This window comes from Bos javanicus, chromosome 14, assembly GCF_032452875.1.
Source record: "Bos javanicus breed banteng chromosome 14, ARS-OSU_banteng_1.0, whole genome shotgun sequence".
NCBI lineage: Eukaryota > Metazoa > Chordata > Mammalia > Artiodactyla > Bovidae > Bos > Bos javanicus.
Genome location: NC_083881.1, coordinates 38,457,451 through 38,529,539, shown reverse-complemented (window position 1 = coordinate 38,529,539; position 72,089 = coordinate 38,457,451). Strand labels below are relative to the sequence as shown.

General features: G+C 37.9%; 1 protein-coding gene across 2 annotated transcripts; it reads right to left on the bottom strand.

Annotated features, from left to right (window-relative positions):
* Window positions 1-17,364: 17,364 nt before the first annotated feature.
* CRISPLD1 (cysteine rich secretory protein LCCL domain containing 1) lies at window positions 17,365-68,114 on the bottom strand. 2 transcript variants are annotated; one of them, XM_061439036.1, is made up of 15 exons: window positions 67,669-68,114; window positions 66,413-66,732; window positions 39,350-39,468; window positions 38,872-39,004; window positions 37,622-37,737; window positions 36,758-36,858; window positions 34,890-35,030; window positions 34,660-34,720; window positions 34,489-34,555; window positions 34,175-34,305; window positions 31,254-31,297; window positions 31,086-31,158; window positions 27,253-27,328; window positions 21,758-21,888; window positions 17,365-18,472 (listed from the first exon to the last, which is right to left on the bottom strand). In XM_061439036.1, exons 2-15 carry the CDS (start codon window positions 66,668-66,670, stop codon window positions 18,421-18,423), a joined length of 1,503 nt encoding a protein of 500 aa, XP_061295020.1. In that variant the 5' UTR covers window positions 66,671-66,732; window positions 67,669-68,114; the 3' UTR covers window positions 17,365-18,420. The 2 variants fall into 2 exon arrangements, with proteins under 2 accessions (XP_061295020.1, XP_061295021.1); XM_061439037.1 differs by lacking the exons at window positions 37,622-37,737; window positions 39,350-39,468; window positions 66,413-66,732; window positions 67,669-68,114 and having other exon boundaries at window positions 38,872-38,939.
* Window positions 68,115-72,089: the final 3,975 nt, after the last annotated feature.

Here is a 72,089-nt window from a genome sequence, read left to right as displayed (position 1 = left end):
TGTTTACCAGGAAGCAACTCTTCATTTTGCTCTTGAAAGTTTTTCTAAGTGCAAATAACTTGCAAAAAGTCAATACTGTTGATACTTCTATCTAAACATTTTTCATTGTACTGTTTTGCTTTTAAAATCCTTGGAAGCAACCATTGTGTGGCTGTGAATTACACAGGAACATTTCTTTGATTCATCATTCTAAAATTTTTTTAGGTTTTATTTTTATGGAAAAGAATTTTCAAATCCTTTCCCCTTGTTTTTCCCTGAACTTTTCCATTTCTCCTCTTTCACTCTAGCCCAAGTTTTCACATCTATATCTGTTTCTCCTTTCCAGTCAAGTGCTCCAACCGGTGGGCAAGGCTGCCAGTAAGCAAAGATTTACTCAGCGTGTGAGGACGTGGAAGAGTATTTGGCTGGTGTGTGCCCAGGCTAGCTTTCTCTGGCAGTGCTAACTGAAGGCTACTGTCAAACAGAATGTCATATTGACCAAAAGAGCTGGGGAAGAGCCATTAGAACCAGCAGAAATTATCTGTGGGTTGGTCTAATTTTTTTTTCCCCACTGTGGAGGAACATTTCTTCTTTTCTTTGTGGATTGTTATATTTCTTCAATTGCCATAAGAAAAATGTTTAAATGTTTTTAAAAAGATGACTCATATAAATAAAAGACAGTACGTGCAATAAAGTTGATATTTAGTAATACCTGTTGATAAAGAACACATAACAGATTTCCTAATTTGTATTCTGATTTTTCAAATGTTTGTCAAGTTTCACACTGATTGTATTACATGTCAAATGCTATAATTTTAATACTTTGTCATCTGTGGTATTGTAAGGGAACAGAATATGTGAAGATAAAAAGAAAAAATGCATACATAAGAAATAAATGTATTGATCTGGTCTTGCGATCATACATAAATTGTTTTTAATATGCACATACGATGTGTGTTTCTTGTACACAAACTAAAAATGTACATGTATTTATAAGCTCTACTCTATGAATAAAAAATTCATGACTACAATATGTTAAGTATTCAGTGAATCCCTGATTTATAATGTAACAAGTCTCATAAAGGTTGAAATATCAATCATCAAAGTAGATACTACATAGCAAGAGACTAATATCCTCCTGGATGATCTTAGGTGGGTCCACACCAGATCACATGCATCACTACTTCTTTTATACACAAAGCAATTAGAAAGTCAAGCATTTTGCTTAATAATACTATTTCGACAAGGAAAGGTATAGTGATAAATAGTCCTGGAGTAATGTACACAGTTCAGTTTAGTTCAATTTAGTCACTCAGTCGTGTCCAACTCTTTGCGACCCCATGAATCGCAGCACGCCAGGCCTCCCTGTCCATCACCAACTCCCAGAGTTTCACTTACTGACCTGGGGAGTTCCTCTTTCAGTATCCTATCATTTTGCCTTTTCATACTGTTCATGGGGTTCTCAAGGCAAGAATACTGAAGTGGTTTGCCATTCCCTTCTCCAGTGGACCACATTCTGTCAGACCTCTCCACCATGACCTGTCCATCTTGGGTGGCCCCACATGGCATGGCTTAGGTTCACTGAGTTAGACAAGGCTGTGGTCCATGTGATCAGATTGGCTAGTTTTATGCGAATGTACACAAGGTACACATTAACACACTTACCTTTGGTTGCACTGATTCTGCACGAGCTTTCAGGGCTGCTGAACCATACATTTTTCTTTGACACCACAGACAAATAAACCTCTCCAGACTATTATCCTTTTCTGCATTATCACGGTTTTTGTATTTTAATTATGTTTATTTTACTTTATATTCCAGACACGGGCCTAATTCATCAACCACTTAATTTCCCAACACTTTTGATCTTCCAGATCTTGGGCTCCCCCTATGACCTGAAACTATGAAAGCTCTCCACTGTTAACTTGCTGTCAGCAAAACTTGATAACTCATTGACTTTTGAACCTAAGTGTCCACCCTATTTACCTGACTGCAGTAACCCTGTTTTTCAATATGGCATCAATCAGATGAATGAAGTATTTTCTCCAAGCATTGATAGATATTTAAAATAGTCTCTAGTATATATCTGTTAACTCTATGAAAAAAACAGATATAAATGCATGGAAAATTTCAGAATCACTGCCATAGGTTCTTAATAAATGTTTTAATAAACAAAATTAGTAGCAATTATATTTAAAACAGAAGCATTTTATTTTCAAATCATTTTGGAGTTTAGTGAGTAGAGTTTTAATCTAAAATCATCTAAAAAAATCATTTAACATCTCTGTTTCTGCTCTTATTTATAAAGTGGAAATATAAACATCTATTTCATGGCGGTTTTGTCAGACTCAAATACTATATGGGAAAAGAGCCTGTAAGTTTTAAGAGATTACTGGAATTTGAAGAATTATTATGTGATGCATTCATAAGACTAACAAAAATCAAATTAAGATCATTTGCCTCTATTAAAATATGTAAAAGAAAAATTAAATATTAAATGACCTTTTTGGTGTTTATTGCTTTCATAAAATATAGGTTGGAATCATAACTTAAAAGATACAAGCTGCAAAGTTTTAGAATTTGTGTATATCCTGATGCAATGCATATTTACAGAAGACAGAATGAGAGCCTGACACTGAGTGAAAACATTTTTGCTAAACAATTCTCAATATTGAAAGATACTTGGTTACCTTACTCTTCTTGGTGTTGACTACACTTCTTGCCTATTTGTATCATGTACTCCTTTGTAACATGTTTTATACATTCATGTCATCTAAGTTCTACTTGGGGCTTCCCTTGTGGCTCAGCTGGTAAAGAATCTGCCCGCAATGCAGGAGACCTGGGTTTGATCTCTGGATTGGGAAGATCCGCTGGAGAAGGGAAAGGCTCCACTCCAGTATTCTGGCCTTGAGAATTCCATGGATTGTATGGTCCATGGGATCGCAAAGAATCAGACACGACTGAGCAACTTTCACACTCGAGTCCTACTTATAAGGGTCAGAGTTATTGTGTAACAAGACAAAAAGAGAAAAGGATGATCTCTCCCAAAAGGATTCTGCTGGGCAAAGAGAATGTGTACAGGGAGAGAAAGAATGCATATGTGGTGTCATATGCATTTCACCACATCATGAAATGCATATGACATATGACCTCCCATCACAGGCTCTGGGGATATCACTGACTCAGTTTAATAAAAAGTAGAAAATTATGGCAAGCAGGAACTGTAATTGTAAACAAAAGCATAAAGTCTCCAATACTAAACCTGTTTCTCAAACTGAACTATTTAACTGGCCAAAAAAAAAAAAATGATTTTACACATCCTATGAAGTTGGATACAGCTGAGCGACTGATCTGATCTGATCTGATCTGATGAAAATATTAACACGTGAGACTAGCTGGGAAATTTTTTTAAAAAGTGAGTAGTAACCCACACCAAACATTAAAATATATCACAAAACAAATTAATAAAACATGTTAGTATTGGCTGATAGATAGCTAGATCAATAGATCAGAAGATACAGGCAATAATTATATCAAATATTTATGGAAATTTAGTTCAAATAAGGCATCATTTTCAAATTTATGTGGGAAAGGTGAATTATTCAAACAACAGTGTTAGGAAAAATGGATAGCCATTTGGAAAAATATAGTTGGATTTCTCCTTCCTCAGTCCTTACACCAAAATAAATTTTAGATTGATCCAATATTTAAACATAATAAACAAAAACCTTAAAATGCTAGAAGAAAACATTGAATTTTTTTAAAATATATGTTTGAAGTAAGAATTGCTCTTCTAAGCAGAATATCAGAAATCATTAAGGAAAAGATCTAAGAAATTAAACAACACACAAATCCAAGTTTAAAAGTAAAAAGAAAAATGATTGGCAAAAATGTTTCAAATTAATGAGGAAATGTTAATTTCTTAGAGTAGCACAGTGGTTAAGAGTTCACACTGCATGTATGCACAAATCCACAAATACAAACAAAGACATGCAGACCTATGATTGTTAAGCCATATGAGGCCTGGCTGAATTTATAAAGGGAAGCTGGGTGTCAATGTAATATACTTTTTATGATATAATTTTAGAAACTCTCAGTTTCTTTTATTGTTGTCATGGGTTACATTGACTCTTCCAAATAAAATACAGCTTACAAAACAAACATTTGTAACTTTTTGGTTCCAGCCAGAGTAGAATAGCCTGTTTTGGACTAACCTTCCAGCACAGAATAACAATAAAAGTGGAAAAAGATCTATAAAACATGGATTTGAAAGTTTTGGAAAGCATCAAACATAGGCAGGGCTTGAAGGGCTAAAATCTTTGGGAAAAGGGAAGTGTGTAATGAAATAGCAGACCAGGGAGATAGCAGAAGCCCCAAGTGCAAGTCTTACTATCCGAGAAGACTGAAGCCAGAAGCTGGTGCTACCATACTGGCTTGGATTTAGTGGGCAATCACCAGAGGAGAAGAAAACCTCAGAGACAGGGCTCAAATATTGGTATACAAACCTCCCCTAAATCAGTGGCTGACTTCTACTGTGCATTAACAGAGTAAGACTCAAAAAAAATTTTTTTAACTTAGAAGTAGCATCTGGGAGGTTAAAATGCTAAAGCAGAGATGGCAGTAGCCACATGACTTAGGGAGAAGAGTTGGAGTTCAAACCCTGCCAAGGTGAGATGGCTCCAGTTATTACCCAGTGCTTTAATCTGAGACCCCAGAAAGGCTATGCTCTAATAGAAAGGGCCACAGAGGATGAGATAGTTGGATGGCATCACTGACTCAATGGACATGGGTTTGGGTGGACTCCAGGAGTTGGTGATGGACAGGGAGGCCTGGTGTGCTGTGGTTCATGGGGTCACAAAGAGTCAGACATGACTGAGTGAACTGAACTGAACTGAGAATAAAATCAAAAATAAAATAACTATCCCTAACAAAGATAAACACCAAGCCTCAATAGGACCAAGGTGATCCAAGGGTGCTCTGGTTGTTTTCCAAAAGAAAATTTAGCCCACCTGGAGGAAGAGAACATCACTTAGAATTTCTACTATATTTCTCCAATCCAAATGAATGAAGAATGCAAAAAAGAAAAGGAACAAATGATCCCAGATCAAATAAAAATAGGAAAAGAGAAATCTACAGGTGATTTAGATAGTTTAGTTACCAGTTAGTTATCAGTCTGATTGCCAAAAAACTAAATATAAAGAGAAAATTTTAAGAGCAGCCACATTTTGCATTCAAAGGAACAAAAATAAAACTTAAAACTTAATGGACATCATCACTATGGAAGGTAGAAGACAATGTAATATTTTAAAGTGATCAAAAAGAAGAAAGACAGGTTACCTAGAGATTTTTCTCTAGCAAAAATGTCCTCCAAAAGTGAAGATGAAGTAGACATGTCAGATAAATAAAAGTTGAGCAGATACACAAGCAGCCAGCCTATACTACAGGAAATTATATTTTTCATATTAAATAAATGTAACCATATATGGAAACACAGAATTTCTGAAGTGAACACAAACACTGGACAAAGTAAATACAAATAAACATTTTCTACTTCAGTGAATAACAGTAATGTCCTGTAAGACAAATCACAAATGCAGAAGTAAAATTTATGACAGCACGAGCACAAAAGGCAGGACAGGTGTTAAAGGAAGTTAAACTCTTTGAAGTCACTTGCATTTAGAAGTGACAAATGCGCTCATTGAAGGTAGACAGTAATAGAATAAAAAATGCATATTAGAGTCCCTATACGTTACCACTATGAGAAAGAGCTAAAAAGGTAATGGAAAAGGAAAAATGGAAAAATTAAATATGCTCAGCTTATCCAAAAGAAGACAAGAAAGGAGGAATAAGGAATAAAAAACATGATCAAATGGAAAATATGTATCAAGTGTAGGGCATTTCAGAGCTAATCAAGGAACAATAACCACAAGGAGGCAGAAGCACACACAAACTCTACTGGGCAGAGCATGGGTAGCTTTCCATGGGGTGGGGGAGATCCTCACAACAAGAAGCTTTTGAGTGGCTAAAATATGCGGAAAAAAAAACCAGGAAACTTACTTGTCTAGGTGATGTTCCTCATAGCACGGTGAGGAGCTCGTTAGCCTGGTTATTGAAGCTTCCTCTACAGCAGAGGACTTTCCGGGGCATTTGCTTATGACAAAAGTTATCTTCACACTTGGTACCCATTCTGAAAAGTGAAAGTGAAGTCGCTGGGTCATGTCCAACTCTGCAATCCAATGGACTGTAGCCTACCAGGCTCCTCTGTCCATGGGATGTTCCAGGAAAGAATACTGGAATGGGTTGCCATTTCCTTCTCCAGGAGATCTTCCCGACCCAGGGATTAAACCCAGGTCTCCCGCATTGCAGGCAGATGCTTTACCGTCTGAGCCACCAGGGAAGTCCTCTGAAAAGTATATGTGCACAAAAAGATTAGGCTGTCTATACACTTAATAAAAGATGCTAACTGAGGGAGAGAAATAACTAATAAGAGCACAGAATCTAAAGAGCCATATTTTAGGAGTTCAGATACTGGTTCCAATATTTATTTTCTGGGTGATTTTGAGGAAGTTACTGAACTCTTATCAATCTATAAAATGACCATGATAATAATGGCCCTTTCCTCACTGGATTGTAATATGGATTCTGTGAGTTTACATACGAACTGTTGAGGAGTGTGCATGGCACAAAATAAGCATTCCATAAAAACGGCTATTACTAGTACTATTCATAAAAGCACTTGCCAGGCCTCTTAGTATTTCACACAGCAGTATCAGTGGTCTGGCAGGTTTTTAATGTCTTAGAGTCTGAGTGTGTATGTTGTAATTTTTTTACTTTCTAAAAAGTATGTTCTGATGCAACAAATGAATATGCTTCTAAACTGACATACTAAACTACCTAATTAGGTTTATTCATTATTAGCATGGTGATCATCCTTACAGGCAGAGTGCTTGTAATATTAATATAATCACTAACTTGATACTTTGTGAAGTTTGCAAGGATGTATTCAAAGTATTTAGGCATTGGGACTCTTAATTGGGTCGGATGGCATCACTGACTCAATGGACACGGGTTTGGGTGGAATCCAGGAGTTGGTGACGGACAGGGAGGCCTGGCGTGCTGCAGTTCATGGGGTCGCAAAGAGTCAGACAGGTCTGAGAGACTGAATTGATTGATTGAAACTGGGTCTGTGTGCTTATTCCTGGCTTTATCTCAGGGAAATAAAGAAAATGTAATAAGAAATCTTAAGATATTTAAAATCAGTCAAAGCTCTATAAGACTTGGGCAAAAGCAGTGCATATTCAACTTTTCCACCTGAAAACTGAGAGGACAAACGGTAGTTAGATGAATACTAAGACATTTATCCAACACACCATCAATCTAGTAAAAATGTAAATTTATACACACAAATTCATTCACAACATAGGCAGAGGTTATCCAACTATAATTCTCAAAGGAACCTAAGATTTGTTTTGTTTTGCTGATTAAAACGGTATCAAAGTTACAGAACAATTTCCAGCTCATCTGTTCTGGATAATATTATCATAATTACTTCCTTCCATTGAACATCTCAGTTGCACCAGAGTAAGGAGACAAGTAGGAGTAAAAAATCTTACTATTAAGCAGGGACAACAGTCCCCTAATTCTTTTCTTCTCTGATGTTTGATAACTGAAGTCCATTAGAAACTTCTGGCGGGATTCTTTAAGTTAAAAGAGGAGCCAGGCAGGCTACAGTTCATGGGGCTCGCAAAGAGTCGGATGTGACTTAGCGGCTAAACAACAACAAAGGTTATTTGTATTTAATAGCTATAAGGGGACTACACACCTCGAGGTTAAATGCAAATACAGGATTTGGCCTATTTTGATGACTGCAGGGTCCAGCAGGCCAAGATTCAGCCCGTTGCCCAGGTGGATCTGGGCAGTGGCGGGAGAGGCCGGCCTGTAAGCTGGGGCTTCTGGGAAAAAACGCTGCCAAGATCCAGCCCACCTCAAAATAGAGACGCCTGTTTCCCCGAAACCTTACCTCAGGAGAGCTCCTCAGTCTTGCTGTCCAGGGACGCGTAAGTAAGAGTCCTCCGTTGCTGAGAGACGCCTGGGAGGCCTGACTCCCAGAGGCCCGGGTTTAGCTTCCTGGCACCAAGAACGTTCCCTTCTCCGTGTCAGGAGTGAAAGAAGGTAACCGCTAGGAAGATGGACTGGGGACTAGGCCGGCCCTCTCCACACAGTCCTAGAGTTCCGGGATGCCTGAGAGTAGGTGCGGGGTGCTGGAGGCTGAGGGCGCGCATGGACTTAGGGGAGCGCGTGGGCAAGAAATGCCGAACTGCGCATGCGGCTCCTTTTACTCAGCATCCTGGCCCTTCGGAAAGGAAAGGGGTCGCTCAATCATGTCCGACTCTTTGTGACACTATGAACGGTAGCCCACCAGGCTCCTCTGTCCATGGGATTTTCCAAGCAACAGTACTGGAGTGGGTTGCCATTTCCTTCTCCAGGGGATTTTTCTGACCCAGGGATCAAAGCTGGGTCTCCTGCATTGCAAGCAGATGCTTTATCCTCTGAACCATCAGGGAAGCCCCTCCATCGCAAATCCACACCTCATGGGTATGGGTTAGTATGGAGATCCAACCAGTCCATCCTAAAGGAGATCAGTCCTGAGTGTTCATTGGAAGGACTGATGTTGAAGCTGAAACTTCAATACTTTGGCCACCTGATGCGAAGAACTGACTCATTTGAAAAGGCCCTGATGTTGGGAAAGATTGAAGGCGGGAGGACAAGGGGACGACAGAGGATGAGATGATTGGATTGATATCACCAACTCAATGGACATGAGTTTGGGTAAACTCCGGGAGTTGGTAATGGACAGTGAGGCCCGGCATACTGCAGTCCATGGGATCGCAAAGAGTCTGACACAACTGAGCGACTGAACTGAACTGAAGTGTGGACAGAGGAAACTAGGCTGGCTACAGTCCATGAGGTTGCAGAGTCGGACACGACTGAGCACTTGTCAGCAGCAGCAGGCCATAGGCAGGGACTTTTAGCCAGGTCTCTGGGGAATTCCTTTGGATCCCAGGCAGCACCAGGACGTTGACTGATGGAAACTACCTGGGAAGCCTGATTCAAACAGGCTCTGTGTGTGCCTCCATAGCACCCAGCCTTGAGTCCGGCTGCAAGGACGTTCCTCTTTCCTCTTCCAGAGTGAAGTTGAGGGAACTGCTATCTACCCCAGGAAGATAACGGGATGGAAAGAGTTGGCCCAGGTTCACAAATTTTCATGGAACGCTCTGGAGTGTTTGCTTAATACCAGCCTGACTCAAAAAGAGCCATGAGAGAATAAATGAAACCATTTCTGGAGCTCCCCCAGACCCAGGAAACAAGCTCTGATCAACCAGAGTGGCTATTCCTTGTGTATCAGTGGGAGTACTTCACAGAGATCCCAGGAAGATTAGACTTCAGTGACTAAATAGTCTCTGCATAGTGATAAACAGAAAAATCTTAAAAGGTATCAAAGGAAAAAGAACCATTATGCAGAGAAATGACCACAAAAATCTCCTCAGAAAATGTTAAGCCAGAAGCAGTCAATGACATGACATCTTTAAAATGACAAAAGCAAACAATTGTGAATGCAGAATTTTATATCCAGTGAAAATAGTTTTAAAAATTAAAGCAAAATAAGGACTTTTGGAGAACATCTGTAATAAAACACAGAAACCAAAAGAGTAAGTTGGACTCCATCAAATTTATATTTTCTACTTTCCACAAAACACCATTCAAAAAGTAAAATATATATGTATATTTTATAATATATATGTATATATAGACACACACATATATATATACTTTAAGATATATATCCTTGTACGTATATGAAAAAAGCCTTGTATCCAGGATATATAAAAAAACTTGCTATAATTCAGTCATAAAAAGATAACCAATCTAATTTTAAATGGGCAAAAGTTTTGAATAGACACTTCACTGAGTAGATATATAAATGGCACATGAAAAAAATCTCAACATCATTCATCAGGTAAATACAAAAAAAAAAAAAACCACAATAAATGAGAGAGGATTACACGTGTGTTGAACAGATAAAATTAGAAAGATTAAATATAATCAAGTTTGCCAAACAAGCAGAACAACCAAGAGCTCTCCTACATTACTTGTGGGACTGTAAAATGGTACAACCACTGTGAAAAAATTGGGACAGAAATCATTTAAACACATATTTGTTATATAACCCAGAAATTTTGCTACCTGTGTATCTAAGAGAAATTAAAATATGTGTATAGGCAAAGTCTTGTACCTGAGTGTTATTTGTTACCTAGAACATGGAACATTCATCTACAGTAGATGAATGGATGAATGAATTGATGGATATTCATACAATAGAGTACTATTCAGTGATTAAAAGTGAAAAACTACTGATGAATGTAACAACATGAATAAATCTTAAAAACATTATGCAGAGCAAAAGGAGCCAGACATGAAGTAGTATATACTACATAGATAATTATAGTTATATGAAACCTTAGAGAAGTTAAATCTATTCTTGATAAAAAGCACAACAGTGATTGCTGAATCTGGGGACATTTGGCAGATTGACTGGGAATAAGCACCACAAAATTGGCAGAGGGGATATGGAAATGTTTTATATCTACTTATGATGGTAATAAATGCAAGTGTATACATTTGTCAACACTCTTGTAGTTTAATTGTGTCCTCCAAAATTCACATTTAAATCTTAATCCCCAGTACTAGGAATGTGGTACCTTATTTGGAAATAGAGTCATTGCTGATGTCATCAGTTAAAATGAGGTCATTGTTGATGACTTCTGTACTTATAAAAAGGGAAATTTGGACACATGCACACACAAAGGAGATGTCATGTGCATATTGGGTTTATGCCACATGCCAAGGAAATGCATAAGAGTGTCATCAAACGAACAGAAGATAGAAGCGAGACATGGAACAAGTCATTCCCTGGAGCATTCAGAGGGTGCATGGCCCTGCCAGAACCTTGATCTGGGACTTCTAGTCTCCAGAACTGTGACTAAGTTTCAGCAATAAATTTCTTTGGCTTAAACCACTCATTTTGTGGTACTTCATTACAGCAGGATTAGGAAACTAATACAACTCATCAAAGTATATAATAAATGCATGTTAAGTCGCAACAGTCGTGTCCGATTTTTTGTGGCTCCATGGACTGTAGCCCACCAGGCTCTTCTCTCCATGGCATTCTCTAGGCAAGAATACTAGGGTGGTTTTATTCCTAGTTTTTTAAGGAATCTGCAAACTGTCTTCCATAGTGGCTGTATCAATTTACATTCCCACCAACAGTGCAAGAGTATTCCTTTTACTCCACACCCTTTCCAGCATTTATTGTTTGTAGAGATTTTGTTGATGGCCATTCTGACCAGTGTGAAGTGACATCTCATTGTGGTTTTGATTTGCATTTCTCTAATGAGTGATGTTGAGCATCTTTTCATGTGTTTGTTGGCCATCTGTATATCTTCTTTGGAGAAATGTCTGTTTAGTTCTTTTCCCCACTTTTTGATTGGGTTATTTGTTTTCCTGGTATTGAGTTGTATGAGCTGCTTGTATATTTTGGAAATTAATCCTTTATCAGTTGTTTCATTTGCTATTATTTTCTCCCATTCTGAGGGTTGTCTTTTCACCTTGCTTATAGTTTCCTTTGCTGTGCAAAAGCTTTTAAGTTTAATCAGGTCCCACTTGTTTACTTCTGTTTTTATTTCCATTACTCTAGAAGGTGGGTCACAAAGGATCTTGATTTATGTCATCGAGTGTTCTACCTATGTTTTCCTTTAAGAGTTTTTTTTTTTTCAATTTCTTTTAATTTAATAATTTTAAAACATGTGTTCCCCATCCTGAACCCTCCTCCCTCCTCCCTCCCCATACCATCCCCCTGGGTCGTCCCAGTGCACCAGCCCCAAGCATCCAGCATCGTGCATTGAACCTGGACTGGCATCTCGTTTCATACATGACATTTCACATGTTTCAATGCCATTCTCCCAAATCCTCCCACCCCCTCCCTCTCCCACAGAGTCCATAAGCCTGTTCTATACATCAGTGTCTCTTTTGCTGTCTCGTATACAGGGTTATTGTTACCATCTTTCTAAATTCCATATATATGCGTTAGTATACTGTATTGGTGTTTTTCCTTCTGGCTTACTTCACTCTGTATAATAGGCTCCAGTTTCATCCACCTCATTAGAACTGATTCAAATGTATTCTTTTTAATGGCTGAGTAATACTCCATTGTGTATATGCACCACAGCTTTCTTATCCATTCATCTGCTGATGGACATCTAGGTTGCTTCCATGTCCTGGCTATTATAAACAGTGCTGCGATGAACATTGGGGTACACGTGTCTCTTTCCCTTTAAGAGTTTTACAGTTTCTGGTCTTACATTTAGGTCTTTAAGCCATTTTGAATTTATCTTTGTGTCTGGTATTAGGAAGTGTTCTAATTTCATTCTTTTACATGTAGCTGTCCAGTTTTCCCAGCACCATTTATTAAAGAGGCTGTTTTTGCCTCATTGTATATTTTTGCCTTTTTTGTAAAAAAATAAGGTACCCATAAGTGCATGGGTTTATTTCTGCTCTTTCTATCTTGTTCCTTTGGTCTATATTTCTGTTTTTGTGCCAGTACCATACTGTCTTGATGACTGTAGCTTTGTAGTATAACCTGAAGTCAGGAAGGTTGATTCCTCCAGCTCCATTCTTCTTTCTCAAGACTTCTGTGGCTGTTCGGGGTCTTTTGTGTTTCCACATGAATTGTGAAATTTTTTGTTCTAGTTCTATGAAAAATGCTAGGAATAAAACCACCATATGACCCAGCAATCTCACTCCTAGGCATATACCCTGAGGAAACAAGGGTTGAAAAAGACACATGTATGCAATTGTTGATTGCAGCACTATTTACAATAGCTAGAAGATGGAAGCAACCTAGATGCCCATCAACAGATGAATGGATAAAGAAGTTGTGGTACATATACACAATGGAATATTACTCAGCCATAAAAAGAAACACATTTGAGTCAGTTCTGATGAGGTGGATGAACCTAGAATTTATTATACAGAGTAAAGTGAGTCAGAAAGAGAAAGATAAATATTGTATTCTAATGCACATATACGGAATCTAGAAAAATGGCACTGAAGAATTTATTTACAGGGTGGCAAGGGAGAAACAGACACAGAGAATGGACATATGAACATGGAGAGAGGGGAGGAAAGGGTGAGATGTATGGAAAGAGTAACATGGAAACTTACATTACCATATGTTCAATAAATAGCCAATGGGAATTTGCTGTATGGCTCAGGAAACTCAAACAGGGGTTCTGTATCAACCTAGATGGGTGGGATGGGGAGGGAGATGGGAGGGAGGTTCAAAAGGGAGGGGATATATGTATACCTATGGTTGATTCATACTGAGGTTTGACAGAAAACAACAAAATTCTGTAAAGCAATTATCCTTCAATAAAAAAGATAAAGAAAAGAAAAAAAAATACTGAAGTGTTTTGCTATTTCCTCCTCCAGGGGGATCTTCTCGACCCATGGATCGAACCCACGCCTCTTACATCTCCTGCAATGGCAGGCAGGTTCTTTACCACTAGCACCACCTGGGAAGCTGTCAATAAGTGCAAACATTTTCTTAAATGTAAATTACACCTCAATAAATTTGATTTAAAATGATTGAATCTAGTTCATTAATATCTGAAATAAAGTCCTTGTAACTGGAGAGTTCACATGGAGGTAAGTTATATAATCTTTTAGAATCTGCATTCTAATGCACAAATTTGGGAAAGTAATCTTGCCTCACAAGTTTGTTGTGAGAATGAAATAATGTATATGAAATGTAAAGCAGTATTTCTAATACGCTGCTGCTGCTGCTGCTGCTAAATCGCTTCAGTTGTGTCCGACTCTGTGCGACCCCATAGACGGCAGCCCACTAGGCTCCTCTGGAGCTCAATACATTTTATTCCTTCCCCTGGAATGAATGAAAGCAGAAAGCTTCCCAGGGGCTAGGCGGGGAGGGGTGCTATTTTTTGTTCTGTTTATTTATCTCTGTTTTTCATTGTATTGTTACTAATGAAGTTGTTTTCATATGACTTTTAAAAAAATTGTTTTAGCATAAGTGACCCTAGCCATGAAATTACAAGATGTTTGCTACTTGGAAGAAAAGCTATGACAAACCTAGACAGCATATTAAAAAGCAGAGACATCACTTTGCTGACAAAGGTCTTTATAGTAAAAGCTATGGTTTTTCCAGTAGTCATGTATGGATGTGAGCATTGGACATAAAGAAGGTTGAGCCCTGAAGAACTGATGCTTTCAAACTGTGGTGCTGGAGAAGACTCTTCAGAGTCCCTTGGACAGCAAGATCAAACCAATCAATCCTAAAGGAAATTAACCCTGAATGGAAGGACTGATGCTGAAGCTGAATCTCTAATACTTTGGCCACCTGTTGCGAAGAATTAACTCATTGGAAAAGATTCTGATGCTGGGAAAGATTGAAGCCTGGAGAAGGGGGTGGCAGAGAGTGAGATGATTAGATAGCATCAGTGGACATGAATTTGAGCAAGCTCTGGGAGACAGTGGAAGTCAGAGGAGCCTGGCATGCTGCAGTCCATTGAGTTGCAGAGTCAGACACAACTCAGCAACTGAACAACCACAAAAGACCTCAGACAGGCTGGGACTTAACATTTTTAAAGTTATTTTACATCAACCCATACAGTTTTAAATATTTATTTCTGATTTCTATTTCATCTTACATGCATTTCTCTTTCTAAAAGTGAGCTTATTAGATGCTGTCTTGGGTAGGCCCTCTGTTTTCATCTTCATCAGTGTAGTCATAAATACAGTTGACAATTAGAGTTTCAATTAGAATATATTTTCAGCAATTGTTGAAAAATTAGTTTTCACAAATGATCTAGTACAAAGATATTTGCTTATCAGCATTGTTTTACACTCTGAGTATTTTGCAGACTATGGCAGGGATTGGAGAATAAGAAGAAAAGAGAACATCTAACTGCTAAGCAAAATAGATTTCTAAAAAGTTTGTCTTTTAAAAATCTCAAGCATATAATTTAGCCTTTAATTCCAGTGAAATGTGAAGGAGGTTCAGATAATTTCACTAAACTATTTCTTCAGCTCCTAAATATTATGGTGCCAGGGATGAAATACCTCATCAGATAAGGGTTTTAAATCAACATAAACAGTGTAATTCTGTGCTCAATAAATTAGCTGAAACCCCAAATAAGAAGTTGGTATATTTGTAAAAATTATAGATGTGTTTTTTTGCTTAGTTCACCATGTTCTTCAAAAGAGTTTATATTTCTTCTAAGAACATTGTAGAAATGCTAAAGTCAAGACTTCAAATTACAATAGTGAAATAGAAAAACATAAAACATATAATTTGTCAACATATTTAGGAGAGAAAAAAAAATTTGACTACTTTATTCCACTTGAAATGCACAAATGTTTTTTATCAGATGAAGAATATTAAAGTAATAGTTAACATGTGGTCTGGTAAATTTTGAAAGCTAAAATAAAGATGTTAATACTACCTTATAAGCATTACCTCTGTTTTAAGTCCACATTTAGAATGTTTTATCAATAAACTATTTTAATTAGCTTTAATATTTTATCTGCTGCTCAGCTAACATGCACAATGTCTACTTACATCATCAAGAATTAAATTTGGAATTGTTAAAATATTTATTCAATAATACTGACTGTTTATAGAGGATATATACTGTTTCTGGAGTAGAGAGACAGGTTAAGAGTATCACCATTTTCAAGGAAATTATCCTAAAATTTAAAGAACTAAATATAAGGCAAAATTTTAAAATTAATATGGTCAAATTAAAAAGGCCTATTAGAGAGCATCATTTTATCCTTACCAAGACTCCAGAAAAATTCCTGGAGTATTTCACATTTAGTTAAGTGCTGAAGGATCAGTACTATATTATGACAGATGCATAGTTTCCCCAAGCTAAATAATAACAAATACTATTATAAAAATACTAGTGATAAAAACTAATTTATTGTTAACATATATTAGTCAACTAACATATTTACCACATATTGTTTAATGTTTTTAAGTAGGTTGTACATGATATCTCAATTAATTCTTAGAGCAATCCTTATGAGGTATTATTTGTCCCATTTTTCAAGTGAGGTAATTGAAGCATGAAAGTGAAGTGAAAGTCACTCAGTCATGTGTTATTCTTTGCGACCCCATGGACTATACAGTCCACGTAATTCTCTACACAAGAATCCAGGAGTGGGTAGCCTGTCCCTTCTCCAGCATATCTTCCTGACCCAGGAATTGAACTGGGACCTCCTGCATTGCAGGTGGATTCTTTACCAACTGAGCTATCAGGGAAGCTGATATTGAAGCATAAAAAGGGGTATAACTTACTCCAGGCCACACCCTGTGTAGAAGAGCACAGATAGGCAGCAAGACTATGAAGGGGATTAAATGCTTCAATAAGATGATTTGGTTTTCTTAAATAATGGAGTCTATGGAAGAGAGAAGTTACAGTAAAAAATTAATGATGTACTGAAAAAGAATGGAGAGGAACCAAATGAAAAGGCTCCTCGTGGAAATACTGCAATGGTACAGAAAACTGATGATGAGTAGCTAAACCAGAGTCAAATATAACAATTTTTACACTGACAGAATTGATGCAGTGTCCCTGCTTGGGGGAAGGAGTGAGGAACAGAAGCTGAATCTGACTGAAGTTTACATTTTAATCACAGTATTTAAGAAGGTGTATGTGTCTTTCAGATAAAAGATGATCCTATACAATTTGCTTTAAAAATCTTAATAAATGGATACTTCTTGATTCCCTATATTTTGAACCAATTCACAGCCAATATTTGAAAACTGATCATGATGTTAGTTTCTTCATCATTCGCTCTTCGGCAGCTATTTATATGAGCCCTTCTTTTCTTTCCATTTTTGGTATTGTCCAGCTCTCTTGCTTTCTCTGATCCCAGCATGTAATTTATCTCTCTTTTATCTGTTCCTAAATGCCTACTCATTTCCTTTCTAAAAATATTTGAAGTATTTGTTGTCAATTTTTTGTAAACACTTTGTATCTTTTGAAGTCTTTCCTTTTGACTTATAACCCTTATATTTTTTTTCCAAAATTTTCCCATGATATAATGCTTCTAAATATATGATATACGATCGTCTATCTTCTCTTTCACAAATACCTAAATAATCACAGTGACTTTGAGGACAGCTGGTATGAGGGGTGTTGCTTAGATTAATGTTGATAACCCAAATTTAAAAGATTCACATAATTTTGCCAACTGAAGATAATTTCTAAATCAAAATAAGGATACAAAATGGACTAAAGAAAATACTTTGAAACATGATTAATTTTAATATGTTTACAGGGAAAGAGTAGATTCACCAGCAGAAAAACAATTACCAAAATTAACATTTTACAGTTTTTTAGTCTTAAAGCACAATACATTTTCCATACAAACAAATATATCACCATTACAGATACAATAATATGGCAACATTTATACACAAGGCCATTTGCCAGTAAGAAAATCAGTGGCAATGGTGATACAATACATTAGTTCATCTTTGTTAAATTTTTTGCTATTATACTTCCTGGCCTGCAGGAGTATTTGCCAGGATAACACTATAAATGTGTGACCTCAGTTTGAACAATACATAGAAGGCTCTGGTTGCCCATGCTTAATCCTAGTCTATTATAGGATCACTAGAAATGATTTCGTACCACTACTCTGACATAATTCCATTTACTATTAAGGTCATTCCCAAGGAATCAAACAGTTTAACAGATTCACTTGGATATTAAGAAATTATTTTATACAAAATAAGTGCAACATCAGGATTTAATATTCTATATACCTAAACTTAATAGAAGAGAAAAACTATATAGATATTTCATTGAAAATTATCTGATATTATGTGAAGTAGGTAATCATAGCACTGAACCTGGGAAAATAAAATCTTTTTCATCCTTAGAGTTACTGTTTTTATTACTGTTTTTAAATGCACCAGGTGATCTTCTGAGGACCATTCACATTCAATGTTTATTTTCATGTTACTAGTGGCATATACAAAGCACCATATAACATAATATATGAAATGTAGAATAATTATGACTATGTAATACTGTAGAAATAACTGCTAAGAAAATATAGCAATATTTAACACAGGATTTCTAAAACCATTACATATTCATTATTTTTCCCAAAGCTAATAATGTCCCATGTTTTATTTTACAGATGTAGTCTATCAAGATTTATATGCATTTGACCCTTTTGGGGGACTGAAAATAGCTGATATCTTCTGTACAGTAATGTTACAGTTTTATACAAACTTAAGAAATGTGGTATTTGGAACAGTCTTTACAATCCTCTTCCAACTGTTCCATTTCACATAACAGCAAATACTCTGAAAGCCTTTCCTCCTGGAGGATTCTGTAAGCTGCAAAAAAAAAAAAAAAAAAATACACAAAGTACATTGATGTCATCTCCATGCATAATCCTTCAAACAAATCATGCTTTCTTATGACAGTCAATAAAACAGCTCTGTGAATCCAGATGGTCATCTTTCTCAAGACTACTATAGTTTATAGTTCTTGGAAAGCTTGAGTGGGGATGACATAATTCTTTAAATCATATGCTGGCTACAAGTTTACTAAAGAAATTTAAGGTGCACAGAAGTAATATTGGTACTTTATATTAAACTTCAAAGATTCCAGGTCATGTTTTCATACATTACCACCTTTAGTTCCAATAAAGTAGAGTTAAGCAGTTCTTATGCCATTCTACTAGGGAAATACAAAGATCCAGGTTTACAACTGATTGGCATGGTTATAAGTTTGTGGTGTTGGTGTTCAGCCACTCAGTTGTGTTTGACTCTTTGGGACCCCATGGACTATAGCCCGCCAAGCTCCTCTGTCATGGGATTTCCCAGGCAAGAATACTGGAGTGGGTCTCCTGGGGTTCTTCCCGACCCAAGGATCAAACCTGCATTTCCTGTGTCTCCTGAATTAGGCAGGCAGATTCTTTACCACTGAGCCACCTGGGAAGCCCTATGTAGCTGGCATACTTATTAATATTTTTAACGTATGTGGTTTAAAACAAATCTTAGGAAATTTAATGGTCAAGTCTGAAAGGTTCTAAGTATTTCTTCACCAAAATGGAAACATGAACACAAAAACAAATCACTCAATCTCTTTTCAGAAATATTCTAAAACAGAACTTCAAAGCAATGCAGAATCATTCCTTTTACTCTTTAATAAATTATTTATACGCTCTTTGACAATATTAATCAGGGTATGTTTTGCTTAAATGCCTCAAATTTAAACCATTAATCATCATTTATTCTAATCAAATTTAAACTTTTGAAGTCTATACTTCTGCACAAAAGTTTATTTTCTAAACAATACAAAAAAGCTTTTAGAGATAAATACAATAAATGCTATGGGGATACAAAATGCAATTTATGTATGTATTCATGTACTACAAAAGGGGAGAATTTTAAAATGAAGAAAAGAATGTTAGAAGTGTGCACATACCACATTACACAGTAACACACACACACAGCAGGTTTTGCATACAAGCATATGGCTAATTGGAAGGCATTTTTATTTGTAGGAAACAAATTGACAAAATGCCCTAGAAAGTGTCTTTGTACACACTGATACACTGGAAAAATGTGTTATTTCTGAACTTACAGAACTAGTGCTGAATCTGATTTCTGAGACTGATTAGTTATATGACCTTGGGCATATCATTTAACCTCTCTGAGCCTCAATTAACATATCTGTAAATCAGAGTTTATAAAACCAACTTTATAAGGGTACTGGTGGAGCCAAGTTCATATACTTAAAGGGCCAACAGCATCTGAAAATTCATGGTAGGTGTTCAAAAATAGTCTCAGTTTTCTTAGGATATCATCTATCTTATTTTAAAATATGATAGGTAAATGAGACCACATTACTCAATTTAGCATATAAAACTGCATTATCATTCTCTTTAACTCAATCTCCTTTGAAGTGAAGTGAAAGTCACTCAGTCATGTCCAACTCTTTGTGACCTCAAGGACTATAGCCCACCAGGATCCTCTATCCATGAGACTCTCCAGGCAAGAATACTGGAGTGGGTGGCCATTCCCTTCTCCAGGGGATCTTCCCAAACCTGGGTCACCCATATTGCAGGCATATGCTTTACCATCTAAGCCACCAGGGAAGCCCTAATGTACTTTATATAATATATATATATATATACATAAATAAATATATATATGTGTGTGTGTGTGTGTATTGTATGATATGATATATAAAGTAAAGAGAGAGGGTGACAGATGGGGGAAGGGTGTAGGGAATGAGCCTGTTGACCTTTTATTGAAGAAATTCTTAGGATATTCCATGTTTGACCATTAAATTTCCTCATGAAATTTTTTCTTGAAATCATGCTACTGCTGCTAAGTCACTTCAGTTGTGTCCGACTCTGTGTGACCCCATAGACGGCAGCCCACCAGGCTACCCCATCCCTGGGATTCTCCAGGCAATAACACTGGAGTGGGTTGCCATTTCCTTCTCCAATGCATGAAAGTGAAAAGTGAAAGTGAAATTGCTCAGTCGTGTCCGACCCTCAGCGACCCCGTGGACTGCAGCCTTCCAGGCTCCTCCATCCATGGGATTCTCCAGGCAAGAATACTGGAGTGGGGTGCCATTGCCTTCTCCTCTCGAAACCATAAATGTTAAATATATTAGTAAGTACGATGGCAATACAATTTCAATTTTGTTCAGATTTAAGAAACAGTAAGTTAGTACTCTAGGGCCAGCCAGATAAGCCAGGTTGTTGAGAAGTCAACTTCTTAACAATAGCCTCTTGATGATACAGTCTCATTGGAAACTAGATGCTAAATACAAAGTTGTCATTTGATGAAGAATGGCACCCAGATGCTTATGTGAAGGCAATCCAGATAACCTGCATGGTGCATCCTTTGGTGTTCTTTAGAAAAACTTTACCATATGTGCAAACAAACCCTTGAAGAACTCAGTAAATGTTTAAAAGTCAGGAATTTTCCTGTAACTACACAAAATGCACAGACTTAATTCTACTTCCATAAGTACCAATGATTTGAAAAATTACTACAGGGTTTTTGTTTTTTTCTCTTAACTTTTATTATTACTTGATAAAGTAAGTTACATGCATTTTTCTCAAACCACTGAAATATGTAATACTAACGAGCCAAATATAAGATAACCTGAAAGGGTTCGTTTATACCATGCTAGGCATCCGACTTCCAAGCAAACAGAGAATTTGGTTCCAGAGAAAATTGGACTCATTGTTTTTGTCAAATACTTTGTCAGATAACTGGATTAGAGAAATATTCAGTGCCTTGCTCACCTAGAAAGAATTACATATAAATACTAATCTAGAAAATCCGAAAGAGGATGAAAGAAATTTCCTTTTTATAAGATCAGTTAACAAAAGAATGGTTCTGACTCGTAATCCGATTTTCATGTTGATTTTTATAAGCCTGCAGGAGACAGGCACCTCTGGTACTACGGCTCCTCCCATCCCTGGAAGACCCACTATTCTACAGCCTGCAAAGGAAGCACACTGTCTTAGTCACGAAACCTCAAAGCCATGCAGGTTGGCTGTAAAGCCAGCATGAAGGGAGAGCTGATATATAAAAAAATACATATTATATATGTATGTTTATAAATATATATGTACACATATGTTAATTTACCTCTCTGAGAAGATTCCATTCTGAAAAGAAGCAGTGTAAGTCTTTCTTTTGTCCACAGGCATCACATCAACATAACCCCCCTGATTCTGAACCACGCCAGCGTGTACAGCGGCTCTGCAGATACTGGACAGCTGAGGAAGCAAGGAAAAACCCACCATCATTAGCAAATGCTTGCTGAATTTGTCCAGTCTTCTCTTCAATTGGACACAAGGTCACTGACATCCATCTCTCTACAGATTCCCAGTAAGCAACTACAGGATGATGTTTTGTGCATAAAGGAATCTTTCAAAAGTCACAAAGTGTTAGTCGATGAGTCGTGTCCGACTCTTTGTGACCCCGTGAACTGTAGCCCACCAGACTCTTCTGTCCTACCCATGGAGTGGGTAGCCATTCCCTTCTCCAGGGGTTCTTCCTGACCGAGGAATTGAACCCAGGTTTTCCAGCACACCAGGCAGATCCTTTAACATCTTGAGGCACCAGGGAAGCTCATTCAAATTCACAAAGTTAAAGCCAATTTTGATCTAAGACTTGGTTTGTGTATTTTTGTAAACAGTGTGATTTATTTCTTGACCCATATATAAATATTTAGAGTCTCATTTCTTTTTTTTATTTTATTTTTAAACTTTACAATATTGTATTGGTTCTGCCATATATCGAAATGAATCCGCATTTCTTTAAAACTTATTTGAAGCTAAGTTGTGGGTTTGGGGTTTTGTTTGTTTGTTTTGGTTGCGGGTGGGCAAAGGGAAGGTATTTTGTACTCTGACAATCCAGGTAGATTTGGAAATCAACCCTGAAGATTCATTGGAAGGGCTCATGCTGAAGCTGAAGCTCCAATACTTCACACACCTGAATTTGAAGAGCCGACTCACTGGAAAAGACCCTGATGCTGGGAAAGATTGAAGGCAAGAGAAGGGGGTGACAGAGGACAAGATTGCTGGATGGCATCACCAACTCACTGGACATGAATATAAGCAAACTCCGGGAGGTAATGAAGGACAGGGGAGCCTGGTGTGCTACAGTCCATGGGGTCACAAAGAGTCGGACACAACTTAGTGACTGAACAACAACAAATCCACTTGGAGATATCTTGTGGTTTAAAGCAAATGTCCTATTGAAAGCAATTCAGATATCAACAAAATTATTTCAGGTTAAAGCAGAAAATAAAGAAAAGCCAATGCTGAGCAAGTGGAGATCTGAAGGCCAATCTTTAGGGTGACTGCATGGATAAGATCCCTTCACCAGCTAACCATCCAAACAGCAAACTTTAACACTATTGTCCAAGCAATAAAATACAAATTAGCTCCTTTTATCTCTTCAAGGGCCTATTTATTATTCTTAAATTTTAGCCTTTGGGACTTCTCTGGTGGTCCAGTGTTTAAGAATCCACCTTGCAGTGTTGGGGGACACAGATTCTATCCCTAGTCTAGGAGCTAAGATCCTACATGTCACAGGCAACTAAACCTATGCCCCACAACTAGACTCCACGTCACAACTAGAGAATCTGTGTACTGCAGAGAGGGGTCCCACATGCCACAACTAGGAACTGACATCGCCAAATCAATCAATAAATATTTTTTAAAAATTGAGTCTTTGCTAGTCCCCATTCCAGTCACTGACCAAATGTTCCCAGGCTGGATTATCTGCACCCCATTTATATTCAGTTTTGACTTTAAACAACTCACACATAGTTATGGATATCTCTATAGTCCCTTTTCCAACATATAAGCATGTATTAAAAGTGGGGTGGCTTTTCCTATTAGACAATAAAATCTATGCAGAGAAAACCTGCCCAAAAGAATAACCCCAAGAAGAAAAATATGAAGTAACAATCATAGCTTCTACGTAGATGCGCAAGGTCTATCACTGTTTTGAACATTCTGACATGAAGCACCAGGAAAGTTCTATATTCGCATTCTACCAGTTATATAATCAGAATTGAATGAAATTTCTATAAAGGAGAGAATTGTTTCAGGCCCAACAAACACTGCCATTTTTTACGCAACTTAATTCTAGAAGTCAATGTTTTTCTTTTGACCAAATAAAGTCTTCTGTAGATTTTAATATCTGCTTTCATCCAAATGTTCTACCAAAATTTGTCAATAGCTGAGTAGATCCTGAGGAAATCCCACAAAAACGAAACACTTAAACTGTTTCAGTATAAAGCAATCTATGCCATAGCCCCAAGGGTCTTTTCTGAACCCACTGGTGTGCTCTTTTCTTATCTCTATGCACATATGAGTGACTTAATGTGCTTTTTTAAGTTCACATAGGCATGTGCATCTTACGTGACCTTGCTTTATTACTGTGCTCTGAACTCTGCGGCATCAGTCAGTATTTATTAGATCAGAGAGACCGAATGCCAAGCTGTTTAATCCTTTTCGTGTTTTCGCTATATCACAAAATACCATACATCTAAAACCTTGAATCCTTACTCTGAAGAATCATTTTATTCACCATTTAAAGTCCCTAACTGAATTAATATTTATGTCCAATAGGGTTCATAACAGATGGAATTAAAAGTAACTCTGTACACATTTCAGTACTTATCCTGTTCTGTTAAAAGGGTATTATCAGCATTTTTCCCAAGGCAATAAAAGTGCTTAGATATAACATTCACTAAATCCAAGCACTTAATATGGTTTGAAACTATTGTTTTGCCCATAACTCTGCAGTCAGCAGGCATTCCAATTTGAGTTCAAAGGTCAGAGGAGATTTTCTTTTCCTGGTCACACTTTATAAAAACTAATATATCACAAAAAGAAAAAAATTTCTCTGTGAAATCAGTGGAACGTTTTTAATGAATGCAGAAATTCACTTCACCTCTAACAAATGAGAAATAAAAGCTCAAAGAAAGAGGGTGTACAAGTTGTAACTCTATAAATGGAAAGAGAGAGAGAGAGAAAAAGATGGGGAAGGGAAAGAAGTTGGGAGATCATTTCTCATTTGTCCATATCTTGTATCTTTAAAGAGATAATGTATTTTGCAGGGCGAGTGTGAAAATTATTTCATTAATGGTTGATTCTGTACTTAGCACATAAAATATTTATATTTCTAACTTACTCTGCATAATAATACACAATATTTTACCCCATTTCACTGAAATAAGATAAAAATAATCTCAAGCTAACAAACCCTTAACTCTATCAAAGAGATGGCTTATAGGAATAAAACCATATAGGATATTTTCAAAGATTTTCACTAGACATGAATAAAATTAAATTCTTTTACTTAAAGGGATAATTTGGGAACAATGATTTCTTTAGAAATGTCTCATGGTTTTATATTTGCCCATTCATATATCTATTATTTTTTTAACAAACTTTTCTGTGCAAGGTGTTTGCTGAATCACTGAATGTTCTAAGTTTTGTTAAAGCAAGAAGTAGGAGCCACAGATTCGATCACTGGGTTGGGAAGATCCCTGGAGAAGGAAATGACAACCCACTTTATAATACCTATTAGAACCTGTTAATTGCTAAATAAAAAGGAAAAAAACAAAACTAATAGGGTTAAAGAAAAGCAACATTATACTTAGCTTCTTTACAGAGAAAGTGGCAGTAATTTAGGATGTAAAGAATGACCATGACCATGATTTTGACAGAAAAATCAGAGAAAGGATGTTTACAAACAGAAACAAGAATCTAAGCACAAACAGTGAGGACCACTGAATTAAGACACCAGCAGGATGTAAGTTGCAGATAAGAAGACTGCAATTCTTCCCTGGTGGCTCAGATGGTAAAGAATCTGCCCACAATGCAAGAGACCAGAATTCGATCCCTGGGTCAGGAAGATCCCCTGGAGAAGGGAATGGCAACCCACTCCAGTATTCTTGCCTAGAGAACCCCATGGACAGAGTTGCCTAGTGGGTTACTCCATGGGATTGCAAAGAGTGGGAAATGACTGAGCGACTTTCACTACTACTACTAAGATGACTGCAAACTCGGAGCTGGAGAGAGACTTAGATTTGGAGAATAATTTCAGGGATAAAGGTGAACTAGGGAAAAACCAACCAACCAACCTGAACATAAATAAATTCACCAAGGGAAATACAGGTGTAATACACACATTTCAGGCCTCTTTTTCCAATCATATTCCCACAGTATTCTATTGAATAAGTGCATCAAGAATATACTTCTTAAATTTGTTTTTGTAACTCTTTGAATGAGATATTGGTGAAAGTGAAAGTCACTCAGTCGTGTCCGACTCTTTGCAACCCTATGGACTGTCATCCATGGAATTCTCCAGGCCAGAATACTGAAGTGGGTAGCCTTTCCCTTCTCCAGGGGATCTTCCCAACCCATCTGCCACCTAAAATCTAAACTTATCAGCATGGATTAATATTCAGATTCTCCAATTACATGCTTCAAAAGCTGGCTCTCTCCCTTCATCCCTCACACTAAACTGGCTGTAGCTACTTTTAGTTCTAATTCTCACCAGCTCAAATATAAGCAAACCTGCTATGACCATTTGAGATTTTGCCATGCCCACACAATTTGATGTGTGCCAAGGTATAAATAAGACAGGCTTTGTTGCTGTTGTTCAGTTGCTAATTCGTATCCAACTCTCTTGGAACCCATGTACTGCCGTCTACCAGGTTCTTCTGTCCATGGGATTTCCCAGGTAAATGTGCCATGCCCACTTTCAGCTCTCTTGCTCTCACCTCCATGTCTCTGGAGAAGTCTTCCGCCCCACCTAGAATGTGCACTACTCCTCTTTACCAACTCACTTGAAACCTGGATTGGAAAGCACCATTTATCCACACTGAAGCCATGACAGCTACTCTTCCTGGTCTGCCCCAGTGCTGGCATCCATTACAATACACCATCAACTGGTTTGCTTTTGTGTGTCTTTTAACGATTACCTGTTTTTGATACTATGCTACTTTTTAAATACTCATTTGGCAGTGGAGAAACTGTTTATAAATTTGACAAACTCTTAACTATCCAGTTTATACTTCAAAAATCAAAAAGGCAAAGGAAGATTAAAGAAAAGCAAAATGCTTTATTCTTCTCAAGGATGCATCCAAGCTATTTTAGTGTCTGATATAGAATACAATATGCAAAAAAAATTTAGTCAACATAAATTATGCACGCATATTTGCATATGGATATTTATTTTCACTGCTATTCATGACTGACTCTTTTGAGAATATGTATATCAACACAAGAGTCTGTTCTTTTTTTTTGTATACAAATGAAAATATATACATTTAAATATATATGTGAGTATATTTGGATGGATAGATAAATTAGTGCTTGCAGGCTTACTCCTGTCTGACTCTTTGCAACCCCATGGACTGTAGCTTGCCAGGCTCTTCTGTCCATGGAATTTTCTAGGCAAGAATAATATTCTTGCCATTTCCTACTCTAGGGGATCTTCCCGACCGAGGGATCAAAACTGTGTCTCCTGCATTGGCAGGTGGATTCTTCACCACTGTGCCACCTGGGAAGCCCAGATATATAAATACCAAGACCTACATAAATTAGGATACTTACATCAGAATAAATTCGAGTTCCAATTACACGAGCATAATGTGGATTTGCCTGCATACAGTTACGAGGACAGTATACTCTGAAAAATAAAGACATATTTACAAATACTAAGTAGCTAGTTATTTTAGTCTTTCTTAGTAGTAAAACCATAGATATGCATACACAAGAGCTCAGAATTCTAAACCCTACTCATCTTTTTACTGAAGTATCGATGGTGTATAAAGTATGTCATAGGGTGTAGAATAGGGTGATACAGAATTCTTATAGGTTATATCCATTTATAGTTACTACAAAATATTGGTTATATTCACTGTGTTATACAATACATCCTTGTAGTTCATTTCATACATAATAGTTTGTGCCTTTTAATGCCCTGCCACTGTATTACTCACCCACTTCCCTCTCCCCATTGGTAGCCACTAGTTTCTTCTCTGTATCTATGAGTCGTTTTCTTTTTTTGCTATATTCACTACTTTACTGTATTTTTTAGATTTCACATATAAGTGATATCATACTGTATTTGTCCTTCTCTGTATGACTTATTAAACTTAGCATAATGCCCTCAGAGTCCATCCATGTAGTTGCAAATGGCAAATTTTTATTCTTTTTTATAGCTGAATAGTTTTTTTCTTCTGAAATAGGTCAATTGTAGAAGCCAGGCAGCAGACACAACTGCTTCTACTTACTTATCCACCCCAGCTTTTGGCACAAATGTGTTTCTTTTTTTCCCTCACTTTCTTTCAAAAGAAATTTAGCCAGAAAGCTTTCTAATTTGTGACTTCAAAGCAGAAAGATACATCAGGAAGTACTGTTCTCTTAGTATCTAGAAATTTGGTAACTAATGTGGGTGCAGAAATTAACAAATATATAACTTGGAAAAACTGAACCACTGTCTGCCACATATATCTCATAGTTTCTTTTCTCTATGATCCTATCTTTGGTATCTCATCCAGTTTCATGCTTTTCATGACAATTTCACTGTCATCTATAAACTGCTGATTTCCAAATTTACATCTCTAGTTGGGATCTTATCTCTTAATTCTAAATCTGTATTTATATATCCTGTTGTTTATTCAATATCTCCACTTGTTTTTGTTGTTGTTCAGTTGCTAAGTCATGTCCAGTTCTTTGCAACCCCATGAACTGCAACATGCCAGGCTTCTCTGTCCATCACTATCTCTCTGAGTTTCCTCAAACTCATGTCCATTGAGTCGGTGATGTGATCCAACCATCTCATCCTTTGTTGCCCCCTTTTCCTCCTGCTTTCAATTTTTCCCAGCACCAGGGCCTTTTCCAATGAGTCAGCTCTTCACATCAGGTGGCCCAAATATGGAGCTTCAGCTTCAGCATCGGTTCTTCCAAAGAATATTCAGGGTTGATTTCCTTTAGGATTGACTGGTTTAATCTCCTTGCTGTCCAAGGGACTGTCAAGAGTCTTCTCCAGCCCCACAGTTTGAAAGCATCCATTCTTCAGTGCTCAACCTTCCTTATGGTCCAACTCTCACATCCATACATGACTACTGGAAAAACCATAGCTTTGACAATATGGACCTTTGCCGGCAAAGTAATGTCTCTGCTTTTTAAAATACTGTCTAGGCTTGACATAACTGTTCTTCCAAGGAGCAAGCATCTTTTAATTTAGTGGCTGCAGTCACCATCCACGTTGATTTTATCTCCACTTAGGCCTAATAAACATCTCAAATTCAGCATGTTTGAAACCAAATTCCTAATCTCCTCCTCCAGTCCCCCAAATCTTCCTTCTTTAGGCTTCCTACAATAAATGTCAACTCCATTATTTGGTTGCACAAGCCAAAACCTTTATTCTAGGCTTAATCTCCCTCCTTACCTCAACCTTATATTCAACCCACCAGCAATTTCTATTGGGTGTACATTGAAATAAACTCTGAGCATCCTGAAGTACCATGATCACTGTGACTCTGGACTCTATCATCTGACACCCAGCTCACTACAATAAGCTCTCCTATGCTCTCTCTGCTTCCAATCTTGCCCCTTCCAATCTACTTTCCCCACACACTTATACTGAAGAATACAAGTCCAATCATATCATTTCTCTGCTTCAAATATTCTAGTGGCTTTCCATCTGATTCAGAATAAAGGACAATATCCTTACAATGACCAATAAGCCCTGAATATTGTCTTCTCATTACCTCTCTGACTTTATATCCTACCCCTCCTTCCACTTTCTCACCCAGCTCCAGTCACACTGGCCTAATGGTTATTCTTCAAACATATGGAATAATCTTATCTTCTGGGTCATTGTGCTTATCTTTCCCTCTATATGGAATGTTCTTTCTCCAGATATCCTACTCACTTACTAATACCTTAGCTCATTTTTTCAAAGTTTCCAAAAGGTTTTTGATTTAAACATAGAGTTAAATTATCAGTGTTCAATCAGTCACATGACATTAAAAAAAATCCACTCCCAGAAATTAAGAAACTTTCAAGTGGCACTTTTTAAAATTGATTGGCTCTTCAGAATTCATTCACACACACACACATAAACTAAAAGAAAATCAGAGCTAAGACTGGAAAAAAAAAACATAATTCATTCTACATAGTAAATCAGAGTCTCAACAAAATGCATGCACATGCGCTCAGTCATGCCCAACTCTTTGCAACCTCATGGACTGAAGCCCGCTATGCTCCTCTGTCCATAGGACTCTCCAGGCAAGAATACTATCGTGGGTTGCCATGCCCTCCTCCAAGGCTCAGCAAAATGACCCTATGAAAATCATTATTTGATGAAAGTATCAATTATTTTCCTAAAAGTATTGTAAAAAATATTTCAATTGCAACTATCTTTACCAATTAAAGCAGGTCTTCTGCAAGGCAGTTTTTAATAAATGGCTACAATTCTTATTTAAATTTCATGTTCCTAAAGTCTGTATGACTCCAGAGTGTATATACTTCCTGTAGCATCTAAACCAGAGCCATTTAAATATAAGTAATATGTGAATCTGAGTTTTTATAACTGAATTAAAGGGTTGATTTTAATAAAAGATGCCTTCTTTTGGAGGAAGGGTATCCCCACTGACAACAAAATTGTTTTTGTATTTGAGACCTGTTGTGCATTCCCTGCCCACCCTACAGGGGCAAAACCACCTGCTCTGCCCTTAGGACCAGGCTGTGCAGGCTCCGCCTTGACCATACTTAGCACTTGGTTTGTGGAAGACCGAGGTCAAACACAGTTCAAACTGAGTTAGTTTCTACTTAGGTAAGTTCAGTTCAAAGCAAGAATGTAGGAGCTTTTTGCTTGTTCGTGTTCCAATCTCCGGTTTTAACACCTTGTTATTATATACACTTGCGAGAATGTAGACAGTGATCTAGTATTTCTTTCCTTTGACTACAACTTCCATTAAGCTTGAATAAAAATGCTGACACATTTCAACAGTACCTCCTTTTACATCTAATCTTAAGGAAAGATGTTTGGCCCTGATGTGATCTGGATCTGTGAAAGAGTCATGCAATGACCTGACAAGTGACTGATGTGTGTAACTTGTCACTCACTGGGTGGCCAAGCCTCCGTAAAGCTGTTGGAATGAATATATGGGTCTTTTTTTTCCAATGTGAAAACAAAATATTTTTCATAGAGACAAAGACAAAAAAAATTTCAAAAACCTACATTTTTTGGAGAAAGGACACTAAGAATGCTTGGAGTGCATGCAGTGTGTGGTGTCCATTGCTCCTACTGCTAGCAGTTCAAGACCAAACACCCTTGAGTCCTAGAGACACCAGGATCTCAGGCAAAAGCAGCTGTCCAGGGTAAAAGTCCCCCATTCACTGGTTAAAAATGAAGAAAATCTAAAACACAGTACCTCGGGCAATGCGAAGCAGGCTTATGGAAAGGACAGAGCTGTTCCACAGTTGTTTCACAAGTGACAGCCTGAACTGAAGTATTCAAACACAAAAAAATAAGTGAATCCTTTAGAAACAATAATATGCAACAGAGTGATAAGAAAATAAGATGAAAAAACAGTGCTAACCTGTTACTTTAGAGACTGTGAAGGAATTGGCAGACTGATATTTGCTAAAGATAAAAATATAAAAATTTCAATCATCAACATCTTACATGCATTGACATCAACATAAATTCTTACATTTTTTAAGTCTGTGAAATTTGATTTCATCTTAAACATTTTATTTAAATATCTAGACAAGAAGTAGTATTAGAATTAATCGTCTATTTTATGCCAAACCCATATGACCTTGTCGATACCATTCTTGATATCAGAGAATGACTTCTTTTCATTATCAATCTCAAAAACTTATAGGTAACAGCATGAAACAATACACATTTGTATCTATATATTTGTTTCTTATTAAAATTAAAATTTTCAATATACTCATGCTCTGTCATCACAGAACCAATTTATTCTTTTGAAAAAGTCAATACAAGGCACTGTAAAAAGACTGCTAAATAATAAGTACCTTAAAGGACTGTGCATTATTCATTTTTTGTTCCCTCTAGTACTCCTTATATGCATTATTAAAGCATGACTAAAAGAAAAGGCATACCATTATATATGAAATTTTTAATTGGTTTATCTATACCAGATTTTCAGAAAAACATCTATTGCAAAAGGTAATGCTTATTTGCGATGGTACTTTAATTTGACACACTCTACAAATTTCAAGAGAGTTTCTAAAATAAATAATAAAAAACAACTTAAAAGAAAAAAAGTAAATAATAGGATAAATGTTCTTTAATGCAACACCCAGTGTTTGCCTTCCTAAAGTGAATACTTAACACTGATTACTTATTGATGGTAATTAATAAATATCTGTTGAGTGAATAAGTTAATAAATAAGTGTTTCTATAAAACTGTTACTTAAGAGAATAATTGCTAATGTCTGAAAAACACACATCAAGCCTTTGAACAAAACTGTATATATACCACATCATCCCACCAGTTTTTAAGGATCTTTAATATAAAAAAATTCTTTCTTATCATTGTGAATTCCCTACTGTGGACTTTTTTGCAATTGTAGAGTTACAAAAAAAGGGCGACTATGTCATATTTCCTAAGAAAAGGCATCCCAAAATGAGATTCAATATTGTTTATCATTTTACACAGGAGAAACTACAAAGCCTACATTTCAAAAGTCTACATTTTTCTATTTTCTACAGAGACCATATGAAAATATTTTGTTTTAGAATAATATATTTACTATGTTTAATGTGACAAACATTTCAAAAGTTAATCAATGCTTTTGTTGTTGTTCAGTCATTAAATCGTGTTCAACTCTTTGTGACTCCATGGCTTATAGTGCCCACCAAGTTCCTCTGTCCATGGGATTTCCTAGGCAAGAATACTGGAGTGGGTTGTCATTGTCCTTCTCCAGGGGACCTTCCTGACCCAAGGATAGAACCCATGTCTCCAGCACTGGCAGGCAGATTCTTTACCATTGAGTCACCAGGGAAGTCACCAGGGAATTATTTTATGCTGAGTCAAATTACATTTTAAGGAGAAGAAAGGTGACATGATACATTACATATTTAGAGACTTTTCAAAATGCTCTTTTATCTAGTACTTAATTTATCTTATTGGCAAAGTCAGTGTTGCATAAAATAAATAATTGTCTTTAAACAAGAAAGGAAGAATATGCGAATCAATTAGTCTTCTTGGGCATTTTCTGTCACAGGTGAAATATGTATTGTTTCACAATAGGAAAAACTATAAATTTATACATTCTTAATGACACGATATGCAGATGACACCACACTTATGGCAGAAAGTGAAGAGGAACTAAAAAGCCTCTTGATGAAAGTGAAAGTGGAGAGTGAAAAAGTTGGCTTAAAGCTCAACATTCAAAAAACAAAGATCATGGCATCCGGTCCCACCACTTTATGGGAAATAGATGGGGAAACAGTGGAAACAGTGTCAGATTTTGGGCTCCAAAATCACTACAGATGGTGACTGCAGCCATGAAATTAAAAGACGCTTACTCCTTGGAAGGAAAGTTATGACCAATCTAGATAGCATATTGAAAAGCAGAGACAATACTTGGCCAACAAAGGTCCATCTAGTCAAGGCTATGGTTTTTCCTGTGGTCATGTATGGATATGAGAGTTGGACTGTGAAGAAAGCTGAGCGCCAAAGAATTGATGCTTTTGAACTGTGGTCTTGGAGAAGAGACTTGAGAGTCCCTTGGACTGCAAGGAGATCCAACCAGTCCATTCTGAAGGAGATCAGCCCTGGGATTTCTTTGGAAGGAATGATGCTAAAGCTGAAACTCCAGTACTTTGGCCACCTCATGCGAAGAGTTGACTCATTGGAAAAGACTCTGATGCTGGGAGGGATTAGGGGCAGGAGGAGAAGGGGATGACAGAGGATGAGATGGCGGGATGGCATCACTGACTCGACGGAGGTGAGTCTGAGTGAACTCTGGGAGTTGGTGATGGACAGGGAGGCCTAGCGTGCTGCGATTCATGGGGTGGCAAAGAGTTGGACACGACTGAGCGACTGAACTGAATGACACAAAATTTAAAATTTAGAGTTTTAGCATTATCTGCATAAGTTGGCTCAATGTTAAGAATCCACTTGCAATGCAGGAGACACAGATTTGATCCCTGGGTCAGGAAGAGCCCCTCGAAAAGGCAATGGTAACCCACTCCAGTACTGCCTGGAGAATTCCATGGACAGAGAAGCCTGGTGGGTTACAGTCCACAGAGTCTGCAAAGAGCCAGACACGAGTGAAGCAACTTACTTAGCATGTATAAGCAAAAGGGTTCAACTGAATTCAGAGACTTTTCCTTCTTTTTGCCCATGGATATTATGTAGCTGAAATAAGCCTTTCTATCCTCTCTCTTTATAAATTAAATTCTTCTGTGCTTTGTTCTAAAAGAAAGTAACTCATTGTTGCAACTTAAAATCTCTGGTCACAAGATTATTCAGGTACTTACCCAATTGTTTGAACACCATTTCTATTGGATTTGATAAAATAATGTTTCCTTCCTTGTCTAGTGATATCCACCCAACCACCATCATTGTCTATTATCCCGTAATGAATTGCAGCCCTACAGATACTGGATTGCTGGGAGAAAAGAAAGAGAGAGAAAAGGTGGTGAAAATAAGAATTCTGCATGGGATACCACTCATTACTATTTATGGCTTTAAACATTTCTTAGCAAAATATCTATAAATACATAAACTATTTTTTCCATTAAAAATCAAATATTATTTGAAAGGAGTCTATCCTCAAACTTATAATACTTACCATTTCATAATGTACACTGCCAATAACTTTAGCTTTACTATCCAAACAGCCAGCAGGGCATTCATATCTAAATGAAACGGGAAACAAAATTTAGCCTCTCTGAATGTCTGTATAAAATGAAAGTATTTTTGTATCTTGTCAATTAATTTTGAGTGCAATCATAAATATTACCTATTACAGGTTGTTCCTTTGCACTGATCTCTTAATCTTACTTCACAAGAAACAATTTGAGCTAAAATTTAAAAGATAATAATTTAGTTGATGTACAGCTGCTCTGATTCATCCATACAGTCTAATGCCAAGTTTTTGCCATTCTAAAAATGTTCAAGATTAATAAAATATAATTGACTATGTCAGCAATGTAGACTTTACAATTTCTGTAAATAATGCAGAGGTCTTACACATTTGCTGCGTGCTTATGACTTCGTTTCTGTTACTATCATCGGCTACTGTCCAGACGTGGGTGTCGTGGACTTGTGACTGCTGCCGTTCAATTTCATTTGTTTCTTCTTCTTGAGCGGGATAGTAACTATCTGATCCTTCTGTCAGAGAAAAGGATTTAAGAAATACGAGTTCTTCTTAAATGTGCACAAATTATCAAGAATGACACATCTTTATATGCCTGTCTAACATTTGATACTACTAGAAAAATCCATATTGTATATTGGCACACGTTGGCTTACAGTAGTGATCTTACATACTGCATTGGAATAAATAAAGCAGGTGCATAAACTTTTGAGCCCTTGATTCATTTATGCTACCATTTGGCTAATATCAAATGGAATCATTTCTAAGCTTTCCTTATATTTTAAAGTGAAATCAATGATTCACTTTCATAATGACACCATGAAATCTATACAGTGATCTAAATGAAGTTGAGGCTTATGACTTTTCATTTCTTTTCTCAAATGAAACCATCTTTTTCAGGAGGATAACACTCAAAATTTTCAAAAGAATCACATTTAAAATTCTCCTGAAAGGAAATTCAGCCTAAGAAGAATTGACATTTCCTTGTTATTTATCACAATATCAGTTCCCATGGAAAAGTTTCTATTGTAGAAGGAAATTCAATGTGCAGAAAGAAATTCAATGTGCAGAAATTTAAATTTAACAATGGAAAATATGCAAACATTGAATTTAATATTTTTTTCCAGGCTGGCTTATATCAAGGGCTTGATGGGCACATTTTGAAAATGTGGTTATTTTCATGTATGTCCAAGAATTCAGAACCTAAAAAAAGGAAGTATGAATTCAGAGGAAAGTCAGCTTTAAAAAACATTGTGGTCACTGACAATGGAGCAGGCAGGTTGGAGGTTTGGGGGTAGAACGGATGGAAAACAGACTCGCACACAAAGAAGAATATTTTTAGGAATTAAAAATGGCTCATGTAACAGAGTGAAATATATGGTTACTTCTTGTCTACTTATTATCCCTAATGAGTACTCAATCATTAAGGGAAAAAAGATCTCTGAGTACTGAAAAGTGGCTTCATTTACACATAGTTTCTAATACACTTGGTCTGCATTAATCTTCATTTAGTCATCATTAAGAATAAAGTAGTACAAGAGAGTAAAATGTTCACTTGGATACCCAATAAGGGGATGACCTTCACATAGTTTTATCAGGTAAGTTTTATCTTCATGTGCTACAAATAAGACACCATGCATTTCATTTACTTTACATTTACTTTTGAGGACATCCAATGTATGCGAGACAGCACTTTTTGCAACAGTTTTATAATATATTTTATGTGTGTATATATATGCACATATATTGTTATTTTGGCATGAGAAATTATATACTTTTGCAGTAAGAAGCAGAGAATTAGTATAATTCATTGGGCATGGTTCAATAAGAGTCACAGATAGGTATTTAGGCAAAAATTTTTAAAGCACTTAAAATAAATTGTGTTAAATTACTAAATTCTTCAAAAAAATTGACATTCATGGAAATAATTCTAGCCAACACTATATCAAGATGGTTTTTAAGACTGTAAATATACTCATCACTCTAGGATAATTTCAAAGTAGAATTAAGTGGTCATCTGAAGCAATCATGCAACTTTCCTTTAAATACAAATTAGTGTAATAGACTTATTAATGTTATAAATATTCTTAAAATATTTTAAATGATTTTTCAGAATATTTGAAATAGAGTTCTGAAAATTTTTCATGTAATAATTAAATGTGCCTTCTGGCTTTTTAAACACAAATTAATGTGGAAGTTGGATTAAAATATAAATCAAACTGAATGTTACAATAGCACATACCTTTGTAGCACAGATTTTCTCTACAGCCTCCTCCAAAACTCGGTGGGCAAGCAGAACAGGGCCGGCCATGTTTGTAGGGGGCATGGCCCCACCAGTTTCCCCTTAAAAAAATAATTCACTCCATTAAGTGGTAGTTTATTTTTCCTATTTTTGAGAAATCTTTATACTGTTTTCCACAGTGGCTGCACTAATTTACATTCCCAGCACCAATGTACAAGGGTCCTCTTTTCTCTACATCCTCACCAATATTTGTTATTTGTATTCTTTTTAATAATAGTATTTCTGACAAATGTGAAGTGACATCTCATTGTTACTAAGTTTAGACATACATTGCTATCCCATTCTTTTGAAAATATTCTAAATAATGTGCTATATGTATTGTTAAGAATTACAAAACCAAACTTCTTCAAAACACTAACTTTTGCTATGGGATATTCATCTATATTCCATTTGTCTTAATAAAAATAGACTTTTGACTTACATTTGACTGAAGTTTAGTTGTGTAATATTTTCAATGTAATTATTTGAAGGGTCTTTACACAGATGAAAATACATTTCTCAGTCTATAGTTTCTCATCTCTAATAAACCCAAATTATTAAATATTTAAACAATATAATAGTACAATAAGTAAAACTGAAGGCCTAAAAATATGATTCTTATCTTTACAAAGATCAAAGTTTAAATTTTCACATTCATTATGCATCGGGCAACCATAACTGTTGCCATATTAAGTAAAGTGAGTAAAACCAGTGCACTTTACTTCATAACACACACTGAAAATGAGAAAAAAAAGTCAAGAATATAAAGTTATATCTACATTGTTAAGAAATATTTACATATAAAACAGTGTTTTGTCTACTCACTTTGGGGAATAATTGCACACCAGGTAAACAGCTTTGGGCCATATTTGCCCCCAGATGTTCATGTTGTGGCACAAATTAATGGCACAGCCTATTCTGCTACTTGTTGCCCACACCACCTACATCAGAGGGGAAAAAAGCCTCAGAGAAAGCAGGTTGAGATGAAATAAGACAACAACTATCTGAGAGAAAATGTATAGAAGTGAACTCGAGAACCAGCTGTTACCATTCAAAATGAAATGAGGCAATGTCCAAAAGGATATTTTTCTAGAGATTTTAGGAAGTCCTTAATTTAACTTAAAAAAAGAGAGAGCGAGAGATACATAATAACTCTGAAAGTGAAAGTGTTAGGTGCTTAGTCGAGTCTGACTCTTTGTGACCCCATGGACTGTAGCCCACCAGGCTCCTCTGTCCATGGGGATTCTCCACAAGAATATTGGAGTGGGTAGCCATTCCCTTATCCAATTTTCATATATAAAACATAAAAATCTTATTTGTTACTAAATAATTCAAATGTTACACACCTTCACAAGCCTAAATGGCATATTAATTTTTTTAATGAAGAAACCTACCTAACAAAGGAAGAGAAATTCTCATCTTAAAACAGAAAGTACTGGAGCAAAAGTTTAGGTGTTCAAATTTCTCACATTTTAATGTGTCACTGCCTATTAGGGAACCTCCTGCTGATCTTAATCTTGGACATGCTAAGGTATACAGAAGTATGCTTTATATTCAGTAATAATCAGTCATAAAAAGTCTAGAAACTCAGATCTGTGGTGAGTTTTATCTATTCAACTCTGCCATTAATTGGCTGATTTAGTAGTTTAGGACATATCCAATGGGAACACTGAGAATTTTTCTAAAAAGATAAATGCTGCATGCATCAAATATACTGAATGTCATGGTAAATAAAACCATATTTTTATTTTTGGAAAATAAAAAATAAAGACATCTGAATATAAAGATGGTAAATTTCCTCCCATCTGCATTTATTGGGGCTATATTAAAGTATTTTAAACGTAAAATCACTGAAATAATATGTTTAAGGAAATGTCTATACATTTCTCCACTATTGTTTATAAAAATTTATAAGCCTGTTCTACATGCATCTATAGATTTGTAACAGCCATATTAAATGATATAAGGAAGACAAATGTTCAGTACCTATAAGTTCTCCTACAAAAAACAAACAAAGAAAACTTTGTTAGTTTCACAAATTCAGAGGAATAAAGTATAATATACCCCAGACATACCTGTGTATAATGAGTACATACAGGACCAGAGCATCTGAATGGACAATACGGGTTACATTCATGTTCATACGGGTAGCTAAAGTCTCTTACTTCATCATACCATGCTTGCACATGAAATGTTGGGGGCCTATATCTTTTTGAAAGAAAATAACCACAAAGATCAAGTAAGGCTGGAGAAAGCTAAACATTGCTGAAAGCACTGATAAAATGTGGTAGAGAGGCAGTTCTGTGGAATTTACTCATATTAAACACTTTTGCCTATTACGTCACTAATATATCAATTACTTGAAACAAAAACACGTCTAGGGTACTGCTGATCATTCTGCTATAATATTTATTTTTTTCTTATTTGTCTTGGTGTGACTGCTTGTTTTCCTTTTAGGCACTAAGCCTTTGAAAACTTACAATGATGAATTAGTAAGTATTTCATTTCAAACTCTTCTGTTTTCAGAAACAAAAAAGTTATATTTTAAGCTACCTTCCCCAGTGGGCTCCCAAATTCTGTCCAATTGACGGAAGCAAATTCGCAGGTCCATGTTCCCACAAACAAGTTTCAGCCCAGGATTCTGCAGACCGTTCCAGTTCTACATCCCATGTCTACGATTCAAAACAAAAACAAAATACAGACATGAAAGGATAATGTATATAGAGAGTTTGGACATTTCTTTAGAATATACAGTTAGTTACGTTTTCTTCTTTCTGACTTCTTTGCAAAGTCAGCATCTTAATCTGGGTTCTCATCATCTCTCACCTAGATTTTTGCACTAGCCTCCTAATGAATCTCCTTTCATCCATCCCACATCTCTCCAATCTGCTCTATTAGTGTTAAGAATTGCCTGCTGCTGCTACTGCTGCTAAGTCGCTTCAGTCGTGTCCGACTCTGTGTGACCCCATAGACTACAGCCCGCCAGGCTCCCCCATCACTGGGATTCTCCAGGCAAGAACACTGGAGTGGGTTGCCATTTCCTTCTCCAATGCATGAAAGTGAAAAGTGAAAGTGAAGTCGCTCAGTCGTGTCCAACTCCCAGCGACCCCATGGACTGCAGCCTACCAGGCTCCTCTGTCCGTGGGATTTTCCAGGCAAGAGTACTGGAGTGGGGTGCCAGTGCCTTCTCCATAAGAATTGCCTAAGTGGACACAAATACACTTAAGTGATTCCTCTGTCTAATCACATTGAACAAATCCCTGTACACATAAAGTCCAAATCCTCGCTCGCAATATTCCCTGTCATAAAACCGTTATTCCTTGCTTTTGCTAGCACTGTTTCCTCTGAAGAACACATCCTTGTCCCAATTATTTGTCAGACAGATCCTTACTCTTATCATGATCCAACTTTATATAATACATTCTTGACACATTTTCATTTCTCTGAAACGTAAGCCATTTCCTCCTTTGGACTCTGAAGCTTTGTTACGCTCTTTGCCATGTGGCGCTTGTGGTAAACAACCCGCCCGCCGACGCAGGAGACTTAAGAGACATGGGTTCAATCCCAGGGTCGGGAAGAGCCTCCGGAGAAGGGAATGGCAACCCACTCCAGTATTCCTGCCTGGAGAGTCTCACGGACAGTAGGGCCTGGTGGGCTATAGTCCATGGGGTCGAAAAGAGCTGGACACGACTGAAGAGACTCAGCACGGCACTGAGATGCTAGTGTTCATCCGTATGTCTCTGTCACGGGCCTGTGAGTGGCTTGGGGACAGTTGTTTAACTCATGTTTGTAACCGCAGCTTGTTATCTATGTCTGTCATATGGACAAGGTGGCCAGTAAATGTCTGCTGAATAAATGAATGGTTAATGAATCTGAATTCCATAAAATAGAAATGTATTTTTGTACGCAAAAAATCCAACAAGAGTGACTAACTCACATTTTAAAAATACTTGATAAAGAAACATTTACAATTACAAAATCATTACCAAAATCATTTCGTATGTCCAGAGTTTAATATTCAGTTTGTTAATTTGAAAATCAGGCAGCATAGTGAATGGGGTGGTAAAAACAAAGAATTTTCCAATACTGGGTTCAATACTGGCACAATTACAGGATTCTGGGCATGTTAGGAGGATAGAAAAACAGGCCTGGAACTAGAAAATGAGGACACAACCTAAGGTGAAAGCAGTGAAACTGGAGAAAAGCAGACAGACTGAAATAATGTTTGGGAATTTAAATTCCTAGAAGTTGATGGATGACTAAAGGCAGGCGGTGAGGGAAAGAAAAAAAAAAAAGGTGAAGACTGATGAGATTACCAAACTGTGAGAAAGAAAAACAGAAAGAGAAATAGATTGTTGTAATAGAAGTGTATGTCTCTGCACTTCAATGCATATTTCAAGGCTGATGGGTGACGTGTCTGTGATACACACAGTATATACGTCAAGTGGAGAGTGGAGATAGATGATTGGGGTTCTGGGGAAAGAAATATACTCCAAAGACATGAATTTTCAAGTTATTCACTCAGAGATGAATTACTTCAGGAAGATGATACAGAATGAGAAAATATGTAAAGCAAACTCTGGGGTTATTATAATTGAAGAGGAGAAAAAAAAATGTTTAAGTAAAATGAACAAGGAAAAGCGGAATCAGAAAGGCTAAGGGAAAACTGAAAGAGGATTAAATTATAAAAGGCACAGGACAAGAGATTCCAGGAGTAGAGAGTGGGCAATTAAGCTCAAATGTTACAGAGAAGTCAAAGAAGATGAGGTCCGCTCAGTATTAATTCATTACTAAGAGCAATTTAAGGGATTTCCCTGCCGGTTCAGTGTTTAAGAATCCACCTTGCAATGCAGAGGAGATGGGTCTGATCCTTGGCCAGAGAGCTGAGAATTCACATCAAAGTGTTAGTCACTCAGTCAGTCACACAGTCGTGTCCCACTCTTTGCAACCCCATGGACTGTAGCCTGCCAGGTTCCTCTGTGCTTGGAATTCTCCTGGCAAGAATACTGGAGTAGGTTGCTATTCCCTTTTCCAGGCAATCTTCCCCGCCCAGTGATTGAACCTGGGTCTCCTGCATTGCAGGCAGATTCTTTACCACCTGAGCCACCAGGGAAGTCCTTTTAACGGATGGAAGAAACCTAACCATGATTAGAGGTTCAAAAGGACAAGATACTAGAAAACAAAACAAAAGGAAAAAAAAGTATGTGTGAAGAAGGGAAGTTTCTTCATTCTATGTATAGTCTCCATATAATCTTGCAACAAACATTCTTGCTAATTCAACTGTGGATCTGAAATACATAAAATCATGCTTTCAAAGCCAGAAAAAAACAGTATACAAAATTAGGATAATACTACATCTTTATTATCTACCAAAAATACACACAAAAAGAATATTTACATGCCACTAAAAAATTAACAGCATAAAAGTATCTGGATTTCATAAAAACTTGAATTTCACTTTGAATTAATATCTAATGTTCAAGACAACTGGTTTTGTGGTATAGACATCAGAAACGTATGCTATCAGTAAGTATCGGGTAAACACTTTGCCAAATGTGAACATACTATTAATTAAATTCATTACTTATATTAGACCTAATTTTATAATTATATTTTATGTAAGATGCAAAGGCATAATTCAAATTACTGTCATTATTTACCCAAACAAATTAGGTAAGAAACAAAGAATTTGGCTGAAGTCCCCAAAAATGAGCAAGATGCTGATTTCCTTTTGTATCCAGATGGTCAGAGACAGTCATTGCTCAAAAGCAAGCTTATTTCTAGGTAGAGTTCCCTGGTAAGTAGGTTGTCCTTAAGAGACAAACAAATTTTTGCCTTCAATCTTGAAAATCAGGTTCTTGCATAATATTTTAGTCATACTCATGGCTCAGTGGTAAAGAATCCACCTGCCAATGCAGAGACTCGGGTTCAACCCCTGGGTCAGGAAGAGACCCTGGAGGAGGAAATGGCAACCCACTCAGGTATTCTTGCCTGGAAAATCCCTTGGACAGAGAAGCCTGGCGGGCTACAGTCCACGTGGTCGCAAAAGAATCGGACACGACTTAGCGCCTAACCACCACCACAGTGAAAATATATTTATCCATAGGTTTCTAATCTAGCAACAAAGCAACCTCACAAAGAGCAGCCAGGCACCAGAAGAAAAACACAAACATTCCTAGATGGGGAAGGAAAAAAAAAAAGGCCTTGAAACCATTGGAATGGTTTTAAAACACTCTTCCCACGAAGGGTGGAGTTGAATTCCCTCCCCTTTCCTTCAAGTTGAGTTAGATAGTGGCTCCCTTCTAACAAACAGAATAGCCTTGTGAGATTTCCCCAGCTAGGTTAGGAAATAAAGCCTCTATCTGATTCTTTCTCTTTTGAGGCACATATCTTAAAAGACCTGAATCAACAAATTAGGATTTCAGCTACCCAGAAGAGGTAGCTAAAAAAATAAGATGGAGAGACCACACAGAAACAGACAGAGAGATGCAAGAAGAGTCCCTTCTGTTTGTGTTTTCCTGGCCCAGACATCAGACTTGTAAGTTTGCCTGTCCAGGTCACTACAAACAAGTCAGAGACCCCAAAGAAGAACCACCCAGCTAAGGGAGTTCTTAAGGCCCTTATTCAGGGTCAATTTACTCTTGTGTTACACACAATTCTACAACCTTAGACATCAGTTTTTCCTACAAAATTGATGGATTCTTTCTAGAGAAGATACACCCATATTTCCAAGTTCACAAATATGTTGTATATCCAAAGTCTGTTTATATATCTGTTGTGTAGAAACTGGAATAAAATCTACAACATATCATTCGAATGATTCAGGCTATGTTTTCTTATTTGTAAAATATGTCAGTTGAGATAGAAGACAATTCAGGCTCCTTTAAGGACTAAAATTCAATTGTTGACTATATATTATGGACAAGTTGTTTTTACAGCATGACTTCTCTTCTATTTAATCCATTAAAAATGGGGGTGGGGGACACCCCTGGTGGTCCAGTAGTCAGATACCACCTTCCAATGCAGGGGGTGTGGGTTTTATCCCTGGTTGGGAAACTAAGACCCCACATGCTGCAGGATGTGGCCAAAAATAAAAATAAATAACACTCATTAAAAATAATAAAACAGGGAGTGGAGCATGTCAAATTAACTATGATAATGCTAAAACAGGGACAAACATTATTTTAATCCCAGAACTGAGGCAAAAAGCATGCAGCTAAAATTTGTTATCAATATTTAATAAATATTAGTGACAATTTTGAAAGTAATCAGTTGAAGAATCTAATCAAGCACAGCTATTTAGGATAAGTTCAATAATAGGAATCAAGAACATTCTTTAAAAAAAAAATCACTGAAAATATAGCTGTCCTGGAAGGAATACTATCATATAACATGACAACAGCACACAATATATATTTTTATGCTACAACATAATATTTCAGGTTTGAAGACAGGCAATAATTCATACCCATCCCATTTAAATGCAGGTTACTCTCCATACATTTCTATTTAAATTCAGGATTGTAAATTAAATCAAGATGGCCTAACCAGCTTCATTTTTTCTCTCTGAACTATTCACCCAGGACTAATTTAAAGCCAAGCCACACTTAAAATTACCATTTCTTTATAGAACGGGTACTTGAGGTGTGCAGAAATAAAAACCACTCTATTTTCCAGCTACACGAATAAGCTGTTCCTTCTGAGAACATAGTAAAGTCTTCAATTTAAGTTTTATTACTAAAAGAAACATTTAGAATATTATTAACATACTTTGTCTCCTGGGTCATTTTTCAACCAGTTGAACATAGTGGCTCTATCATTTCCTGTGTGTGTGTATATGAGAAACCTTAAACCTTGACAAAGGACTTTTAAAAGTAAACCTTGACATTTATAGTAGTTTTAGCACTAAAAGGGCTTCCTTGGTGGCTCAGACAGTAAAGAATTTGCCTGCAATGCGGGAGACCTGAGTTCAATCCCTGGGTTGCAAAGAGCCCCTGGAGAAGGAAATGACTACCCACTCCATGATTCTTGCCTGGAAAATTCCATGGACAGAGGAGCCTGGCAGGCTCCAGTCCATGGGGCTGCAAAGAGTAGGATAAGTCGGATACAACCGAGCAACTTTCACTTCACTTCACTTTAGTAATAAAACAATGTGTTGTAAAATTTGAAAATTATGTAGCTATCTAGACATATACAGAAAATTCCATTGACTGCTCTTCTTTGTGAAATGTGGTGAGCATACACAATTCATACTCCTACCAGAATACCTGTTACGCTGTTATAATAACAGTCAATGACAGCTGCAAATCATTGAGGAGTGGAGTTTTTAATAGAGTTAATATTGCTGGCTTACCAGAGGTTGTATCCCTTATACATGAGGCAAAGACAGTCATTAGTAACATAACTCTTTCTCTCTGATACTGAGAATAGTTCCTCTCTTAAAAAAGATTCAGTTCAGTTCCTCAGCTGCGTTGGACTCTTTGCAACCCCATGGACTGCAGCACGCCAGGCTTCCCTGTCCATCACCAACTCCCAGAGCTTGCTCAAACTCATGTTCATCAAGTTGGTAATGCCATCCAACCATCTCATCCTCTGTCGTCCCCTTCTCCTCCTGCCTTCAATCTTTCCCAGCATCAGGGTCTTTTCCAATGAGTCAATTCTTTGCATCAAGTGGCCAAAGTACTGAAGTTTCAGCTTCAGCATCAGTCCTTCCAATGAATTCTCAGGTCTGATTTCCTTTAGGATTGACTGGTTTGATCTCCTTGCAGTCCAAGGGACTCTCAAGAGTCTTCTCCAACACCACAGTTCAAAAGCATCAAATCTCCATCGCTCAGCTTTCTTTATATAGTCCAACTCTCACATCCATATATGACTAATGGAAAAACCACAGCATTGACTAGATGGACCTTTGTCAGCAAAGTAATGTCTCTGCTTTTTAATACATGCTGTCTAGGCTGGTCACAGTTTTTATTCCAATAAAGATTTTCAAATATATTTTCTATACTATTGTACATTTATAGTCACTAAGTTGTGTCCAACTTTTACAACCCCATGGGCTATAGACCACCAGGCTCCTCTGTCCATGGGATTCTCCAGGCAAGAATACTGAAGTGAGTAGCCATTTCCTTTTTTTTAGCGGATCTTCCCAACCCAGGTATCAAACCAGCATCTCCATGATTGACATGCAGATTCTTTACCACTGAGCCATCTGGGAAGTCCATTTACATAACCTTAAAATTCTTGTCCTGGAAATCACTGTCATTTTGCAGTGTCAAAATTATTGTTGCAGTACATTAAACCAGAGTTGAACTCAATGTTAATTAGTCACTAGGAATCTGCCTGAAGAGTGTTTTCTTATAATTGAGGCTTCAAAATTATTAGTACAAAAACTAAAGAGAATAGTAGACTATTTTTCAAATAAAAGTCAAACATTAATTTGAACTTTTTAATTAAGTATTAGTACTAAAGATTGTATTAAAGCATATGGAGTAAAGTTTTGTGATATTATCTGCTTGATTTCTGTACTTAGACTCTTCACACATAAACCCTCAAAGATGAATGGTAGGCCAAGGAAATCAGAATTGAAAGAGACACATGTACCCCACTGCTCATCGCAGCACTGTTTACAATAGCCAGGACATGGAAGCAAGCTAGATGTCCATCAGCAGACAAATGGATAAGAAAGCTGTGGTGCACATACATAGTGGAATATCACTCAGCTATTAAAAAGAACACATCTGAATCAGTCCTAATGAGGTGGATGAAACTGGAGCCTATTATACAGAGTGAAGTAAGTCAGAAAGAAAAACACCAATACAGGATATTAACACATATATAGAATTTAGAAAGATGGTAATGATGACCCTATATGTGAGACAGCAAAAGAGATACAAAGAACAGACTTTTGGACTCTGTGGGAGAAGGTGAGGGTGGGATGATTTCAGAGTAGAGCATTGAAACATACATTACCATATGTGAAATAGATCACCAGTCCAAGTTTGATGCGTGAAACAGGGCACTCAAAGCAGGTGCACCAGGATGACCCTGAGGGATGAGGTGGGGAGGGAGGTGGGAGGAGGGGTTCAGGATGGGAGACACAGCCCATGGGGTTCAGGATGGGAGACACACCTGTGGCTGATTCATGTCAATGTACGGCACAAACTACCACAATACTGTAATTAGCCTCCAATTAAAATATATAAATAAATTTTTTAAAAAAAGGATGAGTGGTAGGGATGGAAATGACAAATGTCTCTTTATCCACAAAGATACTGATGAGCACTTCCTGGTGAAGGTACCATGATAATTAGTCTACTGAAGGAAATATTCTAAATGACACTGAAGATGTAAATAGTTTATTTCATATATTGGGTTGGCCAAAAAGTTTGTTCAGGTTTTTCCATAAGATGCTGCAGAAAAAAATCCAAACAAACTTTTTGGCAACTCAATAGTTTAGATTCACCAATTAAAAAAACATTATGAGTAAACAAATAAATTTTAATAGGAAATTGACCAGCATGATCTGACACATTTAAATGCACACAGAAATAATCTACTGACTGGAAACTCTCACATAATTTAGTAACTGTTTAATGTCATTCTAAAGAGGGAGAAATATGACTGCAAGATTTTCTACCATTCTACAAAACCCCATCTAAGTGGCTTAAGCTATGATAAGTCTTTTCAAAGATATGCTGAGACGTGAAAAGATGTAAGTCTTTTCGAAGACATTCTTGCCTGGAAAGTCCATGGACAGAGGAGCCTGGTGAGCTATAGTCCACTGGGCCTGAAGAGTCGGACACAACTGAGCACACATGCTTTGAAAAATAGCTTTAAATAGTTAACATAAATTTTTACTCAAAAATATTTTAAAATAGCAAGCAATGTTGTAATTTTCTATTCAAAAGAGTATCTAAATAATCTAAAAATAATGTTTAAGTTCATTATAACTTTTGGCAAAATTGAAACAGCTTTACTGGGTTTTCAAGATAAATGCAAAAAGAAATGGTCCTTGACTATCTTACTGGACTTTTAAAATATGCATTGCTGTCTGGCAAAGTAACAATATCAAAGCACAATAGTGTTTGAAAATGCAATTACGCTAGACATCTAGATCTTGGCTGAAACCTCTGGTCTTATATTCCTACCGAAAACTATAAATTACAATGAAACTATAAAATTTGAAAATGAATTCCATGAACATCTGTCGTTTTTAGATGTATATATCTGCATGCAGACGGAGAAGGCGATGGCACCCCACTCCAGTACTCTTGCCTGGAAAATCCCATGGACGGGGAAGCCTGGTAGGGCTGCAGTCCATGGGGTCGCGAAGAGTCGGACACGATTGAGCAGCTTCACTTTCACTTTTCATGCATTGGGGAAGGAAATGGCAGCCCACTCCAGTGTTCTGATGACAACAGAAGCTATTTCTTAACTAAGAAGCAAAAGTTGATTTGTGACTTTCAAGACTGCAAAGCCAAAGTGTTAGTTGCTCAGTGAGGTCTGACTCTTTGTGATCCCATAGACTATAGCTCACTAGGCTCCTCTCTCCCTGGGATTCTACAAGCAACAATACTATAGTGGGGTGCCATGCCCTTCTCCAGGGGATCTGCCCAACCAGGGATCAAACATGGGTCTCCTGCACTGTAGGCAGATTCTCTACCATGTGAGCCTCCAGGGAAGCCTAATTATGATTCTAGAGAACTGTTTCTGAATCATCCCTATTGGATAAAGTTTTAATACTGTGCCAAACAGAGAAATACAACTGAAAACCTTCAATAAAACTTCCCAGTAAAACTTCAGCGTAACTAAGACAAGAAGTTATTCTCAATAAATAGTTAACACGAGGTATCTCTTCAAGCTTAGTCCTGAAAACCCAATGATAAATCTTCAAAGTAAGGCACAGACTTTCACATGTAATTTTTCTACACAGCTAAAAGGATGATCAGGATTTTCTAGGCAGCTCATGAATGTACAAGCAGTTGAAGAAAATCAAAAACACATAGAGCTATCTCTTTCTAAACGCCACCTTTAAAAGATAATTCTTATCCTGCCAGCCCTTCTGGAACAACAGGTTTATAAATATCCATCATATGTCAAAACATAAATCCTTCTCAAACCACTGTTGTGTTTTCTATTTACATCAGAAAGTGCGATCCCCAAATCTGATGGAATAAGCTGTCAATGTGATCTGCTCAACAGCAATTAACTGGAGCTCTAGGAAAGAACCTGTTTCTCAATGGAAGTAACACAGGTGACAGTTCACAATGCTTCAGCTTCAAATTCCAAAAAGAATGCCTCGTTATAAAATCTTAGCCACCTTCTTTTCACCCTGATGGTGGTATTATCAGAACTACAATGAAGAGCCAGACATCAAGGAGATCAATCAATCAATCTATGCTAAAAGAGCCTATGAGGTTTTTGTGACCAAGTCATCTGGTACAAAAAGCACTGGAAAACAGTACATTCCTTACAACTCGGAAATTACCTCAGGTGTTTTAATTCCTGTGCTTCACCTGCTTTGAAAAGACTTTGTAGTCACAGGGAAAATGCACGAGGCTCAGATTTCAAAGGGAACACCTGGGTTTCTGGACAGAGAGGCTTTGCCAGGTACTGAGAAAATAGCAGCATCACCCCAGGGCAAGGCACATATGAGGGTCTCCTGGAAATGACAGAGATGTGAGGCAGATGTGGCAGTGTTTTACCTAAAATCTACTTCAAAACAAAGCCTTGGAAGTCTTAGCAAAGGAGTGACTTAATGATTGAGGAAACTGCCTCTTCAGTTTACTAAAATTAAAATAATTTTTGGAATGAAAATTTCATGTGTGGGTGAACTCACAAGATCATTTTAGTTACACCCACTGTTTTGATATTATACAGACAGACTGAACGCATGATGTAAGGCAAACTGTCCTTGTGACGCCTCAGAGCCGTGAAATCAACAAAATCCTTACCTTTCTCCAGAATGTCTGCTCATTCGCATCTCATCTCCTTGCCTAGGCCCTCCCAAATCTGGCTATAACTTACTTACCTATCTCACTTGCCATCCACCCCTTCTCAACCTGAGCTGACTCTACTGGAACATTAAAATGCCTGAACATCATCAGGAGATCTTGTTAAAACTCAGATTCTGACTCAGTAGGTCAGGAGAGAAATCCAAGTTATGACATTTCTAACAGAAGCATACACTGAATAACCATACTTCAAGAAGCAAGGTTCCAGTACCTGTCCGTTCACATTTCTCGGCCACGGAAGCCATCAGAAATTTTCCCCTACGAGACTGTTCTTTCTTTCCTCCCCTCCTTGGTTACTTAAACATTATCCTTTCACCAAAGTCCTGTTAACAGTCTCTCTCCTCTCAGAAGTCATTTCAACCACACTATGTATTCTATTTATCTCACCCTTCTCTGAATCGTCTTATTAAACCCAGCAATCACTATGTGTTCTCCAACCTCTGCTTCTACTTTGGATTTTAATTCTCAAAGCAGAATTTTAAATCAAAAACTGTCTCATACCTTTTCTGTGTTTTCCATGTCGCCTAATATAAAACTTGACATACAATATATTACCAATATGTACTCATCGATTTTCTCTAGCCTCAGCTGGCCTGGCCTGGGCAATAACTTGGATCACAAATATGGAACCTAAATACTCTGCATCAAACATACTAGTGTGCTCTAGAATCAGGTGAAAGGGTATTCATGGTGCTACTGTTGTTTATTAGCTAAGTCTTGTCTTAGCTATTAGCTAATTTTGCAATCCCCTGTACTGTAGCCCTCTAGGCTCCTCTGTCATGGGATTTCCCAGGCAAGAATTGAACTGGACTGCCATTTCTTTCTCCAGGGGATCTTCCCATCCAGTGAGCAAACTTGTCTCTTCTGCATTGGCAGGTGGATTCTCTATCACTGAGCCACCAGGGAAGCCCAACTCATGACATACCTAGGCTAGGCTAAAGATAAACTTTTGAATAGTTGAACATGGATTATTTTTGTAAAGGCCATATCTTTTTACTGACTTTGTGATAAATTCAAGACTACAATGCTTTCATTGTTTTTGTTGCCATTTAGGAGAGAAGTTGTTAATCTTTAAGACTATATTTAAGAGACCTCAGTATTTAAGGAAATTCTTTAGTATTGACAAAGTACAATACCATCTATCAGTTCTCTAAGTCTTGACCTATTAATATTCCAAAATCACTGCAGATGATGACTGTAGCCATGAAATTAAAAGACGCTTGCTCCTTGGAAGAAAAGTTATGACCAACCTAGAAAGCATATTAAAACTAAGAGCATTTCCTTGTTGAAACAGAATTAATCAAATCCTTTTTCATTCCTTCCATTTTAGAATCACTGCTGAAAATCTTGTCATCCTTTTACCTTTTTTATTCCATTTTTCCCCTTCCAATTAATATAAATGGAGCTTAGAGTATGTGTCAGCCTCTCAGCTGAGGAAATGCAGAAACTACTAAAGCACAGTTCCTTCCCACAAAGGAAGGTAAGGCAAGAGAAAGAGACAAGGATATAAATAACAGAGGCAGAGACAGGTATGAAATGCTGTAGAAGCCAAGGAACTGGGGTTAGAGTGTACCTAAAATCACTGCAGATGGTGACTGCAGCCATGAAATTAAAAGACGCTTACTCCTTGGAAGGAAAGTTATGACCAACCTAGATAGCATATTCAAAAGCAGAGACATTACTTGGCCAACAAAGGTCCATCTAGTCAAGGCTATGGTTTTTCCTGTGGTCATGTATGGGCGTGAGAGTTGGACTGTGAAGAAGGCTGAGCATCGAAAAATTTATGCTTTTGAACTGTGGTGTTGGAGAAGACTCTTGAGAGTCCCTTGGACTGCAAGGAGATCCAACCAGTCCATTCTGAAGGAGATCAGCCCTGAGATTTCTTTAGAGGGAATGATGCTGAAGCTGAAACTCCAGTACTTTGGCCACCTCATGCAAAGAGTTGACTCATTGGAAAAGACTCTGATGCTGGGAGGGATTGGGGGCAGGAGGAGAAGGGGATGACAGAGGATGAGATGGCTGGATGGCATCACTGACTCGATGGATGTGAGTCTGAGTGAACTCCGGTAGTTGGTGATGGGTAGGGAGGCCTGGCGTGCTGCGATTCATGGGGTCGCAAAGAGTCGGACACAACTGAACAACTGAACTGAACTGAACTTTGGACAAGGGGGTTTAGACAAAAAAGCAGATTAGTCTTTAGGTGAGTCTTGAAGGAAGAGGAGAAATTCACTGGAGAGAAAACAAGATGCACATAAATCATTCCAGCATCTGCAAAAGCAGCAGGTTGGCAAGATGCCTACAGCCTAAAAAGCCCAAGGTATATGGAATAACGATGCAGGTGATTTTATGAAAGAGCACTGCTTTTCATTTGTTTAGATGTATTCACTGCATTCACCGAACTCAAGCAACAAAAACTCTTCTCTCAGCCTTTTCTTTCTAGACAGGAGTTCTGAGGTTCTTTCTTCATCTTCAGTCAAAAGCCTCCCCTCCCCAACCTCTTTCTTTCTTGGCTTTAGTTTCCTGTCTCTGGACACCTGATCTCACTATAGGTTTTTTTGAGCCCATCAGTCAATCATTCAATATTTCAGATTTGGATTTGCCACGTCTTGAACAAACACAAGATACAGTTTCATATTTTATTCCTAGCACATTTATTGGATTGTCTCCTGTTTAGATAAGGTTACCTGAACTATTTGAGTTGCAACAGCAACACAAAGGGGAGAGTTATAAAAAGTAACTCCCATGCTCATTCTTGGGTCTTATCTAATAGCTCATTATCTGATCTAGCTGACCTTTTCTACACCCCCACCCCTTCCCCCAGCCCTCACCTCTGTTCTTGCTCACTTCTGAATTCTACTTCCTTCCTTCTTATTCATGTGGCTTTTTCAGTTTATCCTGTCATTCACTGAACCTCTGTTTTCACTATCCCACAGAACTGTGCCATTAACTAATTTTGAGATTCCATTTACCACCACTCCTCCAAGTAGATAGATTTAAACAGTGGGTCTTGGGAAATCTTATTGTTTAAGCTTCTCTTTTTGGTTTCTAAGCACTTCATGAAAGGGAGTGATTTCTATTTTCCTGCACTAATAATTAAGAGGTGCTCCCTTAGAAAAAGGAGAAAGTGAATGTGAGAGTTGAGGTGAAAAAGGATCTGGATCCTAGAGTCAATTTTTAATGTCTCTTTTTAGACTTCACTTCCTCTGGACAGCCTCAAGCTTTCTACTCAGAGTTCCATTCCCAGTGGCTGCGGGACTGCCACAGTGGCTGCCACATCACCTGGGAGCTTGGTAGGAATGCAGAATATTGGGGGCCACCCAGACCTCCTGAGTCATAATCTGCATGTTAACAAGATTCCCAGGGAATTCATATGCACAGTAAAGCCTGAGTGACCCTGGACTAAAGCACCCTGATTTCTATTCCCCAAATCATACCTAGCTGCTTTTTCATGAAAAACATTTTTTCTACCCTTAATTTTCTAGTGATTGAAAATTTTCTTTGATTAAACACTTAAAACTTAAAACCTGTTTAGCCTATTAAATAATGTCCATGTTCATATTTTGCCTTTGTGGTTGATGAGCTTCTAATAAAGAAAATCTGTTGCCTTTTTCGTAATAAGCTATCAAGAAAAAGTTGACTTAGTTAACTTAATTGCATTTTATTGATTCTGTTAATCAGTTAAAAGCAAAAGAGAAAAGAAAAAGTAAGATTCATTGGCTTATAGTTCTAGGTTCTTATATTAAACTCACCAGTTTAATAACCCACTAATCCAAGTCATATATCTGGGTCATTCCCATAATTTATTTTTTGGAGTTCCCATACAATTAGTTGTATTTAACCTCCAGTCTGCAATTTGAACCTCAAACACATTACGTGGTCTGTATCTGTACTTGATTTGTATTACAGAATATCTGAACACTTTTAAAATCAACCCCCTTCTCCCACCCTGGCTAACATAACTTGAATCTCATTCACATCTCCAAGAGCTGCCGAGTCAAATGCCCTCAAGCAGGTGATACCACATAAAATGGCTGTAAAGAGTGGTGTGACCTACGGCAAACTAGAGAAATTATTACTTTAAATCTTCCTGCTTTTTGGAAATACTTGACCACTACATATGATAGGAATACATACTGTAGTAAACTTCCCTATCAGATTTTGTAACTTAAAGCATAGTGAAATAAATGAATACAAAGTACCTCAAAACATCTCATGCATTTGACTCCACAGAGATCTTTATGTAATAACCCCCAAAATACCTTTTCATAATATCCCATCCTCACACCACTCCATTCCTGCCCTCTCAATCTCAGCTGACAATCTTGCTCCATACTTCATTGGGAAAAACAGAATTATTCATATAAAACTTCTCTTTTTCCACTAAATACACCAAATATACCTACAGCCTCAGCCCTTCCTGTCAGAAGAAAAAAACTGACTCTGCAGTTATATTTTTTCCCTCCCATGTCAAGTGCTTTTACAAGTTGTACATTTCCATCAACTTCCAAGCACACTCTTTAAAAAACAAAACCAAAAACATTGCCATATACCCATGTAGTGCTAGCTAATTCCATTTCTCAAATTGTTCTCAGCTTTCTTTGCTTATTTCTCCTTTCTGCTCCACCTCTACATATTGCTGGGCCATGGCTCAATTTAAAGCATTCAACCTTCATCCATAAAAATCTTGGATGGTTTTATTCAGTCAGTTAAGATGGTTCTTAACAGCATCCATACATCATTTCCACACTTTTATCTCAAGTCCCACTTCTCCACTGACCATTAAACTCAGCTGAGGACAACAAGGCAATGCAAAATAAGCTTTGTCTAAAGGAAACCCCTGATTTCATTCTTACCTTCTCTTGTTTCTCTTCCTGTCTCAGTAAATGCTTCAATTATCTATCAATATGCTTAAATAAGCATATTGGGCTTCCCTGATAGCTCAGTTGGTAAAGAATCCACCTGCAATGCAGGAGACCCCAGTTCGATTCCAGGTTGGGAAGATCCGTGGAGAAGGGATAGGCTGCCCACTCCAGCATTCTTGGGCTTCCCTTGTGGCTCAGCTGGTAAAGAATCTGCCTGCAATGCAGGAGACCTGGGTTCCATCCCTGGGTTGGGAAGATCCCCTGGAGGAAGGGAAAGGGTACTCACTCCAGAATTCTGGCCTAGAGACTATATAGTCCATGGGGTCACAAAGAGTGGGACACGACTGAGCAACTTTCACTTTCAGTTTTATGCTTAAGTAAAAATCTTAAAAAAGTCGTCCTCCTTATCTTTCACCCTTCATATTAAATTTATCAAAAACCCATCAGCAATGCTATTTAAACAGACCTGAAACCACCCACCTCTTCCATCTTTACCACTGTCACCCTGGCCCCAGCTATCATTATCTCTCATTAGAATATACCAATGGCTTCCTACCTATCTCTCTGTGCTTTCACTGTGAATCTTCCTGCAACCCATTCCCCAAGGCACAGAGTAATTATATAAAACTGGAAGTAAGACCAAAGGTCAGTCCTAGCCTTCTTTGTGGTCCCTGAAGACTCCCACCTCATTTTTGACTTAAAGACCTTTTACTTGATATTCCTGCTGCCTAGATTTCTATAGCTTTGTTTAGTTGACTCATTATTCTAATTCAGCTCTCAGCTCAAAAGTCATTATTTTAGAGAGGTCTTCCCCAGCTACTCAGTATGTTAGCTCCACCTCTATCATGCATGCATGCTAAGTCACTTCAGTCGTGTCCAATTCTATGCAACCCTACAGACTGTAGCCTGCCAGGCTCCTCTATCCATGTGATTCTCCAGGCAAGAATACTAGAGTGTGTTGCCATGGCCTCCTCTAGGGGAGTTTCCCGACCTAGGGATCGAACCTATGTCTTCTTATGTCTCCTGCATTGGCAGGTGGGTTCTTTACTGCTAGCGCCACCTCGGAAGCCCCCACGTCTGTCATGCTCCATCATCTCACATTGTTTATTTTCATTAACTTGTTGAACTTTTTTCAAAAACAGTGCCTGGTACAAAAATGCTCAATCAGTATTTGTTGAATTAAATTCTTTGTAAATCACAGATTTATCAATTAGAATAAAAAATTGTTTTAATCAATTACAAATGCCTTTCTGTACCTTCTTAAAATTATGACAGCAACAGATACTTAGGAAAATAAAGAAAGGGTTACTTAAACATACTTACTGTTACACCTTCACCAGACAATTTATTACCACTTGAATTTTCACATTTTCTTCCAATAAACTAAATATTCTATGTAACATGTGCATATATTATGTTCACAGGGTTCTTGAAAAGAGTCAGACACAACTTAGCGACTTAACAACAACAATGTATATATTATACATGACAACATATAAAACTATAAAATGCTAGTTTTATAAACTTAAATTCAATTAGTAAAAATCATTAAAAAGATGAAAATTTAAGTTTTAAATCCTGTGTAATTACTTGGTTGTATAAATTCCCAAGATAAGTATGTGAGAGAACATAGCTAAACAATAGCAAAGAATGTTCTTGAACTAAATGTCATTCTTAATTGTGATTATAAATGATTATAAATGACCACGTTGCTTTTAATGAAGGCAGCCGGTAAAGGTAACTAAAAAACAATTAAGCAAAGAAACTGCATTTCCCTACAGACTATAATTATAAATTTGGGATATGTTCCCAAACTGACTTACCTCTTCTAAAACTAAGCTGAAAACTTTGGATTAGAAAAGAGTTAAGGCTGCAGATATCACCTGGCCCAGAGGAGATAATTCATGTTTGATGAATGAGTGGGTAAACAAGCTTGATCATTTTTCCCATCCATTCTTCCCTGAACCATCCTTGGACTACTATGATGATACCCGAACGGTTTTATGAGACCTCCGGTATAGCCTTCATATCTCAGAATTCAAGGGTCCTCATTTCACTTGATCTTTATAAGCAACATTTAACTGAGTTGATCATCCTTTCTGCCTCTCTTCATTTGACTTCAGGACATCTTACTTCCCTGTTTTTTTTTCCTAATTCTCAACTCCATTTGATGTTCCTCCTCTCCTTCCCTAACTCTACACTGTTAAGTATGTCGTGGGCTCACCCTGTGACTATCTCTTCCTTCTACGGTGGCTCAGACAGTAAAGAATCAGCCTGCAGGGCGGGAGACCTGGGTTCGATCCCTGGGTTGGGAAGATGCCCTGGAGGAGGGTATGGCAACACACTCCAGTATTCTTGCAAAGAGTCAGACACAACTTGTATCTGTTCTCCTCAGTGAAAGCTGGGACCTCATTTTCTACATGACTTTCACACTCATGTCAGCCACACGGGCCACTTGCTGAGTTGGGAGAGTTAGGGTTTTTACACCTATTCTAGGCAAGTTAGAAAGTTTGTTGTATTAACAGCTGGGCCCTCAACAGTGCCCGGTATTTGGTAAACTAATACTTGTCAAATGAAGAAATAAACAACAATAAACAATTTCAAAATTTTGTGACACTTTTCTGGCTCTGGGTATTGCACGCTCCTGATGAAACTGCTTCTCATGTCTTGCGTTTCTAAGATCCTAGATCTGCTGCTTTCATTTAATGAGGAATCTTTAATCTTCCAGAATTACAGGGTAGCTAACAAATTCAACAGAACTGAGCTGTAATGTCACTCTCTTCCTACAGGTATTGCCATCTACAAGTGCAACTTTCAAAAAGAAAATTACATTAATTTGAAATGTCAATGCTAAAAAAAAAAAAAAACAACAAAAAAAAAAAACACGCTATGTATCCAAATTAAGGTTTTAAAAACTTTTCAATTCTATAGACAAATTAACTAAAACAAAGAAAAAGCTTTATTATATCTAAATAATATTAGTGAAGTAAAACAAAAACTGTTTAAGAAAATTAAATGTTATTGTAAATCAAGAAGAAAGAAACTTTAAAAACTTTAAATAAGACTAACATTCTTTGAGTCAAGATATTTCGTAAACCTTTAAGTGCATATAGATTACACTGCATACCCTTAAAAGATGCAAATATTTAACTTTGAAAACTACCAGGCAAGTGCTAGTACACAGAAAAAATAATCATTTTAGGAATCAAAAGTTGAAATAAAACCTTACTTGCAGTGAATTCCTGCCACTTTTAGCAAGGTAAGAAATTTGTCAACATTAAGCTCTGGGTAAATGAGTTATGAGGCCATCAATTTATTCTGTATATTGTATCAGTTCATTTCAGTCTCTCGATTGTGTCTGACTCTTTGTGACCCCATGGACTGCAGCTGCCAGGCCTCCCTGTCCATCACTAACTCCCAGAGCTTGCTCAAACTCATGTCCATCGAGTCGGTGATGCCATCCAACCATCTTATCCTCTGTCCTCCCCTTCTCCTCCTGCCTTCAATCTTTCCCAGCATCACAGTATTATATGGATAATACAATATCCATATATTATTTTATTCAGTGACAATGATATATGTCACTGGGTGGCAGATAATGTCAGAAAATGTACATTTATAATAGTTGCTTTGTGAGAGCAACTCACAAGCTAAAATTAACTTTTTTTAGGCTTAGACTCAGGGCTACAGCTAGTCAGAAATAGGGCAGAGCCCAGACTAACATCACCCTGGGTTGGGGGCTACATTGTCCCTTGACCAGTTTCTACAGTTATCTGCTGTACAGAAGAAAGATCTGCATAGAAGAAAAATCACTTCATTTCCAGTGTTAAGCATGGCCGTATAAAGGATTTAAGTGACAATCTGGTACTGAGCCATTGTTTGTATCAAAACATGTACCATGGACTGTGAGTATGACTGGCTGTTGGCTTGGACCCTCTGGTTGCCCAGTGGAAGGACAGGTAGCTAGATGTATTTTGTTCTACATTTGGAAAAATGCTGTGCAAAACTTCTGTCCCTAGTCTCATCATATGTGAAGTAACAGCAAGCAGGTACAGCCATCAACCCTCCCAGCAGAGTATCTGTCAACTGTTCTGTGACTGGCACGGAAATAGTTATAATAGTGGGAATAGCTTGTATAATTGTCGTTGTGAGACATGATCTTTGGGTCAGCAAGATTCCCTGGAGAAGGAAACAGCAACCCAGTCCAGTATCCTTGGCTGGAGAATACTCATGGACAGAGGAGCTTGGCAGGCTATAGTCCGTGGGGGTCGCAGAGTCGGACACGACCGAGCATTTACAAAGGCAAATGACACATATAAAATTTTTAGGGAATATGTCCTAAAGTTGCTAAAGGACATTCTAGACTTAGATACACTTTCTATCACAGTGAGCTGTTTTGGATTTTAGCCAATCTATACTTTAAGACACTTATTAAAGAGTTGTTACAAGAGATAAATATGCATTAATTTATTATTTAAATTCCAGAGCATCTGAACATCTTTACCACTGATCAGCAGCTCTATATTATAGGACAATTTTTAGTACACCATGAATATTTTTAAAAACAGAAAAAATAATTCTGAATTATTTGATTTATTCTTCATCTCTGATATTTCCAACTTATCTCTGGTGTTGATGATATCCTACTTATAGAACTTTTTTTATTTTAATTCCTCTTTCTTGTCCTTTATATTTATCTCATATAATTTTATCTATTTTCCATCCATGCTTTATTCAACACATATTTACTAAACATTCAACAGTATTCAATCAACAAATATTAATATTTACTGAGTACATCTATGCATCAGGCACACAGTTATAAAAGTAAGTACATCCTTATCCTTCCAGGAAATTCAGTCTTGAAAGGAAAATGGACATGTATATATTTAATTGCAACAAAACTTCAATACTATAAACAGGCTTAAATAAAATACTTTGGCTTCTCATGTTGCGCTAATGATAAAGAACCCACCTGCTGATGCAGGAGACGTAAGAGATGCAGGTTCAATCCCTGGGTTGGGAAGATCCCCTGGAGGAGGGCATGGCAACCCACTCCAGTATTCTTGCCTGGAGAATCCCATGGACAGAGGAGCCTGGCGGGCTACAGTCCATAGGGTCACAGAGTCGGACATGACTGAGCAATTAAGCACAACACATGCACAGCAAGAAAGACCCAGCACAGCCAAATGAATTTTAAATAAAAAAAAAAAAGAAAGAACAGTGTATAGTTTAATATGAACACAGATTCAATTATATACAAGGGAGTTGAGCTTTCAAACTGTGGTGCTGGAGAAGACTCTTGAGGATCCCTTGGACAGCAAGGAGATTAAACTAGTCAATCCTAAAGAAAATCAACCCTGAATGTTCACTGGAAGGACTGATGCTGAAGCTGAAGCTCCAATACTTTGGCCACCTGACACAAAGAGCCAAATCATTGGAAAAGACCCTGATGCTGGGAAAGACTGAGGGCAGGAGGAGAAGGGGAAGACGGAGGATGTGATGGTTGGATGGCATCACCAACTCAATGGACATGAATTTGAACAACAACAATAAGGGCTATGGGGCTTATTGGACTAGATCTGCCTCCTTTTGTAAGTTCTTCAAGACGGGCTTTAACTTGTGAGCAGCCAGAAGTTAACAGGAGCTTTGGACAGTTGAGTAAGCGTCAGAGATTTGTTTGAGGGAAAAGACAGATTGTGTAGCAGTGATGAAGGTAGATTAAAGTAGAAATAAAGTAAGACTAGATAGTATAATCTTCTGCAGGGGAAGCTGTGATGCCTGTCTCGGGGAGACAAAGAACACAGGTTTGGATGAAATAGAATAGATGGATTCAAACATTTCTAAGACAGAATCTAAGACTCTGGCGAGTAACTGTGTATTTGTATTTGTGTGTACACATTACATGGAAGTGGACAGAGGGAATGAAAGCTAGGCAAGAGCTGATGTCCCTGATGATCTGTTTTTGTTTGGACAGGACTTAGCAGATGTCGATGACATTCCCTGAGAAAGAATCCAGGGAGGGAAGGAGGACCATGGGCAAGAGTGGAACAAAAGCAGCTCATTTTCTTTTTAGACATCTTAAACTTGAAGCAATGTTACAATATTACTTGAGGATTCAAGAGATGACCCAGTGGGCAGTGGGAAACATGAAAACAATGCTCAAAGAAGACTGTCGGATGGAGTGTCAGCACGGAGCCATCAACAGACAGAAGGTATTTAAAGTCAAATGAGTAGATAAAATTCCCCAGGAAGGGAGAAGACCAAAAGTAAAACCATGGGGGCCAAAAGGAAAGTTTGAAGAGATGAGCAAGACTCTTGGAAAAGACCCTGATGCTGGAAAAGATTGAAAGCAAAAGGAGAGGAGGGTGGCAGAGGATGAGATGCTTAGATAGCATCACCGACTTAATGGACATGAACTTCAGCAAACTCCAGGAAATAGAGAGGGATAGGGAAGCCTCTCGTGCTGCAGTCCATAGGGTCACAAAAATAAGACACGACTTAGCGACTGAACAACAACAACAACAACATTTTGAAGAAATAACCAAAATAAATAAATAAATAAAAGAACCAAGTGATGGGGTTAATACCCACAAAAAGGAAAGGCTTGAAGAAAAATAGCAGTATGCTCAACAGGATCAAATCTCTTATCTCACTGCAGCCCGTGGGCTATATATTCCTAAATCTACATACATAGGAATATATAGCCCATGGGCTGGTATAGAATTGGTATCCCTATACCAAGTCTACCAATGACAAAAACAATGCCCCAAATCGTTGTTGTCAGACTTCATATACCAGCAAGCAGCGGAGACAACACAGGTCTAAAGGCAATGTTTCCTCCTCAAATATCCACTGCCTCTTCAGTTACAGCTTCATTTGATGACCTAAAAGCTTCAGTTTTTCAATGTATCCTGAATTAAACACTGGTAATCCCTCTGCTTAGGTTACTGGTTTCTATAATTAATAATGCATTTCTCCTCTCCCTGATTCTACCACAGGGCTTTGATTTCATCAACCTACTCTGCTTCTGGTTTCCTACAAAAACAGTCAGCCACTCCACTTTGTTGATTCCTTTTTTTTTTTAACTTCATTAGAATACAGCCAATTAACAATGTTGTTATAGTTTCAGTGGACAGCAGAGGGACTCAGCCAGACATATACATGTATCCATTCTCCCCCAAATTCCCCTCCCATCCAGGCTGCCACATAACACTGAGCAGAGTTCCTTGTGCTGTACAGTAGGTCCTTGTGTGTTATCCATTTTAAATATAGCAGTGTGCACATGTGATCCCAAACTCCCCAGGTATCCCTCCCCACCATCCTTCCCCACTGGCAACCAGTAAGTTCATTCTCTAAGTCTCTGAGTGTGTTTCTGTTTTGTAAATAAGTTACTCTGTATCGTTGCTTTTTAGATTCCGCATGTTGGTTCCTCTTCCAGCTGAGACATGCCCTTCACTCTTGGCCACAGCTTGTGGTCCTGACCATCTGCCAGAAACAACATAAACGTCATCTTCCCCATTGATTAACTCTCCTGTAGGAATATTCCAGTATTCTGTGATCCCCTGGCATCAATCATACATGTGAACGAAGAATTTTGTGTCCCTGCGTACTTCAAAATTTTCAAATGTGTCTATTCTTTCTTCTCAATCAGCCTATAAGCTCTTCCAGTGAAGATGTGACCTTCCGGAGGTCATTTTTAACCCTATTAATTAATGAGCCTTAGAGTGGGGGCAGGGTTATGATGTTAATAAACATGAATGTGGCTTGGCTGCGGTATTCAAACACAAAAAACAGACTAAAATAAGCACCAAATGTACATAAAGTAACTGGCTATTCAAACTTTTAATGCAGTATAACAGAGTATAGGACTTCTGTGATAGCTCAGATGGTAAAGATTCTGCCTGCCATGCAGGAGACCCGGGTTCCATCCCTGCATCAGGATGGAACCCTGGAGAAGGGGAGTGTAAGTGGCCAAAAGCGGTGGCACTTATCACATGGCACTGCAGATTCTCTAGGAAGTGGCTCTTTAGCTTTTCATTTTATCAAAAGACCCTTTGGCGGATTCATTTTGATATTTGGCAAAACTAATACAATTATGTAAAGTTTAAAAATAAAATAAAATTTAAAAAAAAAAAGAAAAAAAATATTTATTTGGTTGCAGCATGTAGAATCTTTAATTGAGGTATGTGGTATCTAGTTCCTTGACCAGAGATTGAACCCAGGCCTCCTGCATTGGAAGCATGAAGCCCTAGCCACTCGACCATCAGGGAAGTCCCCTGAAAGAATTTTTTTTAATCTTTTTATTTTTTATTGGGATATCCCTGATAGCTCAGTTGGTAAAGAATCCACCAGCAATGTGGGAGACCTGGGTTCCACTCCTGGGTTGGGAAGATCCCCTGGAGAAGGGAAAGGCTAAAGTATTCTGGCCTGGAGAATTCGAAGGACTGCATAGTCCATGGGGTTGCAAAGAACCAGACACGACTGAGCGACTTTCACTTCACTTCACTTCATAGCCAATAAACAATGCTGTGATAGCCTCAGGTGAACAGTGAAGGGACTCATTCATATAACGTACATGTATCCATTCTCCCTCAAAAATACACTTCAGTCAACTATTTGAACCAATTTTCTTTCCATGGGTCGATCAACATCTGTACTTACATATACATAAATATATAGTTATTACTATATATTTACTATATATATTACTATATATTTATATAAAGTAATAACTATATAAAATATAGTGTTTCAACAACTATATTTTATATAGTGTTTCAACAGTGTTTCATATAAAGCAGTATCGTTCTTTTAGACTTCCCCTTCCATGTGTATTCTAGAAAATGTGTTCCTGTGTTACCGTCGGGAAATAAACTCTGCAGCCCAGTTATTAGCCAAGACATAGTTCTAGTGTTCATAGTATCTAAGGGCAACACAACATAAACCTTGGCTGGTTTCTGAATCTACATTTCAAGGATAGAACGAAAGCAGTGACTGAAAAGAAACGCATATAAACATTCTAGACCAGACATCATACAATAGGCACTTATTTTCTTTGGAAGTCAGACATAGAAAACGAATCACAGAACTGTTCTTTCATTATTTCCATATTACTTAAAACACACACACAAATATTCTCAGATTTCTTTTTGCACATTTGAACTCCCAAGTTCTTCCTTATTTTGAATAAAATGCAATGAGTACCTATCAACATGGAATAAGCACAGGGTGGCCTACTTGGAAAAACTCCATAATTAACTGGCTCTTTCTGTTTGAAAGCTCACAGATGAAGAAGTCAGAGAATCCTGTACTTTGAACAAACATTTTCAAATAGTCAGAAAATGGGAGACATTACTGATGTCATATCATGCATGGCACAGAATTTTGAAAAGAGCAAACAAATTTCAGATGAGCTATTTAAATGGTATTAAGGAAATATAATATTGGTTTTATGTCTTAGTAATACTTACAGGGACCCTGTAATTGCAGTATGGTTGATAATAAGCTAAACTTTACACAGGTCATCTCATTTCTCACATAATCTTCACAACACCCCTCTGAGGTGAGCACACGTGTTAGACATGAGGAAACTAAAGTAGAGGGCAACTTATGATTTGCCCAAAGTCACACAGCCAGTGGGTGCGTGCGTACATGCTCAGTCGCTTCAGTCACGTCTGACTCTGTGTAACCCTATGGACCATAGCCCGCTAGGCTCCTCTGTTCATGGGATTCTCCAGGCAAGAATATTGGAGTGGGTTGTCATGTCCTTCTCCAGGGGATCTTCCCGACCCAGGGATTGAACCCGTATCTCTTATATCTTCTACATTTGGGGGAGGGTCCTTTTCTCCTAGAGCCACTTGGGAAGCCAGAAGTGGGTATCAGTGCCAGAATTTAAACCACTACAGCCTGATGGCTGGGACTGATTCCTTATCTCTGATGACTTCTCTTGCATGCTACCTACTTTCTTTAGGTTAAAATATTTTTCTAGTAAAAGTTAAAATAATATAAGGAAATATTTTGTAATATATAATGTGAACTTAGAATTTCCATGTTTCATCAAAGTTACCTAAATAGAGAATACCTATCCAAACTAATGTAAGTGAAAAAAAAAGGAAAAACTAGAATATATTAAAATTAATGGGACCCTGTAATGTGTCCAAAGGAGAAATGTTAGCATCAATGTTCATTAAGTTTGCTGTCATCAATGAAGATCATCGGTCTTTGCTAGTGCATTCCTAATTCATGCAAGGAGTAAGATTTTTGAAAACTTTTCTATATATTTAGGGTATGAAGTATCCTAATATTAATGAGTTACAGTCTTGAAAAAGTAATATTTAACAGTCTTTAAAAAGTAATTTTGTTTCTCAAACTTGCTAATTTACTCTCAGAATTCATATAAGGTTAAGGATATCACGTATTTTTATTGAATCCTTTACCCAAACGTATTTTCACACTTCGAAGTTCACAAATAAATCCAGAGGGTAAAAAGTTATTGCCAAAGTATTCCTTAACACAAAGCAACCACAGAAATGTATACTTTACAACATGTCATTTACACACTTCTAAGAAACAATGGCCCATTAGAAACTACATATATATATATACTTTATGAACATGAGTGCATGCCCAGTCACATCTGACTCTTTGTGACCCCATAGGCTGTAGCTCCACCAGGCTCCTCTGTCCATGGGATTTTCCAGGCAAGAATACTGGGGTGGGTTACCATTTCCTCAGCCAGGGGATCTTCCCGACCCAGGGATCAAACCTGCGACTCTGTGTTTCCTACATTAGCAGGTGGATTCTTTACCACTGCACCACCTGGGAGACCCTATACCTATCTATCTGTCATCTGTCTACACACACATACGTGTGTGTGTGTGTGTGTGTACACACACATCAGTCATCTGGAAAGTGTCTTCAAATTATTCATCCTTGATTTTTTTCAGGTCCACCATTCATAAGATTCCACCAGTTAGGAATTAGGAAACAATTCTTCTACTAAGTCATTTAAAAGCAAATACATCAACTGTTCAGCATTTTCGGGACAGGAATCTTTCTCCTAAGAGCAGAATTTAAAGCACTTAGTTGGAACATTAGATCTGAAGGTATTTATTTTACTCTGAAATATAAAGAGCTATTAAAATGAAATGAACACTAATAAAGAATATGTAGAAGAATACATAGGACCTGGGAATTCCCTGGTGGTCCAGTGGTTAGAACTCCATGCTTTTCCTGTCCAGGGCCTAGGTTTAATCCCTGGTCAGGGAGCCAAGATCCTACAATCCTTGTGGCATAGTCAAAAAAAAAAAAAAAAAAAGAATATACAGGACTAGACCACTGCTTGTGTGTAGTAACAAGATTGGAAAATTGCAAAGATGGATTTTAATCAAAGATGGATAAAAAAAAAAAAGTGGTGGTACCAGAGAACTTGACTCAATACTCTATAATGACCTATATGGGAAAGGAATCTAAAAAAGAACAGCTACATATATAACTGATTCACTTTGCTATTCAGCACAAACTAACAACATTGTAATGCAACTACACTCCAATAAAACTTTAAAAAATGAAAAAAAAAGAATATGCAGAAGAAAATACTCTTGAAGAAAACCTTTTTTAAAAGTTTTATATAAGACAAATGATAAAAGATTAAATACCAGCAGGATGGATTTTAACCACAGAAGCTAAAAGCATCATTAAACATTTCTATGTACATACCATTTGAAAAATGTTCTTACCATATACTCCATATTAGAAGCTGTAGGATATACCTGACTTCGCAACTTATTATGAAGGTCCAAGATACTCTGCATGTCATTGTCTGTGATGGCCCTTTTCCCTCTTTGCTTGGCTATCCACCACACACCATCCTCATCCATGTACTTTTCCAAAAGTTTTTCCAATAAAGTGGCATTAGGAACCACCATGGCTGGAATCGCTGGGGCCATGAGGAGCACTGTGGTTACCCTGAACCACTCCCGCACGGTACACTTCATAATGAATGCTCTCAGGATTTCCCCGGGAAAATCTCCAACACCGGCTCTTCCACTCCTTTTGGCTATAAGGACATGTAGTGCAATTAGGGTGAAAATCCCGGCACACATAAATTTTCTAACAACAAAAATAATACAACAGTCACAAAGGGATGGAGCCAGTTTGATTTGTGTACTTAATTCCAGCAAACGGAATAAATTTTGAAATAAATTTTCTCCAATCCATTTTTACTCCAGAGGACTTTTCACAGTGCACCTTTCCCACAAAACAGAAAACTGTATTTTCCAAGATAATGTACATGATGCCAAAAACATGGCAAAAGCAACCCAGAAGAGTTAAAGCTTGAAAGCGATGTCTGAATTACAAATCTTTAAATGGCTATTTATGGCACACAGCCTGCAAAGGGTTCTATAATGTTTTATCCTAGAATGTTTTATCAGGCAATCCAGAGGTCCAGGTTTCTCTCTCTGTTTCAAGGTATTATTTTATCTCAGTGCCCCATCTCTGGTTCAAACATTCAGAATGTCAACAAAATTATGAAATCGAGGGCGAATGCTTTAAAGAAGTACAACATTTTACGCATACATATGTCCATGGAGATTTCTAAAGGGACCAGTGAATTAATGCAAGTGAACAGTTAAGGTCACTGGGGTAAGTATCTTCGCATACAGGCACAGGTCAAGAAGAAAAATTCATTATTTCCTAGAAAGCGTGTGCCTAACCTGTAGCCCGCACCTGATGAAGACAACAGCCCACGGGCGGTTTCGGAGCCTCTCCGGCCACACGCCGCAGGCGCACACGGTTCACCCAAACCAAAGGAGGTGAAACTCACAAACTCACTGAGAAGCAGGAGCGCCCAGAGTTCTCCATCGTGGCTGCTTTCCGAGTACACACCCACCCCTCCGTGATCGACCGTTCTCTGCAAGTGGATTTTTTTTTTTTTTTTTAAGTTGAGTTTAAGAAGAAAAAAGTAGAAGAGGGTGGGAGCTTGACGACTTACCTCTCCAGTGTGAAGTTCCCTAAGATGGATCAGCCGAACCAGACGGCCGGCCTCCCCAGCCGCCTGCAGCCTGCACACAGACGGCCCGGTTCGGGAGGACCCGGGCCTCGCACGTCCTCCGGCGCTACCTGCAGTGGAATTGCTATCCTCGGCCTCGGCCGCTCCCCTCGGACCTGAAAGCCGGAGCTGGGCAAAGCGCGGCGAAGTTGGGAGCCCGAGGCTGGGGTGGAACGGCAGCGGCCTGGTTAGCTCTGCAGGGTGGGCGCCCGAGCGTCTCGGAGCAGAAGCTGCAGGAGCGAGAGGGGCGGGGACTCGGGTCAGTCTGGGCGGCGAAGGCTGCAGGCGACCCCGCGCTCCCGCTCGGTGCAGTCGCCGCGCGCAGAGCCAGGCGCAGAGCGCTTCCGCCGCTCCCCTGAGCGCCCGGGCATTTATTGCGGTCCCCGCGCGCGCGCACGTGACGTGAGCGCCCCGGCTCGCCCACCCCCACCTCTGCCCAGCCCTGGACGCGTGCCCGCGGCGGGAGCGAGGAGAGGCCGCCCGGCTTCTCACCACCCGCTTCACCATCCCCGCACCCCGCCCTCCGGCCCAGCGCCGTCAGGACGCCTGGCCTTTGTGGCGGTAGCTTGGGCTTCAGGGACCAGAAAGTGGAAGGTCTGGACCTCGTGAGAGGCCGTGTGCAAGGAGGATCAAACTCCCAACGCCCCCTCGCAGTTCCGCCAACTTTCCGAGAGCCGTCTTCTAGTTCCTTCCTGATTCGATGCTAAACAAGGAGCTGTCCCAGAGAGCGCGCGTAGCCGGTGGAGTGGGGTTAACACTTTGGAAACTGGGAAAGGTAACTGGGGCAGGGGAGCGTAGGGTACGGGAACGGAAGTCTAGTCCTTTTATTTTCTCCAGGGAATCACTTCCATTACCAAGACAGGCTGTCTAGAATTAGAAAGTTGTTCTTCTTTGCTGCGTTAGAACATTGATGATAATGATGAACAAATGGGACAAGGATTTCATAGAGTGATGGATGATCTGTGACTCAGGGTTGCCTGACAGTTGAGAGCCCCACTTCATCCTTAAAATATGTTGCATTCTCTTCCTAAAGTGACAGCAGCACTTTTTTTTTCTTTCTAATGATGTAGACATTTATGGAGTTGATACAAAGAGTAGCCTCAATTTATCAGAGCTACCTTGACAGGAATTCAATACCCAAACCTAGAAGTGATAGTGAAATGAGAGTCAGTCTCCTAGATGTTCATGCTAAAATTCCAAGTAGGAAAATTACTAATTTTAAGTTCATAAAGGCTCACCATAATTAATGTGGTGCTACAGGTACATTATTTTATTAAGCATTTATTTAATTTATTTACCTTTACTTTCCCTCTGTGGGCTTTCCTTGTGGCTCAGATGATAAAGAATCTTCCTGTAAGTCCAGAGACTCAGGTTAAATCCCTGGATTGGGAAGATCCTCTAAAGAATGAAATGGCAACCTATTCCATTATTCTTGCATGGAGAATGCCATGGCCAGAGGAACCTGGTGGGCTACAGCCTATGAGGTCGCAAATATTCCGACGACTGAGCAACTTCACTCCTGCGTTGTGGGCAGATTCTTTACCACCTGAGCCACCAGGGAAGCTACAGTCTATAGCATATGATCAAATAAAGTAAAACTCAGAAAGTAATTCCCAAATTCCACCACCCAATTACTTTATCAAACCAAAAAAATTCAAATCTATGCCTCTGGTGAACATGAGACCTTGCTTCCTCTCAAATACAGAAAAGAAACAAAAGGGAAACATGGCCTAGCAGAACACAGAAGGTGAAAAGCTCGATGCACATAACCAGTTTCATAGAAGGTGTCATTTTTAGCAACTTATAACACTTGCACTTTTCAAATATTTATAAATTTTTGCATTGGTTTTCCCTCTTGGAAACTAATGAAAGACCCCAAAGTCTGTGATACAAGAATTTTCATTTGTCATATTAGATGAAGAACACTTTTATATACTGCAATTTTAGTGTACTGGAAATTATATGTATGTATGCCCCAGTCGCTCAGTAGTGTTTGAGTCTTGCGACCCCATGGATTGCAGCCCACCAGGCTCCTCTCTCCATTGAATTTTCCAGGCAAGAACACTGAAGCAGGTTACCATTTCCTCCTCCAGGGGATCTTCCCTACACAGGGATCAAACCTGTGTCTCCTGCATTGGCAGACAGATTCTTTACCACTTGAGCCACCTGGGAAGCCCTGTTGAAAAATATACTATCAAATAAAAAACAGTTAAGAGTAATAACATTACTTGAAACATTTTCAAAGAGAATTTAAGTTGGGAAAAAACAAATTAAGATGCTAAAAATGAAGTTAAATGCATTGACTCTTGAATGTTTCCATCATAAAACTTTCCACAAAATACACAGATCACACACCTAAAGGCTTACATTAAAGAAAATTAATTTTGGTTTTAAGATTTTAATTCCCAAACTTTCTCCAGGCAAAAAAAATAAAAGTTTGTATTCCTTGTCTTAGTGTTTCTATTGGCTTCCAATCTGCTTCTGCAGGTCATATTTTTATATAAAGGCAATGATTTAAACATTAGCAATATTAGGCATTAACACTTTGATAATATGTCATATCTGATTTAATGTATATGCTGGGAATGTCATTTTAAAGAATAATCAAACACAATGTTCTGGAATACTCTAAAATGATACTGTTCACTTTTTAATTTTTTGTTGGGAAATCTATGTGGAGACTAAAGAAAACGTCCCAGAATTCATGTATAAAGTGCACTTTGGTTTGTGGCTGAGACTGATACTTGTAAAGCCACGGTTGTTTTTAGCATTGCTACTTCTTGTAGCAGACACTGTGGTCGCCTAACCTAAAACCAGCCTTCCACCGCTTTTCTTCGAAGCCCATAGCTGCCAATTTACTGGGGGTGTTCACTAGCTCACATTCTGTCAAACTGTCCTCAGGAGATGAATGTTGACTAGTGAAAGGCAATCTTCACACTCTATCAGTACTTGATTTAACTACCAGTAATTGACTTAGCCTGTATATGACTTGGAACCCTGGATCCTGAAAGGAAGGAAGATATCTGCTTGGGTGAAGACAAAGGTGGGCAAGGGTTTTATTTTGTAATAAAAGGAGATGCAAAAAGAGAAAATGTCCCTCAGGTGCTAATATATAAGTTTGTGAAATTTAAATATGCACCTGTTATCATACAAAGTGGTCAAACAAGAGATGGCAAGAGTGAAGTCGACATTCTAGGAATCAGCGAACTGAAATGGACCGGAATGGGTAAATTTAACTCAGATGACCATTATATCTACTACTGCGGGCAGGAATCCCTGAGAAGAAATGGAGTGGCCATCATGGTCAAGAAAAGAGTCCAAAATGCAGTACTTGGATGCAATCTCAAAAACGACAGAATGATCTCTGTTCGTTTCCAAGGCAAACCATTCAATATCACAGTAATCCAAGTCTATGCCCCAACCAGTAACACTGAAGAAGCTGAAGTTGAATGGTTCTATGAAGACCTACAAGACCTTTTAGAAGTAACACCCAAAAAAGATGTCCTTTTCATTATAGGGGACTGGAATGCAAAAGTAGGAAGTCAAGAAACACCTGGAGTAACAGGCAAATTTGGCCTTGGAATACGGAATGCAGCAGGGCAAAGACTAATAGAGTTTTGCCAAGAAAATGCACTGGTCATAACAAACACCCTCTTCCAACAACACAAGAGAAGCTATACATGGACATCACCAGATGGTCAACACTGAAATCAGATCGATTATATTCTTTGCAGCCAAAGATGGAGACGCTCTATATAGTCAGCAAAAACAAGACCAGGAGCTGACTGTGGCTCAGACCATGAACTCCTTATTGCCAAATTCAGACTTAAATTGAAGAAAGTAGGGAAAACCATTAGACCATTCAGGTATGACCTAAATCAAATCCCTTATGATTATACAGTGGAAGTGAGAAATAGATTTAAGGGCCTAGATCTGATAGATAGAGTGCCTGATGAACTATGGAATGAGGTTCGTGACATTGTACAGGAGACAGGGATCAAGACCATTCCCATAGAAAAGAAATGCAAAAAAGCAAAATGGCTGTCTGCGGAGGCCTTACAAATAGCTGTGAAAAGAAGAGAAGCGAAAAGCAAAGGAGAAAAGGAAAGATATAAACATCTGAATGCAGAGTTCCAAAGACTAGCAAGAAGAGATAAGAAAGCCTTTCTCAGCAATCAATGCAAAGAAATAGAGGAAAACAACAGAATGAGAAAGACTAGGGATCTCTTCAAGAAAATCAGATACCAAAGGAACATTTCATGCAAAGATGGGCTCAATAAAGGACAGAAATGGTATGGACCTAACAGAAGCAGAAGATACTAAGAAGAGACGGCAAGAATACACAGAAGAACTGTACAAAAAAG

Bases quoted from the DNA above. Each gene is read 5' to 3' on its own strand.
- CRISPLD1 (XM_061439036.1), bottom strand. From the start codon at position 66,670: ATGAAGTGTACCGTGCGGGAGTGGTTCAGGGTAACCACAGTGCTCCTC. The intron at 37,738-38,871 runs GTATGTCTGGGG...CCTCTGATGTAG, and splicing joins TATGTACTCATTATACACAG to GTGGTGTGGGCAACAAGTAG. The intron at 34,556-34,659 runs GTAATATTTATG...CGTTTCATTTAG, and splicing joins AAAGGAACAACCTGTAATAG to ATATGAATGCCCTGCTGGCT.